At 37.2% G+C, this 72,089-nt stretch overlaps 1 protein-coding gene across 1 annotated transcript; it reads right to left on the bottom strand.

Moving 5' to 3' along the window:
• Window positions 1-38,161: 38,161 nt before the first annotated feature.
• EPYC (epiphycan) lies at window positions 38,162-54,814 on the bottom strand. Its single transcript, XM_066550544.1, has 6 exons — window positions 54,647-54,814; window positions 44,759-44,912; window positions 42,080-42,238; window positions 41,248-41,450; window positions 39,583-39,678; window positions 38,162-38,332 (listed from the first exon to the last, which is right to left on the bottom strand). Exons 1-6 carry the CDS (start codon window positions 54,812-54,814, stop codon window positions 38,162-38,164), a joined length of 951 nt encoding a protein of 316 aa, XP_066406641.1.
• Window positions 54,815-72,089: the final 17,275 nt, after the last annotated feature.

Raw genomic sequence — 72,089 nt, 5'->3', positions numbered from 1 at the left:
GTTATTTGCAGTAGTAATAATAGCAGTACTAGCATGTGATGGATATTAGTTTTTATTTATATTTACATGAAGAGAAAGACCATCACAGGAACAAGTTGCTTGGGTTGCTTAGAATCTACCATTTCAATTCTTTTAAAAGAAGCTAGACAAACATGATTGTGTTTTGAAGAAAGGAATGGACTCAGTAACATTCCAGGTTCAATGTAGCCTTAGTCTGTGATTTCACAAAATTACCAGCTGCAATATTAGCTGCAACCTTGATGCCTTTCTGTTCTGTTTCTTTGCCTTTGCCCTTTCTTTCTCATTTCCATTCCTTAGACCAGTCACAGCCTGCACAAGTGTTTGTGTGATCATACTTTTAACAAAGACAAAAACACTTGAAGCAAAAATAAATCTTAAAAAATAATTAATTTTTAAATGCAGGTGCACTTCAGACTGCAACTGTTACTGAATACTTTGTCTATCAAAATCCTGGGCTATTTTTTCTGTGATTTTCTATAATAATTTCATAAGAGTATAGACATTCGGAATTTCTACAATGCATTCTGAGCCATCATGTTGTCCTAGCACAAGGTTCACATAGAGCTATTCACTGTATTCACTGTAAAAACAGCATAGTTCGTAACAAAATCCAGCCTATATCCAGCCCATAAACTCAAAACAATAGTTTGCAAACCGTTTGTACAAAAACATTTATTATAAAGTTCTTCTCACAAACTGAAAAGATAAGTAAAATGAGACAACAGGTCTTGTTCAACAAGCTCTTTCAGCAGATGCCCAATTTAAAGCTTATGAACAATTCAAAAGTCAAAGTGCCTGCTTGTATGCTTAAGGATATTTTGTTGAATCTTCTGCAGTACTGAGAATGGAGTAAGTGAAGGGTACCATAGCAACAGTAACTCAGCTCAAATTCACAGCACTTTTCCATGTTTAATGCAGGTCTCTATGTTGATTTTGCAAATAAATTTGTAAGAGATTGACTGAGTCTTTAAATTAACATATTCATGAACAGTGTTCCCCAAAAGTCCCGGGTCCATAGTGTGGAAACAGTGGTTCATAGGCATTCCATTGACTCCATGCATTCACTAAAAAGCAAGATAATAAAGAGGGGTTTTACTCTAAGTAAGCAAGGTACATCAGCTGAGCAGTAACTGCCATATTAATAGGTTTTTAAGTTTGTCACCAATTATAAGAAGAAATACCACAGAATATTCATTGGAAATTTGAAAATTCCAGGAAGGCAAAATGCTCCGAGTATCTTTCAACATGACTGAAAGAAAACCATGCCTGTATATCGTAGCCATGATATTTTCTGAAAAATCCTTTCCTTAGGATTTTTTTCACCTGAGAAGCTGAGAGGCCTCAAGAACAAAATGTAAACAATGATTATCTGCTGCTGTGGAATGCAACAGGTGGATCTGTGATTGGTCTTATGTGGTTGTTTCTAATTAATGGCCAATCACAGTCCAGTTGTCTCAGACTGTCTCGGTCAGTCACAAGCCTTTGTTATCATTCTTTTTCTATTCTTAGCTAGCCTTCTGATGAAATCCTTTCTTCTATTCTTTTAGTACAGTTTTAATATAATATATATAAAAAAAATAATAAATCGAGTCTTCTGAAACATGGAGTCAACAGTCTCGTCTCTTCCCTCATCCTGGGACTCCTGCGAACACCGTCACAGTATATCATTACTATAATTTTGTCTATATTTGTGTGGAAATAGAAGGACTTTTAGCTTGTACACTTGTTCACTACAAGATTCTTGTAACTCTTGAAGTCAGTAAAAGATACTTTACTTTTGGTAAAAGAAGAGAAGAAAAAAGTTTATCTTTGATATGTATTGCAGGTGATCTACTGAACCTAAATTATCCCTCTATGAATGGAAAGGGATGAAAACTTCAATCCACCCATACATAAGTGTCTCAGATGGGATGACATCTTCTATCTGTTCCTCTGCAATTACTGTTGAAGAAAACTAGATGACCACCTAAAAATAGATTACTAAATTTTAAACCTAGGCAAAACACACAGACATCAAATTTGGCGTGACTTTGGTCATTATTTAGCCTTTACAATGGTATCACCATACTTGTGAAGAGAAATCCTTTGACCTCTCAAAGACTTGTGCACATGGTAACGCCCACATAAATCACATTTTTATTTGTGGCATTTTCTTAAATACACTGGAAACAGTATTTTTGTAGGTATTTCATGCCTATGGAGGTAGATTTTTGCTTCGATAGGCTATTGAATAGAAGAAACTCATCTAAACTAACAAGAATGTCTTAATAAATAAGTAGTCAGGATGATGAGGTATATAGCTTAGTCCTCATGAACAAAAAAACTAACAATGCATCTTTGTGAAATGAGATGCTATTTATCTCTGAACAACTGAATGTTTTGAAGGCATGAAAACAACACTACAATTTTTGAGTAAATGAATGGAAGAGAGATATCATAATGCCTTTATTTTTGTTTCCTTTTCCACTTCAACCGATGTGTTATTTTCAAGATCTTTCTGTTTCCTCTTAAAGCAGTTACTCACACAATTGCATAAGAAATATTGGTGAAAAGGTGTTAATTAACTAACAATGAATTGTGAAGTTCAAATAAGAATGGCATTCTGTTGGAGAGAAAAGGGGAGGAGGGGAAAGGCAGCTACATTTAGCTGAACGTAGCTAAACCCAGACCTGCAGAGATCTGTGTGCCTGCTTTCCTACTGATCCGTGGGAGTACTTTGACTGTCCATGTGAGTTGAGTAAGCATACAAGTAGCTATTCATTGCTTCAGAGCCTTGAGGTGTGCCTTTGTTCAATATTTACAAGTGCTGATCGCTCCTCAGGCATCCTGGCACCACTCAAGTCTTCCAAGTCTATCTCAAATGCCATGCAGAGGTAGGAAGGATTGCATTTGAGAAGAGCTGGAATTTATAGGTTTTTTTCTTCTGCATTAATAGACAATTATTTACTCCACATTTCACGAAATGCACATTGCCATGCCATTTCCATTTCTGCTGCAGAAGTATTTTCTTCTGAAGTCCCCTCCCCTCATTCCTTGTAGCTGATTTCACTGCAGTTTTGAAAATGCACCAGTTAACATCTTGTTAAAATGAAGCAGAAACTCAAAATCAGTCAATCTTAACACTAATTTAGCAAGTATTGCCCTTCACCATGAAACAGATAAGTGTCTTGGAAAAATGCCTGCTTGTATGTCTTACCATGGGTCTTGTCTTGCAAAACCTGGGAGTTTTTGTTTAGGACTGTGCCAGTGGTCAGCATTAATCCTTTCACAAAGAATTTTCACGTGTACCAAGATGTGGGATTCCTGTCTCTCCTAGACTCTTTTATTCTTGCCAGGGGTTTGACAGTGTTAATGTGAAGGTGTAACATGGAATGACATAAATTAGTCTGCACTCTAAGACTGGAGATATGAACTGTAATTAATCTGTGTCAGAGATTATGTTTACAAAAAAAGGTAAATACATTAAACACACTACTAGTGGCTGTGTCTGTCTGGACTGATTAAAAATATGTTTCCATTTCTGGTTAGACCTTCCAAAACAAAAAAAAAAAGAGGTCTGACCTCAGGAATCATCTACCCAAATGAGGCACCTGTACCTAAAACTTAATAGTTCTCTAAGTCCTTGTCTATTCTAAGAAGATAAACATTCAGTTTTATATGAGCTGATATTCCCTCTCCATTCACTTCATAATGGATATGCCACTATCTTAGGCAGAGTAATTAGATGTGTAAAATTAGATGGGATGAAAAAGAGTATATGTAAATAATTTGATGCAAAGCACTATTAGATATTTTCTCTTGATCTTTGATACTTCCTGCTCAACTATTTATTTCAAAATGCCAGAAATATGCTTTAATGATAGATAAGTTAAACCTTAAGACTGACACTAGAATTATCACACTAAGAAAAAGCAACACTCAGGTTTCATGAAATTTATTCTATGTGGTGAGTAAACATATTTGAATCTTCTCTATGTATCAAACCTGAGAGCAATATTTCTCTTCTGAAAAAGGAAATACAGGAGACTGCCATGGTTTAGTGTCTTAAAAACTCTTTTCCTTGGCTTCACACTTTTGTATGAAAACACTGTAAAAACAAAATATGAATCCCATTACTTTTAGCAGGCCTATCTTAATATCATAAAATCACCATGTAAATAATTTGTCAGGACAGATCTGAGAAAGCAGGAGATCAGAAATACACAAAGGGTTTTGCAACATGCAGGATAACCTACCTCACATGCTAGTGAGAATTCCCTGTGTAACAAGATTTACTACTTCTTATTAAGGTCTATAAATTCACCATAAAATATATTTTTTTAATTGTGGAAGAAAAAAACCACAATTTTTTTCTTGCATATAAGTAGGGAGAATACTCTTCAAAATGTTCTGTTTGCCATGTTGAGATTTTTAAGATTCTGTGCATTTGTTATGTATGCAATATCTTTTTTTTTCTGTACATCCTACTTCTTTAATTAAATTCCACCTATTATCTTGTGAATGTAGGCATCAGTTTCAAATTTGCTGCCTTGTTCAAGTGTGGATTAGCACTCATTCTATTAGTCAGGTTTATATGAGCAAATATATGGCAATACATGAGAATTGGATATCACTGATATGCTGCATATATGAAGTATAGCATGCATCTTAAGGATACATTATATAGGTTGATTTATCTCCACAGAAGAGCAAAATAAAATTATAAAGACATACAACTATTACGCAGATCCATCCATACTCGATCTTGCAAAAAATTGTGTTTGTGGCACTTAACATAACTTGCATATAATTTAGTGAAGATGAGAACTCAGAAGTAGCTGACAAGTTAAGAATGGCTATATGCAAGCTTGAAAATTGAAACAAAAACATACAGACTTTCCAGTCAGAGCACAATTGAAAACAAGAAAAACTATCCATGATAGCTGATATATGATAGCTAACAAGCTCCATTCTAAAAGCACAAATGAAAGAATATATAAATAAAAAGCAATCGATCTTCCACTCTACTTCACCAGCCTTCTCTGCTCTGCTCTTGTGAGGCCCCACTTGGAGTGCTGAATTCAGCTCTGAGTGCAGGAAAGACCTCTTGAAGCAGAGCCAGAGAAGAGCCACAAAAACTTATCAGAGGGATGGAATACTTCTATGGAGAAAGGCTGAGAGAGTAAGGGTTGCACATCCTGCAGAAGAGAAGGCTCTGGGGGAGACATTTTGCAGTATTTCAATGCTTAAGAGGGCTGGACAGAAAGATGGGGACAGACTTTTTTAGCAACAGGACAAGGGGTAATGGCTTTGAACTCATAGAGGGACAATTCAAATTTGATGTAAGGAAGAAAATTTTTACAATGAGAATCATGAATCACTGGAGTAAGTTAACCAGACAGGTGGTAGATGTCCCATCCCTGGAAACATTTTGAGCCACCTGGCCTCGTTGGAGATGTAACAGCTCATTGCAGGGGGACTGGGCTAATGATCTTAAAAAATCTTTTCCCACTCAAACTATACTGTGATTCTATAATTCTATGATCCAACAACCAGCAAATGCTTTTAAGTACAGCAACACATTCTTTTTTAAGTCTCATGGGTACTCTTGTGTGAGTTTAAATCAAACTAGAATATTATTTTCCAAAATACATGACATAAACCATGGTTCACTGTCAGGGTAAAGATATATATTCTCTAAAGAATATATTAAAGACTTCTGGGAATACTGGACCTATTGTTTAGTACCTCAGCTTCAAAATACAACTCAAGCATTCATACAGTCATTTGTACTTAGTCTCCTATTTTTACACATTTTAAGCTAGGTTAACATATTTCAATGCATCAGCTTCACAAAAGAATGAGTTTTACAGATGATGCATTGTCAAGTAGATGTCAATTCCATAAGCCTATCCTAAATCCTCTAGTCAGACAAGGAATTCATTTTTCTTTTTTGAAGCAGCCTTAGATGTTGTAGCTTAAGGGTAAAAGTCTCAGAGTTATGTTATCTTCAGGTTTCTGAAGTATTTCAGAACAGGTATGAAATATGTTACAATTCCCCAGAGGTGAAGGGGATTCTGTGTCTATTTATACATACATATTATATAATATTTTTCCTGTTTACGAAAAACCTGATATAATAGTAAGTCACAGAACAGTGCATTAGTGAGTTGTTGGTATTGTTCTTGGATGTGCCTTCAATAACTTGTACATACCTGAGATGTTACCACAAGCATGTCACAAAATGGCTCAAAATTCTTAGGCACATGTTTTGTTTTTTTTTTCCTTAACATAACTGATTAACTTATGGAAAAGAGTTAAAGGTCATCCCCAATGAAAGAATAAGGGAAAAACAGAATTGCTGTGGGGATTCAGTTCAACCTTGCATGAAAAGAAGATGCCTGACTAACTGTAAGAGAGTAGATAGGTCATTGTGAAGGTTTGAAATGTGGGGATTGGTCTGAAAAAACCCAGTCCATTTCAGAAATGCAACCAGAAGTTACTGAGGGTTAAAATTATGGTCAGGAGTTATCCAAATGAGATCTTGCCAAAGACCTGTATATTCTTCTGTAGGCCAATGGATCTGTGTATCAGCTATGAAATAATTCGTTCAGAAATAATAAAAGAAGAGTTAATCCAGTAGCAGCAAACATTACTGAAAATAGTACATATGGAGTTGTTCTAGGTCTGCGCTCAGTAGCCACATTCTTAGGAAACAGGAAATTCACATCAAGTTATTTTCTTTATTACTTGGCTTAGTCCCTGAAGTGCCACTAACTAGCAAGTAGTATTTAAAGCAATTTGATCTAAAGCTGCATTTTTCTCCTGCAGATGTTTTTAGAACATTTCAGTAAAGCTGAGGAAGTCGACAGTGGTCACAGTTTTTAACTTGAGAAAAGGGAGAGCAAAAAACCCTCAATTTGTCTGACCAGAAAGGGAATGTAATTATACTAATACATGTTTCTTGAACAAAACTTCATCTCAGTGTCATGTCTCTAGAAGGCAAACCACTTTTTTGTCAGTCAGACTTCTTACTCTAACCCTGCCTCACTCTGCTGTGAAGTATATTTGCCTTTTAGTAGAGCACTGTTCTCACCCCATCTGTACCCCTCAGCTCTTGCAGAGTTCAGTGCCTCCTCCATCTTCTGGCAGCAAGGTGAAGAACTAAGGGATGAAGGTACTCTCTGCTTCCACTCAGTTTGTTAAGATTTAAATGACTACACAAATGAAGATATAGGAATTCAAATTAAAATATAAGTTTATGCATGCTGGGGAATCTCACAGTTTGCACTAGACACAGGCAGGAGAGATCATTACTTAAAAAGTAAAAAGATGTTTTAGATACCAAGAGGAGAATGGAGGAAAGTGCTTAACAGTGAACGAAGGCACAAAGTTGCAAAAAATAACTACAAAAATGTACTGTGTTAACTGGAGGCAGAGATTTAGATAAGGATAGCACCATGAATTCACTTATGAGCTGAGGATGAGGCATTTGAACTGCATATGGAATGAAGGAAAAAAGAGATGAAAAAGAGCATAGGAGAGTGGAATGGAATTGTAATGGCAAGTATAAAAAGAGAGGGTAGATTCTGAGATAACTGAAGAAGGAAAAGTAAAAATATATCCAGAGAGCCTAAATGTGATGAAAATAAGGCAGAGGAGATAAGGAGGATTTTTTTTTTTGCTATTATACATCTTGACTGATAAGCACGTATTTCATGAGGAACAATTATTTTAGAAGACAAAGCTGAATTAAAAAAAATAACTTGCAGAGGTTTCTTATTGTCTTGTTGTGGTTTAAGGACAGATGGAAATTAAGCATTGTGCAGACGCTCACTCAATCCTCCCTTCTCATCCCCCTGACCCCAGTGGGGTAGGGAGAAGGATCAAAAAAAATTTGTGTGTTTAGATAAGAACAGGTTAATAATTGAAAATCAAGGAAAAAAAAAAGATAAAAAACAATAATTACAATAAAAGGGAAACAAACAAGTGATGCACAAAGCAATGGCTGACCAAACCAATGCCAGGCCCCCATTCCTGAACCCAAGTCGTCTCTGCTTCCAGCTAATTCCTCCCAGTTTATGGTGTTCTGTGGTGTGGAATATCCTTTTGCCCAGCTACACTCCCTCCCAGTTTCTTTTGTGTACCTCTTCATTAGCAGAGCATGAGAAAAGAAGAAAAGTCCTTAGCTTAGGATAAACAAGTCTTAGCAAAAAAAAAAAAAAAGTAAAATCAGTGTGTTAGCAACACCATTCTCATTCTGAATACAAAACACAGTAATGTAACAACTACTGAGAAGAAATTAACTCTATCCTAGCTGTAACCATGACACTTGTTTTTGAGAAGAAAAAAGTTGAAAAACTTTGATAAACAAGATTGATTTTATTTTAGGAAGCCCAGAAATAACTACTTGATGAGTGGTTATGACTAGATCTTCTGCCATGACAAGGACATGTGCCACAGTGCATTCTGTGAAACAATTCCAAAACAATCAACAAACCAAAAATACCACAGACTGTTTAGAACATCCTGTGAAACGCACTGGAAATATGCTTCGGTCAAATTAAGAAACCTGTCTTTTGTGGACTAGAACATTTGAGACACTGAGCCAAAGTCCATTGAGTATCTTGTCCCTTCTAAGACAAAATATTTTCTACTACAAGAAACATTGAATTTTAGTGATTTCCTGTGGGAAAGCTAACCACTGGTAAAAAAGGAAGGGGTGGAGCTGGGAAATTTCTTTGTTAACCTTACTCTTTGCTGTGCATTGTGCAATCTTTGTTCAGAAAACAACCTTTGTGTTCAGATAACCTTTCCACCTAGGTCCACCTTTCTATCTAGACCATGAGAACCAGTGTCTTTGGAGTGTATACACACAGCCCTCTGCACCCTTTGCTAGGGGATGTGGCATCCAGAGCAGCACTTGTGTGTCAGACATTGCCACCTCCTTCCCTGATGAAGGCTGTGAACAAGCTGAGCATCCAGGGATGCACACAGTGGAATGGGGGTGTGATAACATGGAAAGTCTTTCTGAACTGTAGAAAATCCAGCGGTAATGCTAATAATATATCATCTATTTAACTCCCTTCTCCCGAAGGATCTGCGGTGTCTTCATACCTTCCGGAATCCTCTAATGCTTTCCTGCTTCACCCACTCTACTCCCTAGTGACATGCCATCCACGGCCCACTGCTGCTCAAATTACGCCTTCCCTGACACTGTATCCTTGGAGGTTTCAGTTACACCAGAGGGCTTGTTTTCTGCTTTGCTAGGAGACGACAGGAGTCAAGGGGAAGGGAAGGAGGCAGGGCAGAAAATGGCTCTATAAGTAGTTGCCTTGGCTCAGGGCAGTGAAACAGTAAGGGCAGGAGAGACAGGGACCAAAGATCAGGGCCTGGTTGAAGGACAACACCACTATGGAAATCTCCTGCACTGAGGCAGGACCTGCTGTTCCGTACTGTCTCCATCCACTCCTGAGGGGGCCTTCTCCTCCATGGTTAGGCTTTTGGTAAATATGCTTTATTCAGTGAGTGAATATGCCTTTTCTCTTTTTTGATGGATTTTCAACATCCCAAGACCTACAGCCCCCACCTCATTGTATCCTCACGGCCAGATCTCTCATCTCTCCAAGTAACACCAGCTCTGCTCATTCAAATCACACCAACCCTCCCTGCTCCCTGTTACTCCTTGTGTCCTTATCTCCCGTGCATTCCTTCCCACTTACCAGTCAGTGCTTTTACCTGATACTTCCATTTCTGTAATGGTAGCCCATAAGAGGGCATCAAATCTATTTTTCTTCTCGTGTTATCCAAAAAAGATTTTCACTAATTTGTAACTAATTCTGATTGCTCAGAATTATTGACTTTATAGCAAACCTGAACACTGAAAACATACTCACTGAATTATATTTTGATGATGCTGGTGAAGACTTTGTTCCATTTTTAAACCACTGATGGAATATGCCTGATAGTTAGATGTCTCATTAATTCTTCACACTTAAACCACTCATGATGGATCATCATTTACTATTTTTATTTCTCAGATCTTTTTGCTTGTGCAGTAGACATCGGTCATACTTTTGTCGTTGTTGTTATTATTGCTATTAAAGCAAGCTTCTGCTACAGAAATTCTGTTATCAAAGTCTCTACAAGAATATTTAATGAATTCAGCTGATGACTGAGAATGTGTGAGCTATAGATGTGTCAAAGGAAGGCAGCAGTTCTTGACTCTCCTGATTCATTCTGTGACAGATGTTACATTCAAGAAGAAGGGGAAAGTTAGAAATAATCATTTATTTATTCATTCCACAGTCTCCTGCAGCAAAGAACTACAGTAGTGACAGTGCTCACCCACACTGAACAGCTTAGAAATGCCAATTTATGATTAAAAAGAAAGCTGATTGTTCTGTTAACATGGAAACCTTTCAGAGCACAACAAAGGAAAAAATAATCTACCTTCAGGGCCTTACTGGCTACACAGCATGACATATAGCAGAGCACATTACTGCAAGTTTTATTTGCTCCACCATGCAGGTCGGGATAGCAGATATTTTCATGCGAGCCTAGAACTCACACTGGCCCTTTTCAGGGAGTTGATTGGGGCCCAGTATACGAGATTTCTCTATAAATAACTCTAGCATTTCTTGGCAAAGAGGTGAATTTCATCCTGAATGTAGATGTTACGTCTAGATGAATGACACTCCCACCTCTCCAGCCCCTTTCTGGAATATATGCTGCCACAGGTGGGTGCCACTAACAAAATGACATCAGTGCGAGGTCAAGTATACTTCTCTCACTCTCCTCAGTATCTAAAAAGCCAGCAAAGAACGGTCACATGGCTTTAGCATTCAGTAGCTTTGTATATTTTTGGATATCAGAGTTCCACTTCCACTGTCATTCTGTAAAATTTGTGATCTTTGCAGGGAGGCGGTGGCAGGAAGTGAGTGATGGAGAAGGTGCATTTGAAAGAAAACCTTACCACTATGTTAATTCCTTTTTATTTTCCTAACTTTTTTTTTTTTTTTTTTTTTTTTTTTAAGAGATGAACAAATGTTTGGCAGAGAGAGAGATCTTAAAATCTTAGAACTCAGAACTTGCAGGAACTTTACTCTTTGCTAGCCCATCTTGCCTTCAGCCTCAGTTGAAGCTCTGGAAACTGCTGGAGATGGCATGGCCCAAGCTGTGAGTACCCACGTGGCCTCCACTTTAACTCTGAGCCATGGACAGACAGCGTTATCCAATCTGCTGCTTCCAACAGCTGTGGGAAATCTGTCATTATTGATCTGTTTAGACCATTATATTACCTAGAAGCTGTGTTAACAGTTGATAATGACAGCTCACTGCAATCTTCTCCTTTACTCTTCCTTTCCATTTCTTCTCTGACTTCCTTCACCAGCCATGAATGTGGAGTGGTACCCTTTTGTGGGTATTCCCACAGGATAATCTGGCAGGGAAATGTAGATGTCTTCCCAAGGCAACAGCTTACTGGTTGTATGTAAAAAAAATGTAAAGCCTTTTTCCTTCTGGGCTTTTCAAAATTAGGTTATTGATGCCTCTTTACAGGAATGTACCATCTTTAAATATGTCATTATTACTGTGATTTTGTGGTTTAGGAATGGTACTCCCCAATGTACTGTTCCCACTGAAACCCCAAACCACACATTGTTCACTCTCTGTCCCCCTTTTCCCCTGCCCATCACCACTGCAGCAGATTGGAGAGGAGAACCAGAGGCAAAAAATGCAAAGATCACAGACTGAAATAAGAACAATTTCCTGGAAACAACAATGATACGAAAACCAACAGTGACAGCAATGACATTAATAATAAAAGCCTAGAAAATAGAGTGAAGAGCTCGGTACAACTGCAGCCACTCACCCCAGCTGCTTCCTCCAGCTCAGGACAAGTGTCACCCCACTGCTGTGCCCACCGCGCTTGCTCGACCCAAAGGAACCTCTTCTCCCTGGAAGAGAGTTCCTTTATCTGGCCCTCAGCAATGACATGAGGCTGTATGGAGTAACCTCTGTGCTCTAGTAGCCATGTTCATTCCTGTCTAATGCAAAAAATTAACCCTTTCCATACACAGCTGTCTCCTGTCAGCTAGGTAGCTTTATTCTTCAATGAAATTCTGTTATTTGCTTTGTTGCTTTATGTATTCATTAGTCCAGCATTTGTTCTGTAGTTTTATATATTCATTAAAGGTCTATGAAACACGCTACAAAAATGTCAATACCTTGCAGCTCTGATTCACTTCTGCTCAGTATTCAAGTATTAGTTCCAGCAAACCTTCTGTGAACTTTTAATTGCAGCTGGTACAAACTTTGTGCTCTCCCTGCCTGTCTGCAAGCATCTTTTGATACTGTTCTGTGATGCATTTGAAAGCTGAATCTTGTCTTTTTGTAGAAAATCAACACTCTTCTTTCCATTTCTCTGACTGGATGAAAGTGCTGTCAGTGCCTCAGAGGATCAATTAGAAGCTATTTTACTTGTGTGATAATAGAAAGACAATCTGAGGTCTTTCTCCAATGGGGGAAAAAAATAAAAATCAAAAGACTAATTTATGTCAGTCCTTCTTTCTGAATTAACCAGAGCTATGAATTAGTGGAGTTCCATTTTCACTCTCTCAGAAACCCCAGATGCAGACAGTGCAGTATGACAGCAAGGCCACCAATGTCCATCCCTTAGCTCACCACTCCTAACAGTGCCCCGCAAGTGGTTTGCAACAGTAGCTCTAAACCATGTCTGACAGCAGTACACAAGCAACAAGACATCACTGACTAGGTGTGACTCTGTGACATACCAGCACTGGTGCACCAGGGCAAAATTCCACGTGCTTTGTGCCTTAGCATGGCTTTTATTTATCCTTTCAACCTTGGTGTATCTAATCATCTACATCCAAAAATACAGTAAGGTCCTGTTCACCAAATGTTAGCTTTTCTGACTGAAGTACATGAAATGATTTTTGAACAACACAATGTCTTAAGGAATGAACAAGACATCTGTGGGAATGTCTATTAACTGGAAATTAGGAAACCACAGAGACTAATGAGGCACACATGGAACTTGTGAGAGAGTATAAATATCCCTGAGTTATGCAGCCACCCAGAAAGTATAAATTAAATTAAATTTAATTAACTTCTGCTGTAAGCAAGCAGATTATTAGAAATAGCTGTTCAAAAACTCTATTCCAGGTTAAAAAAGCAACCACTGGTTCCTAGAAGTGATTTCTGTGGTACACATTAAGGAAAGCTTTACAAACAGCAACTGTCAGTCATGGAAAGTAGAAAACAAACCAAGGAAAGCAAAGCTTCTTCATATTTAACACAGGGTTTACAATAAAATCAGAAATGCAGTAGAGGACATTCAGACTTCTAGGAAAGATGTGGTCTCCTTGTAGAGAAGAATCTCAGAGCTATATAACTGATTGTCACGTATATTGCTGCTATAAATTCCTGAGTGACAGTGATTTAGCAGAGATTACAGCAGGCAGGATGCCTGCTCTGTCAGAAGTGTCTTGTGTGGATATTAGCTGTGGCTGGTGGTCAAGCCCCTGATGTCACAAGCTCTCCTGCTATGGAGTTACTGTCTTTCAGCACAGCAGCCCTCCTTCCCCCCTCCACCTCCAGGATTTCTAGAATAGTTTAAAATACTGAGAAGTATTAGGTATAGAAGTATATAGATACTTAGAAGTATCAGGTATAAAATACCTGAAGTATTTATATGTTGGTTGAAAGGAAATTAGGACTGTGTGAAAGGAAGATGCACAAGGAACTCCTCTAATGCAGGACTGATAATAAAACTACCTATGGCTTTCTAAGCTGGAACAGAAATAGAGCACCTTGGGTCCTTAAAATCAGGAGGAGAGAAGAGAAAACAGATGAAAAAATGTGTTTCTGAATCTATTGTCCAGTTCCACTTTGAGAAGCTATGAAGAGTGAGCTCTGATAAATAAATTGCTGTAAAATAACATATAGAACTGCTCCTGTACCAAAAAATATTTCTTGAAAAGGTAAGTCATTTCCCACTTCATAGCAATGCCGAGTCAGCCTCTTGTACTTTCTCAAATGTAGAAACTGAAAATCTAATTCCATAGCTTTTCTTCCTATGAATCTATCTTTCTTTCAGTTAGTATGCAAGCAAAAAATTAAATCTAAGTCGAAGGATCATCAGACCTAATAGCCAAGACTGCTATTTTGAAAAGGTCACCTTCTTACATGCAAAGCATTTAGAGTGAAATCCAAGCCTTAGCAAGCCTCCTATTGATCTCATTTACTTCAGATGCATATACTGATCAGGAAAAACCCTTCTCAATGACGAAGGAATTGAACTGGAAATGTAACTTTAGGAATAAAAGTCTTAAATATTATTACAACAAGATTTTCCTTTTGAATTTCAGGTTTTGGACTGAAAACTGTTTTTTCTAATTCTCCAAAAAGTTGTATTTAGTTCACCTATGCCACTTTATGGCACTTTCTTCTTGTAGAAGATAGCTTCTACATTGGAAAAAAAAATCTTCTGCAGACATTTTAAATTTTAGCCTGATTAACTCAGTTATTTTGATTTATTTTTTTGATTGCCTTCAGGTTCCTAACCCACTCCAATTAATTACTAGAGATGATAAAATTAATCATCTTATTAGCTAGAAGCCACAGCTACCATGGTACCCTCGTTTAGTATGCTACAAGAAAGTCATGCAGAAATTAAAAGCTTTAGAGAAGTTTTAAACATACAAAAATTATTGGAAATATGAGATTAACTCCCAGATATACAAAATCTCTTTTATGGCTGAATTTTATAGTGTTTGACAACCAGGATCTCCAAGAGAGTAGACCAGGATTTGGACAGGAGATGTGCTACTGTACTTCATAGTTATCAACAAAAAAGCCTAGAACAAAAAAAACCTACAGCTGAAAGTAGGAAGTCAGAAAAGTTAGAGCATTTTTGAAAAACAATGTGCCCCCTAAGTGTACTGAAATGTCCCTGTGTTATTTAATCAATTACTAGAAAAAATTAAAAGGCTAAGAACTCATTTGTCTGTGATGCTTCTACAAAATATATTTTTAAAATCCACAGTAAACTTGTAAGACACTAAAGTTTAATTCTTTACGTATTTCCATTCATTTTGGGGAATGGTTTGGAAAAGGAGATAGTTATGTCCTCTCTATCAGACAGGGTGAAAATTATAAGGTCTATGTCAGGCAGAGCATTGCCTTCTCAGATGGTGAATATCCCTCTATTTCAGGATCAGCTAAAAAAAGAATTGGATGATGGAAAAAATTGGAAATGTTATAACCTTTTTTGTTGCTGTTGTTGTTGCTATCTTTGGAATGAGTCAGTTCTGAAGGCTTTTAATTTACAATTGAAAATGTGAGTGAAAGGGTGAAAAGGTTTTGAAAGTGTCAAACACTTTGGATACTAAGAAAAATCATTTTAGTTTGGCTACACAACATTTAAACATCACCAGCTAGGAGTATCAACTATTCTCAAAGCCTTTTGTGCAGCAAAAAAGAAAGTATGGGTTAGACAGCCAGGGTAGTGCCCCTGAATTGGAAGTCTGAGTTGGAATTTGAGTCTGTCAAAAGAGGTCTCTCAGTGCTGCTGGAGAATTGCTGACTGTTTACTGGAAGTACATGCTTTTTTAAAAATATGGGGGAATCATAAAGGAGATGTTTTTCAAAGTTCTTAGGCTATTCAATTTCTCCCTCTATATCTAAGCTGAAAGTATCTCCTCTTGTTTGGTTTATGGGAAGTATAAGTCTATGTATTAAGCAAACTATCAGCTCTGCATTAACTTAATTTCCTTTCTCTAATCATGATACATATCAAGATGACAACAAGCATTCCTCAAAATAGGAAGGGCCAAATCCATTATCCTCTGCAGAAAACTGCTTGACATTTGTGACATTTAAGCACCATTTTTATATGTAGTCAGGGAATGTGGAGAGGCATGATTGCTCTCAGTCAAGCAACATAGGATATCACAGTTCATAAAGCATGGGGTAGCGATGCTCTATAGGTCACAAAAAGTGTCTTAAATTGCAGACAGGCACATTCTGTGCTGGTGAAAAAGGATGAACTCTTCTGGTTTTCTTTATTTTTAATCATTAATGGCACAGAACACCATCACCTAAGGGTGTTCCTCTTTTGCACAGACTAAGGATGATGTTGTTTTCCACTTTTCACAGAACTTCTGGAGAAATCTGTAATGAAATACAGAATTTAGATTCTGTATCTGTAGGCTTGGGGCTGCACTTGCTATAGTCTTATTCACCCCAACGTTGCAATATTAAAAATTATTTAATTTTTATCAGGGAAGTCTCATCTTCTAAGTACAATAGGAGTATGCGGCAGATGTGCTACAGCAGCGAATTCCACTCCAGTGTGTACGGATACATGGAAAGAGGCAGCTCTGTGACTGAGGGCTGAAAGAGATTGATGATGATGCAACTGGTGATGCAATTTTGAAAATGGTACATGGAAATTTTCAATGCTCTTGACTAAGAGCACATTCTATGATTCCTGGGCCTTCACAGAAAATACCTCTCTTTCTTGACAGGATGTGAACTCTAAAAAGAAACACCAGAGACTCATGTAAATGCTTTTACTATTTACAATCATAGATTTAGTTACATTACATTTAATTACAGTGAAGTACTGTTGATGCCTGTCTTCTCTTCATCTGTCTCCTGTCAGTCTTAAAAGCATTTCATTGACACGCCTGGAAAATAAACTTGTTTTTAGAAAATTCTTCATATCAAAGCTGAATTAATTTGATTCTAAAGAAAAAGGAATGACATTAAAATAGTCAATTGTACTTCTAGGTTTTATAGCACACATAATTATCAAATTAAACCTTGTCAATAGTAATTAATTTGTTTTGGTAATAAAAACAGCAGGCTGCCTTTTCTTCTGTTAACATTAATTCTTCAAACCATCAAATCTATATATGTGATAGATCTCTTCTGTAGAACTTTTTTTTTATGGCAGCTTTATAGGATTTCTCTTTTAAAACTCCTATACAAAAGGAGTTTTCAAAATTCTTATTGCAAAAGAAGAGCTATTGAGATGGATGCTTTTACAGACATTTCATTGCTCATTTTCCTTTCTTAGCATACACATTTTTATTTGGTATTTTGCAAGGATTTGACAGCATCTTGTCAAAGAAAAAGTAATTATTTTTCTATAATTACATATCTATAGTCCAGTTCACTGTCCTTGCTACTGTTTTTCAAGCTGCATTGGGTTAAATTCCAGTGGTCATTAATAAATATTTGAATTCTTTCATGTAGGGAGATGCAGTAAGAAAAATCTATGGCACAATATCATGTGAATTATCTGTCTAGACACTTCCAATCTCTCTGAAGATACAGTGGAACTAATGAATTACTAATATTCACTGTTTCTAAGGTATGTGTTTAAAGCCTTCTCTATGTCACAGATAAATACTTTAGAAAAAGGAGGAAAGTATTTCAATGATGAAACCAAAATCAATTGTTTTCTGTCAGACTTGATCTATATTACCAAGACCAATTGAGATGCTCCAAAAGTTGACAGAGTATCTTTGAAAAGAAACCAAAACCAAAGTAAAACATTAAAGTAGCTACAATTTTAAATGGGAAGAAGACAAAGTCATCACTGATTGCCATATTAAAGTCAAGACCTTTATTTTTAGCTTCCTTTAGTTTGAGCTTTCATTCATAAATATACTTTTTAGTGATTGCTCAGATGCAATTTAGCTATTTCAGTCAATAAACAAAAATTATTATATCTCCATTGTATGAAAAGGAAAAAAAAACCCAACAAATCAACCCTAAATTAGTTTTAGAATTTAGTTTGGATTTGTAGTGATAGAGGAAGAAATCAGATTCAGTTTGTAGATTATGGCACCTAATGCAAGGATATCCAAGTAGAATTTCAGACCTACACTGAGCAAGGTGTGTAGACTGTCCTTACACTGGGGAAATCTACATTCTATTGTGATCTTAGATAAGAGTGTGAACATAAAATTTAGGTGTAAATCTTTAAACTATATTTTAGCTATGTTGTTTTACATAGTTATTCATCTTGAAGCGGAATGGTGATTGTTTGAGACAGTCATGCTTCCTTTAAGGGTGGGTAAATAAAAGGTTGCATGAGATCCTTTTGATGATCTCTCTGAGCCTGAAATTGGTCATTTTTGGCTGTCATGGGATTTGCTTAATTAAGTTTTTTTCCATGACCAAGAGAAGAGGAAAATAATTGACAAAGGGCTTGAGGATTGGCTTTCAGGCTATGTCAGAGGCTTTCAAACTACAGCTTTCAAAAGACTATAGACATTAGCAACCATCTAGACTAACAAGCTGAATGTATTGGGGACCTTCATCTGTGGTATTAAACTCTTATCTTCTAACCACAACAGCCTTGTAGCTGCCTAATGAGAGTAATACTCAACCCATGTTGAGCCCTGAGCAGGCTCAAGAGGTGCTTGGAGCAGGGATAGCTGACGTGGGCCTACAGTAGGTGCCAACATGGCACCTACTCCAACAATTTAGAGTTCTATGCTGATTGCTTCAGGGCCTGGAAATATATCTTTAGACTCTTCAGTTTATTACTAGAGATACAGGTTATATGTTTCTCTAGCAACGTATTTATAGAAATCTATATCCTGAAATGCATTATAGAAATTATAGAAATGTAAATCCTGAGTGTTTCTATGCTGTGACTGAAGATGTATATTTGGATGCACTAAGATGAGCACACCAATAAATGTTTCAGATATCTTTTTAAAGGAAATGAGCAAGATTTTCACCTTATCTAGATGTGCAAGATTAAATATTGTAGAAGAATGCTGCAGGTGAGGATCGAAACTAGAGAGAGAACTGAGTTTTGAAGGAAAGATCTTGGAAAATATCCAGTTTTAGGTAACTTCAACAAAGTCAGGATAGCACTGCTATGATCCACTTCTCTCCATAGCCCTAAACTGATAAGAAACAAAAGATGCCTAATATGTCCATAATTTTAAACTGAATCCTCCTTTTAAATATCCAGTAATTTCAGGAATTTAATCTATAAAATTTTTCACATGGATTATTTTTTTCATCCTCATATGATAATCCTCATTGGATTATCTTTTAAAAAGTTTTTGAATACTTTATTTTTCAAGTTGTACTTAGTTGGAAGGATAACATACTCAGCAATGTCTATTTCTGTTCTCCTAAAGTAAAGTAATTAAAATTTGCTGTACTTTCAGTTTGTGTGTTTAGTAGGTATCTGTCAACATTCCCTACCTGTATTTTCTTTTTTCTCTCCTGTGTATTTTAAGGGTATATTTGCACTTCTGCAGGAATTTGAGCAAGGGCTGAATGTTAAGCAGAGAGAATGTCTGTCACAAAATCAGGGTAACAGAATGGGAAGCTGGAGGGAATCTCTGGAGCTCATTTTGTGCCCAACCCCTTCTTAAGAAGGATGCCTAAAGCCATTTGCCCAGGACCATATCTAGATGGCTTTTAAATATCTCCAACGTAAAAGTCCCCACTATCTCCTTGGGCAACTTGTGCCAGTGCTTTGTCAACCTCACAATAAAGAAGTGTTTCCTGATGTTCAGAAAATCTCCTGAGTTTCAGTTTGTGACTATTGCCTCTGGTGCTATCATGGTACCACGGAAGTGAGTGAGCTTACACCCTCTTCCAGTCACCTGCCCTTCATTTTTTATATATTTTGATAAGATCTCTCCAAAACCTTCCCTCCTCCAGGCTGAAAAGTCCCAGCTCTCTCAGACTTTCCTCATGTGTTGGATGCCCTAGTTAGTCCCCTAATCATTCTTGTGGGTCTTCACTGAACTCTCTAGGATGTCCTTGTGTGTCCTGTACTGAGAAACCCAGAACAGGACCCAATACATTTGAGATGGCCTCGCAGCACTGAATAAAGGGGAACGATGTCTGGCTTACATTCCATGTGGTGTCCACCAGGACCCCCAGGTCAGTTTCTACCAAGCAACTTTTTTGCTGTGTGGCTCAGGGCACATTTGGGTACCTGGGCTGGTTCTTCTCTAGGCGCAGTCCTTCCCAGTTCCCTTTGCTGAATTTCACAAGGCTCTTGGCAGCCCATTTCACCAGTCTGTCACAGTTACTGCAGATGGCAGCACGACCCTCTGGCGTATCAGCCTTTCCTCTCAATCTGGCATTTCAAAATGCCCCATCATCTCTGCCCCATCATCCAGATCATTAATGAAGAATATTAAGCAGGAATGGCTCCAATACTGATGCTTGGGGTATACCACTAGTCACTGGCCTCCAGCTAGACTTTATGCCACTGTCCATCACCTCTGGGGCCAGTTATTCACCTAGTTTTCAATCTGCCTCACTGTGTGCTCATCCACCCATGACCTCACTTTGGTGAAACCACACTGACGACTTTTGATGGCCTTCTCATTCTGGAAAATATTTTATTCTTATTCATGACAAAAAAAAACAAAATAAAAAAAACACCCAAAAGACCAACCAACCAAACAAAACAGTTATGGTAGTTATGGTCAATGCTGTGTGTTGTTTTTTTGTGTTTCAATTAAATTGATCTGATAATTAGAGAGATAGCAGTCTTTGCTAAAACTCCAATACCTAATCAGTGTACTCACTGTGACATTGGTTACTGACAACCCAGGTGAAATACGAAATTCTGGCAACACTGAGTTGATTGGAATGATAGTTCCATTAGCAATGAATATCCCTGATACACATGTTGGTAATGTATATGGCCCACTTGCAAAAATCATTTGCTAGAGTAGGTGTTATTTGTCACATAATGTATAACACAGTTTTCTTTTAAGGTAATGAAAAAGTAAATTAAACTCCTTGGAGTGGAATGGAATACAGGCTTTAATAGCTTTATTAACTCAAATAGTGGCTTCAGTTCATAAATCTAACATTTAAAAGGAAAAAATTTGCATGTGACCTTATTCTTTATTTTTGCCTTTATGAAAAACAAAATTAAAAAAAAAATAAATCTAACCATCTGTTCCAACTCTTCCAAGTAACAACCTTTACTAGGTGAAGACTGCTTGATTCACTTAGACAGGGACACTGTAGACACTTTCAGTGATTCTTGTATTTCTTTTAAAATAACTTAATCAATAATGTGATCTAAAAGTTCAAAGTTTTAATTTTCTGACACTTTTTATCCAAGAGCAAGTTACATGTAAAAAATGAATGACAGACTCTTATAATTTTTTTTCTCCAAGAATACCTTCCAGGAAAAGTAGAAATACTGATCAGAGATTTTCTTTATTGATTTGGTCTTGCCATTTGGCTCCAGAGACTGATTTCAGAAGAAAAAATATTACAAGGTTCAACTGCTATCTCCGGAGGAAAAACAATATTGATTTTTCATGAAATCCAAAGTGTTAGTGCTGAAAATTGAAAAAAAGAAGTAATATTTAGCTTGGTTTTAGGAGTATTGTGTACTGAGACATTCATTAGAGTGCAAGGATGTATTTCAGGAATTTTGTATCAAGAAATGATTTAATATTGTAACTCCAAAATCTTCTTAGTTCCTTAAAATTGTAGAATTTGTATCTGTCCTCCTTGTGACCTACTGAAAAAACATAGCAAAAAGAGCTGGATGAGTTGCAAAACCCTGTTATATTATAAGTTTCTTACGACTGAACTTCAAGTTAACTCTATTTGTGAGTTTAAAGAGTTTTATGAATGGATTTTAAATATTAAGTATATCGGTATTAAAATTAACTGCTGAATTGTAGGTCGTGCTAACTGAATTGTGTGAAAATCATGACATTTCTTTTCCTTGAAAGCAAAGCATATAATCTGAAAAGAAAAATTTCTAAAATTTACAATTGTCTCTACATTATGAATAGTTTCTCCTTATTGCTGTGATGCAGTCCTCAGCCCTTCTGCCATAACCCCCAAAATGTACATTTTGTGACCATATCCTGTTGCAATACAATATTATCACAGTGGAGAAAAGGACTGATTTTGTAAAAAAGTACCTGTGACAACCAGATAGACATTCCATTAACATGAAGCTTGAGCAATTCTTCAAAATGTGAGTGCACTTTTATTTTTTTAATAGTAATTGTTTAAATGTTACACACAAGGTAAGGATTTCATTAAGATTTCAAAAAAAACCCAAAAAAAACAACCAAACCCAAAACTAACAAATGATGCCAGCATTGGCCATTGGGATCTCAGCCTTATCTGACATTTCTGGGATAGTACCTTGGAGTTCTTTCCAGAAAATCCACGAAGTCCTCAGTTTCCATGTTGATTTATGTCTTACCAATTAGTTCCTTCTGAACAAAGGATTGAATATGTGCTAAGTTTTATCCAGTGTTACATAGAAATTTATACAATAAGGAAACTTTAAAGGGGTTTTGTTTGCTTAGTTGATGGCAAAATTGCTACATGTAGATTTTGTATTTACTTCACAAAAATACTGGTCTGCAAATAATGCTGTACATGTACAGAGTAAATTTTCTTAGACTTGCAACAAATATTTTGATTTTTATTCAAAAAGCACATTTGAATCATAGCCTGCTGTCATAATTAATATGATTACATATTAAGAACAAGATTTTTGTGGCATAGCATCCACTAACCTTTCTCTAAAATATAATATGCTCGTTTCCACATTCTCCACAAAAAAATCTCTCGAAATAGAAATTTCAACCATGTTCCAGAAAGCCATCATTCAACTGAGAGCAAGCACGTATGAACACTTGCTCTTCCACACTGGAGAAGTCTTGGAGGCAAGAAAAGAGGCTGTTGTGTGAATCCAAGGATTACTCAGCAATGCCTGCTGGTGTCTTGAGCAAACACATTAGTCTCTTGCTTAAAACAGATGCAGGTCACGTTCTCTGGGCCAACATGTGCAGACAAGACTGTTGAATTGCCATCTGTGCTTAATCTGTCACTGAAGAGCAAACAAGGCTGTTTCAGCCTTTCAAAGGAAATGCTGACTGGTAGGAACATGTGCAGCATTAAAAAGCCCTCCAGTCACAGGACTCTGTTCACTTATGCCTTCTGTTTGATTGCTTTCTTAATTAATTATTTGGCCAAGATAGCTATCTTAATCAGTATAGGCATTTATTTAAAAGATTAATTGCTGGAAAAACAGGAAAAAAAATTCGCCTTGAAGTTTTTTGTTTTTTTTTTTTTTCAGTATGCTACTGCAGTTATGTAATTTCTGGACATGTCTGTTCTAATTAGCCATCTTCTGAAAATAGTCCTAGGTTTTTAAAACATGATTCTCTGAAATTACGTGCTTAGGGCTGTAAAAATGTACAAGAAGTACTTTCAAGTTACTTTAATATATTATCTAAGGGATTTTTTTAGAGACAAATCACACCAAAGCATGGTTCCAGGAGAAATGCTCTGCCAAAACCATTAGTTTGCCAGTGGGTTTTTTAGTCTTCTTTTCTACCACAGAGACACTTCTGTGGATTAAAAGTAGACTTTGCCTTGCCAAAATCTTTCTCTTCTCTGAAACTCTCCTATGTATATACTAATTCATGCAACTCCCTCTATCTTATTGCCATCACCAAAGAAAGGATGTAATTTCACAAATCATGTATTATGACTCAGCTACTGCAGCAACCAGAAAAATATATCAAATTACTTTCTCTCTAGGGGCAAGACATCATTTTGATAATTAGGCAAGACAGCAGAAAAAGCTGGTGGAAAGATCAAGACAAATCTGCATGCATTTTAAATAATATGGATGACGTATATTTGTATAAAGTTCCACAGATATAAATGCCACTCTTAGTAATATAGCCTGAAAATTAGGCTTGATGTGGTTTGGATTTTTGTAATTCATCTAGCAAACTACTCACCCTGCCTTCTGGGCTGGGTGCTGAAGGCAGGGAGAAAAGATAAAATATAGCCAGGCAGTTTAGCTCCTGGCAGGTCTTCCTTCCCATAAAGTCACATGAATAGTAGAATAATTTTGTTGCACCTTCCATTATGCCACACACGTACAGCAAACAGGACAATTTGCTAGCCTTTAAGAGGTCTTTGTAACCTTGGTTCTTTCTAAGAAAGAGGCAACATTATGAAGACAAAGACTTCTGAGAACAGTTTATTATTTTTCTCTTCCAGTGCATGAAGCTCTCATGAACCTTCCATTATCTCAGACATTTTCTGGCCAAGCACGCCCTTTTTCTGAAAGTTACTGTTACACTTTGATTTGCCTATGTCTCCACAGATAATCTATTTTAAGTAGGTTTGCTTTTACATTTAGGCACAAGGTATCTCTAACCTTTATTTTACTGAGGCTAAAAAGGAGAAAATTCAGCCCTAGAATGGTAAAACTGTTTTTTTTAAAAAATCCAACTGCCAAATTCAGTGGCATATTGCACCAGCGACTGGCATCTTTCTAAACAAATCATTCTCTTTTTTTGGGGTGTGGGCATAAAGTAATCACTGTACTTAATGAATTCAGGATGGTTTCATCCTCTCAAGCACTATTCCATAGAGATAATGACATTAAAAAAAAATCAATGTGAAGGGTTTTTTTTAAGTCTCCAAAACATTTCTAAAGTAGCTCTTATGCACCCTTTGTGGCATTTCCAGATGACATGGCAATGGAATATAATAGTCATTTTTAACAATATTTTGGGGTATATGATGTAACTTGGTCCTGCTCTTATAATTTATAGATAATTTAGTTTCCTAAAACTCATGCTAATAGAAATGAAAAATTAATTGGAAACAAAACCATAACATGTTCCATTTTGCTTTTAGTGGAATCTCCCCTCTGTCACCATTGTTCTTTTCTAAACAGTGACAATTTTTCATTGGGAACCTGAACTATGCTTTAATTTTGACAAACTGTGTTTTGAAGCAGGAAAATGCTCTGTTGGGCTCTCTGACTAGCTCTGCATACCAGAGATGAGCAGATGGAAAGGCTGTACTACTCCCACCAGCAATGAGACTCAGGGGGTTGATGCTTTTCACTTCCCAGGAAATTTTACTGGCTTCGAATTTTTCTCCTCCCACTCTCAACCCTCAATTTTCTTTGGGGCTGAAATCAGCCTTTTCTCTTGTTTTTTAGTTCTTGCTTCTCAGTAACAGTTAAAATCACTCCCCACCTGAAACAAGAGCTGGGATGACTCCTGGATACACAGATATTTTTATTTCTTTTGCAGTATGCATCCAGAGTTTTCTGAACAGTTTATGAGCGCATTAAACACGCTGACATATCCAGCAGCCTCAGGTAAAAGACTGCTGTTTTGTTTGTAGAAAAATCAAAGTTTAAATTTGTTTGGCAACTCACTTATCACCATTCAGAATGCCAGGACTGGAGTGGAGATTGAAATTCAAGGGTTTACACGGCTGAGGGCAGATTATTCATGCTTTCTTGAACTATTTTGTTTCTTAACCATTAAGGCTATTAAAGACTTATCCAAAAATAACTGTCCCTTCCCTGCCCAAATAATGTAATGCCTGAGTGCCCAGGTGCCATTTGTTAGGGAAATTGAAAGGCTATTTTGAGTTTAATCTGTTCCTTTCAGGCTGCAGTGGCTTGACGTTAAAAGCTCTGCTGAACAGAGACGGGTTTCAGCGCCAGGAATGAAAGCCCGGATCTGTCAAAAAGCGACAATCACAAATAAAACCTTTTATGCTGCAAAGGGCCTGCCACTCTGGTGGTGACAAATACGTGTTCAAGTGACAGTGCCGAAACACCGCTGCTGCCCTGCTCGGCAGCTCCCTGGGCTCGGCAGAGCGCAGCCGCGGCCGGGTAGGCCCGGGACGGCGCTGCTCCGGAGCGGGCAGGAGCTACGGAACACATCGCCGGCCCCTTCCTTCCCCGGCTGCCCCTCCCTTTCCCCGGCTGCCCCTTCCTTCCCCGCCTGACCCCGCCTTCCCCGGCTGCCCCTGCGTTCCCCGGCTTGCCCCTTCCTTCCCCGCCTTCCGTCCCCTTCGCCGGGGTCCCGGGCGCGCAGCGCCGCCGGCCGGGAGCAGCCCCGCCTCGACAGTCGGCAGCAACGCGTGCTGAAATGCAAGAGCAAAACGTAGGGGCTGGAAACCACTCATATACAGAAAGAATAAAAGAAAAACACCCAAAACTAACGACACAGCACCGCAATAACTCTCCCCCCAAGCCCCCCACACTTACTTCGGTTAATGCACCATGTCTTGTGTCGTCAGGCTTGCTCTGTAATTACTCTAGGATTTCCATCCAAATGTTTCCCATTCAAAAGGACTTAAAAAGATAATAGTAGATAATTTAAGCCACCGTTCTGAAGAAACTATACAGTATTAGGACCTCAAATTTGTCGAAGCTATCAGAACCTGTCCAGTCCTCTGACTGAAAGCATCATAACTCATGGCTCTGTACAGCTTGCTCCTACCTAGATTACAAAAACTTTCTGTGGGCATCTGAAGTGGATAGGTAAATACTGTATCCTGCAATATTTCCATAATGCATGTGTTGCTGTGCCAAAATGTTACAGTAATTCGAACTCCATGATGAACTCAGAAACCACCCTTTACTCCTGAGGCTAAAGCCAGCCATGCTGTGGATGAGGCATGACTTATGCTCAGTGTGACCTAAAGAACCTATCTTACACTTTCAGGACTGAAGATCATTTTTGTTTTCATTTGTGTCTGGACCATGTTCTTAAAGTCCTGGAGGGGAAAACAGATTTTTTTTATATTTAAAGAGGTGGGATGATTCCCATCACAGGTTTAGGTGTGGAGAGTTTGGCACAGAACAAAATTGTTTATTCCATATGGTATCCTGTTGTATTCTCTAAATATGTTTTTATTCAGGTGTACTTTTGTGGGGCAACAATTATTTCGTATATGTGAAGATTTTATTGGTAGTTCGCTAGTTTTTAATTTTAAGCCCATTATCAGTTGTAATTGTCACTACAGTATCCTGTCTTCTGGTGTTTGTAACTGAGCTTGGACTGAAATTTTCCATCTTAAATATATTCTTCAGTTTTAGCCTTTGGGAAACTTATAATCAAATTTATTTTAGCTGTTTATGAGAATATGAAAAAGAGTCATGTCCCTGTTAAAAATCCTTGTGCTCCTTCTTTTTCAGCCTCTTGCACTTCCTGTAAAGGGCAGGAACTTGATGTTGAACTGAAGTATGAAGTTTTGCCTTTTACACCTCTTCTGTTGTGAATGAAAATTCATCAGTATTTTTTTCTTACATTTATGAGCCTTTAAAAAAAAAGTGCAGTTTAGTTATGACTATAGGAGGTTTGCAAAGGCTTTACAGTTTCACTGAAGATTCCACTTGCTCTGAGTACGAGTGCTATCCACATGGGCACATGTACCAGCTCATATTCCAGGGCAGGATTCAATCCTGAAGCGGCTACAAAAGGATTTGGGCAGCACTGAGCCCTTGCGGACTGACTTTGGAGTGTGGACTAAATTCAGAATAAGAAGCTCACTGCTGTGCTGCTACCAACAAGAAAGTTTGAACCAGGAGGGGAGAAAAGTTGGCTCAAACAAGGAAAGGAAAGACAAACAGCAACAAAGTCTCTGAAGCTGCATTTGGACTTGAGGCCTACTGACACAGCGTAGCTTATTTCGGTATAGCTCTGTCCCTTCCCACCCAAATATAGCCTTATCCAGACTGCTGCCTTTGAGTGGTTTTCAGCCCTTGCTGACTGCAGGTATTGTGTAGAAAAGCATCAGTTCATTCGGGTTAAAAAGATGCCAAGTCCATATTGGAGGTATACACATCTGCCCTACAGTGCCTTGTGCATTTTACTCTTCTCATGTAGACAAAGGCTTCTGGTGGTAGTGAGGTGGGAACAGAAAAAACACTGAACAGCTCCGTCTGGGAATATTAGAGAAGATGACTGAGTAAGGAGTCCAAATAGAAAACATAAGTTTGGGAGAAAGATGGCTTTAGAGAAAGTGCTTACCATGGATGAAAAGCTCCTGGATGGGGAAGGCTGGGATCTGAAAGTAATTTAATTGGAATCTTTGTAAACAACTATATCATTTTCAAATACTGGATACTTATCTGCTAAACATTTATCAAAGCAAGGTGCCCAAATCTCTATTCTGACATAGCAATAACAACAGTCAGACAGAATGATAATCAGTCTGGGGCTTTGCAGTCCCAGATTAGATTTCATGGATTTTGAAAGATGTTGCATTCTTGTGGTTTTGTAATGATATTAATACATAATAAAGCATAAATCATGTGGATATGTCATTTACAAAAAAACCTTAACTGAAACCGTTTGCATTGTTTCAATTTCTTCTAAGCATATCCTTAATGTTGCAATTTCCTAAGTCTATGTGACATAATTTGTTTAATGTTTACATTTCAGATGTATATTCTAAGCCATACCTCCCATTTAAACTGTAATTCCTGCGGGAATTTTATTGCTTTTTGAAAAGTTCATTCATGATCAGTAGGAAGGTAAATGCAAGGGAGAATTACTATGTTCTCAATTAATGGTGTGGAACTGTTTTTTTAGTGGAATCACAGCTTTGCTAAAGTAGTGCTTAGCAACTAATCTGTGTTGCTAAAGGACAAAAATACAGCCAAGGTAAGGAGCTTACAGAATCACACAATGGCTGAGCCTGACGTCCATTTGGAGATTGTGGGTCCTCAATGATGAGACAGCAAGGTCTGCTGGAACATGTTGCCCAGGACAGGTCTTAAAGATCCAGAGATGGAGATGCCACAGCCTCTCTGGGCAATCTGAGTCAGTGTTTGTCCACCCTCACTGAGGTGGTAAGTATTGCTCATATTTACACAAAATTGCTTATATTTCATTTTGTGCCCCTTGCTTCTGGTCACCACTTGGCTACCACCAAGAAGAATCTCCAACTCTGTTCTTCTGTCCTGTCCTCCTTGGATGTTCACACACATTCATAAGATCTGCCTCCGCCTTTTCTGCTCTTTACCAAAATTGCTAAACTGGTGGCTTTACAGTTGCTAAACTAGTGGCTGCAAGGTTCTTCTCAGCTTTTATTTGGCCACTCTTTGCATGCAGTACCTAAAACTAAACACTGATCACCCTGATCTCTGGCCTCTGGCACACAAGACCATGGAAAGGAAGAGACACCGCCTTGGTGGTGTATGATCTTCTCCCAAGGAGAAGGAGCAGAAAGGCCTCACTTGTTCTGTCAGTATCTTGTTTGGTGAATGAAGAATGGGTCTCTCTTGTCAGGCAACACTGCTAGGATACAAGGAGTAGTAAAAATGGTCTTGCTTCTTCATTAGTGTGCAATAGAGAGATAGTGCCAGGTCTGTGGACTGCTCTTGGGTTTGTTGTTGCTGGAATGGCTCCCGAGGTATTAAAGTGTCTTTTTTTCCCAGCCCCACGATCAAAGAAGAAGACCAGATTCTTTGGCTCTGGTTTTCAAGGTTGTTTATTTTCTCTTATCTAATACATTCTTTTTCTGACCTGCAGAGGTCTGTCTGGCAGGTCAGTTCGTGGCATACCGACCACCCTTGGGTGTAAAACCTAAGTGTACTTTATTTACAATAATTTTCCAAAACCTATCACCTATATTAGACAGTCTGTCTCTCTCCTAAACTAATGCAGAAGTGCCACCATCACAGCAGAAGATGGAGGACAAGAAGAAGAAGGAGAGGACACGCCCAGATTCCTCCATCTTGCCTCTTGAACCTCCATTCTAAATCCCCAAAATTCTAGATTTTCATCCTGTGATAAATTCACTAACATTCTGCTCAAACTCTTGTGGCTTGTAAATCCTCACACAAAGTTGGTAACTTTTTCCATGGGCTAAGATCAAAGGCACAGGTGTTTTTGACACCATGCCAAGATCTCTGAGCCACCTGCCAGGGTCTCGAGTCCTCCAGGGCAGCCAGAAGAATGTCCTGGTTTCTGACAGACTGCCATTAATGGCATTCCATAGCAATATTCTGTCAGCCTCATTTACTAAATTGAATATGTATTTAATTATGTACAGTAAAAATATTAGTGATTTAGATTTTTGTGTAATGAGCTTTCTTTAGTGTGAACACCAAGCTGATGTTTACGTACCATCAGATGTCATCAGAAATACCTGTTAAGACACAGTTCACAATAAATTCCTGTTTTAGGAAGTGTGTATTGTGGGAGATACTAAGAAGTTTTATTTGGGAGGCCTTCTGGTGATGTGCCACAAATTTGAAAGTATTTAGATAACTTGAAATTATTAGCTGCTGGTTGTCTGGGGAACTTAACTTAAATTGTAGTTTGATAAATTGGATAAATTCAAAGTATTGCCATAACGTTAGGGTTGATTCATCCTCTTAGCTGTGAGAGCACTGTAGAGCACACTCTTTCTCTAAAAAAAGAGGGAGAGGGGAGGAAGACACTGTTATTTTCTCTCAGCTATTGTTTTTCACAGAAATTCATATGTGTAACTGATACCATCTTGGGCTACCATTATAATCAATCAATCCCTTTAACAGAATTTACCCAGACTCTTTACTATTAAAAGAATATTTTCTACTTTCTATCTTTTCTATTTCTCCAATTCACAGCAGTAAATTAAAAACCCACAAATTTTTCCTTATGGTCTTGAGATAAAATATTTTTCCTGAACAGCTCTTCTCTAACAACTGTAGCTTCTTTTGTCAGAAGATGAAGATTTTAAAAGTGCAATAAGCTGGTTTTCCTCAGAAGTATTTCAGACAGAAATTCAATATTTAAATCATTCTCTGTCATATCATTGAGCAGTATCCAGAGCTGTTTTTCCCAGTCTTATCACAAAAGCAGATGAAAGAGATGAAAAATTCAGCTATTCAAATCTTGGGATTTAAACAGTTTTATTGCCAGATTACAAGTACTTCTAAAAGACTAATTTCTTAATATATACATAAATAATGGCAGAATTTTGAAGAAAGGCATTTCAACCTTATAACTTTTCAAGTTACAGAGTTTAAGAGTCTTATACTGTTTTAGTTTTTAAACCAATCTCCTGTGACCAGTACAGTGTCAGTGTCCGTTGTCCACCACTGAACTCAAAAAGATGACATACAACTTGTACACTGTGAATGGAGAAAATACTCTGTAAGAATTTGAACTCATTTGGCTGTGTATCAAAATGAGAAATATTTGGTACTAACTGTGGTGCAGTCGTCTCTTCTAGTGCAATAACAAAACAGAGAAAGGGAATCAGCAATTCCAGCTTTATAAGGCCTTGATATTGCATTGACTAAAGAACTTCTGAGTTAAGAAACCAATTTTTTTTCCTGAATTTTGAATGCTAACTGATGTTGCTTGAAATATAAATTCAGCCATTACAAAATAAAATTAAATAAATTGAACAAATCTTTATTATTCATAAAAGAAAATAAAGATGTTTATCTTAATCTTTCAATTGAAAAAACAGTAAGAAAATTGGAATAGAAACAGTCTGAATTAGAATGCAACATACTTGGGAGCTACATTTGAAATGCCTTTGGGGAAGCTCTATTTTTTGTTGTTGTGATGCTGCAGTTCTTGTTAACCTTCCAACCAAATAGAATAGAATAGAATTAAATAGAATAGAATATTTTCAGTTGGAAGGGACCTGCAATGATCATCTAGTCCACCAGCCTGACCATTCCAGGGCTGACCAAAAGTTAAGGCATGTGGTTAAGGCCATTGTCCAAATGCCTTGTAAACACTGACAGGCCTGGTGCCTCGACCAACTCTCTAGGAAGCCTCTTTCAGTGTTTGACTGCCCTCTAAGTAAAAAAATGCTTCTCAACGTCCAGGCTAAACCCTCCTTGCACAAATTCAAACTGTTCCCATGCATCCTGTCACTGGATACCTGGAAAAGAGACCAGCACCTTCTCCCCCTTGGGAAGCTGTAGAAAGCAATGAGACAGCCTCTCAGCCTCCTCTTCGCTGAATTAAACAAGCCCAAAATCCTCAGCCTTCCAGCCCTTTCCTCAACTTTGTTGCCCTCCTCTGGATGTATTCAAGGATCTCCACAACCTTCTCAAATTGTGGGGCCCAGGATTGCACACAGTGCTCCAGGTAAGCCCACACTGAGTACAGTGGGACAATCCCCTCTTTTTCCCAGCTGGTCATGCAGTGTTTGATGCACCCGATGCCTTTTGACCTCTAGGCTGACAGGGCTCACTCACTGCTGACCTATGTCAAGCCTGCTGCCCAGCAGCACCCACGTATCCTTTCTTGCAGGGCTGCTACTCCAGCCACTCTTGTCCCAGTTTATACTTGTGCCCAGCATTACTCTTCATAGGTGCAGAATATGGCATTTGTACTTGTTAAATTTCATCCCATTAATGATTGCCCAGTGCTGCAATCTATCAAGATCCCTTTTGATAAGCCAAAGTTTTATGAAGGTTTTTATTGTCTTTCAAAGACAAAAATATACCAAAAGGAGATGCTATAAGGAGACTATAAACCTTGCATTTATTCAAATTTTTTAATTTATAATTAGTGAATTTGAAGTCATTTTTACAGACAGTAAAAAGATAGAAAATTATACTGATTGAGGAATAAATTTAGTTACATGGTTTTCAGTTAAGCAAGGGTTTGATAACTCTAACATAAAATTCTGCTCATTAGTTTATGGCACATCAAAGCTTTTCTTGTTTTACTGCCTCTCTCTTACTCCCTCTCATTCTCAACACCACCCTATCTTATTACAGTTCAGGATATCATCTTGAGGGCTATGACTGTATATGGGAGCTAAAAACGAGGCTTTCTGCCAAATAAGAGATTTGCATCCTGCTAAATGTCCAAGTTCTAATGGTTTAAGATGGTTTCTATTAGCTAGCAGTGAAGAAGAGTGTGAAGGAAGAAGACCAAAAAGTATTAAGGCATTATGAGAATAAAGGTGAACTTCAGGAGCAGAATTTAGGACTTTAAAAAATTATTTGGAGAAAAAAGCCCAAAGAAGATAAATAGATCCACAGATCTAGGTAGGCACTTACTTTTATGAAGGATTCAAGAAATTTAAATATGTCTATTTATATATGCAAATATATATAGTTGCTTTGCATAGAAAGCCTATCAATACCAACAGCAACATTGTATTTAATATTGATTTTAATTTATTTTATTATAAAATTTTATTTTATAGCGATTTTTTTTCACCAGAAGCATGAAAAATTTAATACTTGTATAATAAACCGAGTTTTAAATCTTCTCTCAACTTAGACCAAAGTTAAAAAAGGCTTATGGGCACCTCATTTTATCTTTAGCTACAAATACAAGGATCAGATCCATAGCCTTTCCCACTAACATTTTGCCTTCTCCCCATTTAAAATCCCCAGACTACATCAGCATCATTCTCTCTGAAGCAGCTTCTTAAGCCAAGAGATTTGACTCTTGGGAATACTAGTATTTTTGTGATGGTGTCCATGGCTATAATTTCAGCCACCTTAAAAAGCAAAGCTATGGCATATCACCAACCCTCTGTATTTGACATCTTCTAAAAGGAAAACCACATGAGCATTCATGACAGGTCAAGGTGCATGATCTGTGATCTAAAGGGTTTTTTTTGTTCTCTTTCTCTTATTTTTGCAATGCATTTAATTTGCTTGTATATATGCAAATGCAGATTTCAGTCATCAATAAACAGGTTGTAGTGTCTGTTTATAGCAAAAAGTATATTTATCTATCAAGTACTCTCTTTTTTTTTTTTAATGCCCAAAAAGCCTCCATTCTGATGTTTGCTTGTCACAGACACAGTTTATGAAAAATCCTTTCCTTAGGATTTTTTCTTATGAGAAGCTGAGAGGCCTCAGGAACAAAAAATAAACAATGATTATCTGCTGCTGTGGAATGCAACAGGTGCATCTTTGATTGGTCTCATGTGGTTGTTTCTAATTAATGGCCAATCACAGTCAGCTGGCTCTTTGACTGTCTGTCCAAGACACAAGCCTTTGTTATTCATTCTTTCCTTTTCTATTCTTAGCTAGCTTTTTGATTAAATCCTTTCTTCTATTCTTTTAGTATAGTTTTAATATAATATTTATCATAAAATAATAAGCCTTCTGAAACATGGAGTCAGATCCTCACCTCTTCCTTCATCCTAAGACCCCTGCGAACACCATCACATTTGCTGAAAACCATTTTGGGATTTTTTGAAATTTCATCATCTAGTTAGGCTTTCTCTTTTCAGTATAACAAAATAACTTAAATATTATGTTAATAATAATACATATATAATATAATAATAAAATATTTATAATACTTCAGTATAACTTAAAAAAAACCTTCCTGAACGGGATATATGTATCTGAGGGGAACAAAGGGTCTCTAAAATAAATCTCTAGGGTAACAGTTTTGACCTCTTTGGCATATGCAATGCTAACCTTCTTCTGGTTCTGATTCTGCCAGGCCTCTCTTAGTGTATGTGAATCATTAGACAGTAGGCAGCAGGGTTAGAAGTATACAAATATATATATTTATTTAGGGAGCTGAATGTCAAACAGTTCCCTGCTCTTAATAGCTGGTGATTTTACAAGTCAGACACTTTCCTTGTGCTGTCCCTCTGGTTTGGGTTTCACACAAGATCGTCTTGGCACTTGCAGTCTTGGCAGGCAGGCTGTGTGCTCTCCTCTTCCTCTTCTGCTGATCTGCCTTCAGCCTACTGATCTGTGGAAGGGAAAGCAGCCATCAGAGGGAAATCCTCATCTTCAGTGCTGCAGTCACTAACTTCTCCAGACACCTCCACCACCGCTTCTCTTTCATCTGTGTACTCACGGTGGCCCATGAAGTACTGGTTGGTGTTGTGGGGCGTGCACATCCCTGGCAGGCGGTATCCTGCCAGGTTCATAGGCCGGAGGCGCGCTCTTGCCTCTCGCTGTATTGCTGCTGGCAGATGTGAGGTTGTGATCCAGCAGCCCTTCTTTGCGTTCCAGAGCAGCTCGCTCTTTTCATCACTGCCGCTCTGCTCGCCTGCCTGGTCTTGCTGGAGGGGCTCAGTGCATTGTAGTGGTTGTTGCTTCCAATTCCTGCTGCACTTGTGACCCTGCCACTGTGCCTTCCCAGGCTGCTTCTGCTGCAGTCCATGCACAGGATCATTGTGCTGGCCACCATGCCTCTCACAGCCATTTGAGGACGATGCACAGGGGTTCTGCTCCATGAGGTCCTTCTCTCTTTTCTGTTGCCCTCGCTGACTGTCTCCGTTAACGTGTCTTCTGCCTCTGTTCTTCCATTCCTGCTGTTGCCTCCTGCCCCTGCCAGCCCTGTTGCTATACAGGAGCACAATAAGCATGTCTTTTGCCTGTACTTGGTGGCCCTGCCTTGGTCTCTTGTCCCTGTCCTGACCTTGCTGTGCCTTCTAGCACTGCCCAGCAGTGACGGCAGCCAGCAGCAGGGCACGGCTGGGGGAGCGGTATGGGGGTTGGCTTTCCCTCCACCTGCGGCCTGGCCCAGCAGCCATGGCCCCATGGGGGTGCTTACCTGGCAGGCCGGTGAGGGAGCCTTTCCATGCTGACACCCTGCTGTCCTGTAGAGGCTCTTTGTGTGGGCACTCTGTGACAGTCTGCCATGCCGCCCTGCCTGGAGGAGCCAGTGGTGCTTGGCAGTGACATGGAGCTGGTGACAAGGGCACAGTCCATCAGTCAGTAGGGGGCCCTCCCGTGTGGGCCCTGCAGGCCCAGGCCAGGCCTCACTGGAACAAATCCAGTCTCTGGCCCTGAAACCATCACCAGCCCTGATACCATCACCAGCCCTACTCTGTGATTCCCTCCAAACACCTTGTGGCACTGAGGGAAAATTGTCCTGGGCACCTGGTGAAGAAGGATGTGGAGGGACTAAGTAGCTGTCAGGAGCTGGCACAGAAAATCAGCACCTTCAAAAAGGCTTTCTCACCCTCCTGACTCAAAATTCTGTATCCAGCCCTTATGTCAGCTGTTGAATGAATTCCTACTTTTTCAGTGTGGAAGGTGGAAAGATAGATACCAGGCTTATCTCAAGATTAATTTTCTTTACACAGCATATTGGCATAACACCAGGTGCTATTTGTAGCATCCTTCTTGTTGGCGTTTTGTGATACAGAATAAAAACTAATAAATCATAGAATTACAGAATGGTTGGCCTGGAAAGAATCTTAAAGATCATCTAGTTCCAACCTCCCTGCCACGGGCAGACACATCTACCCCTACACCAGGCTTCTCAAAAACCCCAGTGTGTTTGTTATGGTGAGAGAAAAAGCTCTATAGATGACAGCTATGTTGAAGAAAAGAGTGTCCTCATTCTCACCACACAAAGATAAGGATGGGGTTTTTGGGGCTGTGTTTGTCTTTGGAAGTTTGCACATTTTCTGTTGCTGGGAATAGGTAGGTATTTATTATTTTAGGCTCCCTGTCCTTCCACTGATACTGTCAGACCAGGCTTATGGTTTCATAGTAAGTGATGCATTTATACTATTTAGACCAGAAACTGTGTTTGTCTTTTGCTGAGAGATATCATCAAGGACTCTGAATTTTTGTACTTAACAATTAGAGCATCTGTATAGTATCATGCCCAGCAATAAATTGTTCTAATGGCATTTATAGTCTACTTATTTAAATACAAAATAAAATAATTATAGTTTTAAAAATATAGAATAATCGTTTTGCAGTATGCTATACAAAAAGATTTTCCTACCACAAACAAAATAACAAAGCCAACCAAATAGCTCCCTCAACAAAAACAAAAGCAAAACCATTTCACATGGTCTTCGTTTTTATCATCAGAGTTTTCCATTCCTTCAACTTTCATTAAAGATGAAAGGGAAAAAAAAGTGCATAGGGTCGAGTTTACCAACCAAGTAAAGACAAGTCTCATCTACCCTTAGTGTCAGGCGTTGGTATGATTTCAAGTGTCGCTATTTATCAACACACGATGGCAGTAGCAGTCCATGAAATGATTAGCTGACGCTCTACATGACTGAAACTAAATCTGCCTAAGGCCTTTTTTTCTAGATAGCTATAGTCTTTGCTTATGAATATTGACAGTTCTGAGCCCAGCTCCACAGAGAAATTAAAAAGAAAAAAAAAAAATAAGAAGGTTCACAGTCTTTTCCTGATCAAGGTGCAAGGTGACCCTAGATATTATCCCAGGTACAGTTTGTGATCCCAAACTCCATGTAAGAAAAGGCAGACCGGTGCTTTCATTAACCACAATGTAATTATAGCAGGTTCTGCAGTCATTCTTTATCTCCTGGTTATTTTGGGGATCTCCTCAAATCAAAGATTTCTCTAGCCGCCCATAACTAATAACACTCCCTTATCTGTGATCAGTTTTGAGTGAGGTATCAAAGGTGCTTACTGGAGAGCCATACTGACTAAGCATTTACAACTTTTTTCAAACTGCATTGCCATTTCAGTTTCATTGCATCAAGAGAAAGTCTTTTAGACATGTGGCTTAATCCTCATAATTATGAGCTTGATTTAATGCCATTACTTGTCTCCCTGTTGAACCCTGATAGCTTCAGCCTTTCTACAGAACATGTCTTCATGTATTTACTTTCAGGTGAGATATTTACTAGAAAATAGACATTTAACATCAACTCTCTGTAACTTAAAGTAATTACATGTTTGAGATTCTCATGGGTCTCCCAAGTCGAGTCTGTGGCTGAAGGAACATTTGTACTGGTCAATGGATTGCACTGCTGAGGTAAGCCTGTATGCTTCCCAGCTCCTGAAACCAGCAGCAGAAATAGCTGCATCACTCCAAAAAGCCCAAGTTAAAAGGATTTACCAAGAATCTCATCAGCATTACAAAGATAAATTATTGCTGCAAAAATAAAGATAGATTATGGAAGGGTAATCTGAAGGATTCAGTTTTCTGAAGAAAACATGTTTTTTGGAATTTTGCTAATACTTTTCCAAAATAAAGGGACCTTTAAGGAAAGAAGTAGAAAATTAGATGTATCTCTGAGAGAATAATATTTAATTAAAATAAAACCCAGTAAATAATCAATGGTGTACACAATTTTATTTTTATTTCTTTGTTTACCATAGAATAGTTAGACCTTAATATGTAAAAATTATTTAAATTTAGAATTCATACATTAGATCTGAACAATTTAGCAAAAAATGTTGTATTTGCATTGTTTTTGTAGTAAAGTATTTTTCTTGATATTGCTAAATAACTTGCAGTTGGGCAGATAATGGATTTGTCTTTTAGCATTTCATAATCTTATCAGTATCTCAGTAAAATAAATTCCAATATTAACAGAAATATTTCCTGAATAAATGATGTTTGTAAAAATTCATCTAGGTTGATGTAGCTTAGATGAGGTTACCAACTGGCAAACGGGGTAGACACATGTAAGCATATGGTGTTTTGCTCAGGTTGATAGGATTACCATCCAGCCTGATGTCTTCAAGAGCCCTACGCACATAAGTAAAATCCCTCCTTTTGCAGAAAGTATCTTCATGCATCTCTTGAATGTTGTTGTTCTAAAAGAAAACAAGCAAACAAAGGAGCTATCAGAATAGTTACCTGAAAGTAATTTTTTATTCTGAAACACCATTTATGGATGTATTTTCAGTGTGTAGAGAGATACTTGCTTGAACTCAAGGGCCCAGATTGTGGCAGCAAGTCATCAACAGAGAAATCTTCCAAGCAGGGGAAAATTTCTTGGCCAATGCAAAATTTCAGAACTAAGTAACTCAAACCATGTAGGAGAGACAGGCTTTGAAGGAGGAGCCTGGTAGAAGTACAGAGCATTTTCATTTCCAGATTATAGAGAAGAGCCATATTAAGACAAATTTGATCCACAATAGGCCAGTCCATAAATCTAGAAACATAATTATCATCCTGACATCTTAATATGCCTCAATCTGCAAAGGTACAACTCTGTAATTTGATCTGTGACAATTTATTTCTCCCCAGCCCTGTCACATTAGTTTAATTCACACCTGTATATGTACTGGCAAAATTTAATGCATTTGGTTTTATTCCTTTGATTTAAATTGCTCTTACATGCCTTATATTCACTGGGCTTCCATTCTTGAAGCAAACCATTCTCAACAATGAATTGCTGGAATTTCAGCATTGTCAGGAAACTGGGACTAAAAAGCTCATTACCTAAAAGGAGGGCTGAAAATTGTTCCCTTCTCCATTCCTTTGCTAGTGAAAAATTGGTGCGGACAAAGTCCTGCTCACTAACTTTTTTCTGTAGCACATAGCACTGAATATTTAATTTACAGGCACAAACAGGTGAAAAGGAAGTCAGCTAGAATGCAGAGAGTTTCGATCAATTTACTTACTGAAAGATCGAGGTTAAATGATGTGAGACACATTACATTGCTTACTGAAAGGTTTTTTCTGCATGATGTAATAAGTAAAAACATCTGATAAACAAAACTGTAAATTGGTACAAGATGAGATAAAGGGAAATAAGCAGAGCTGGAAAAGGTTAAAAGGAAGGATTCAGAAAGAAACTATTAGGTCATAGTAATTCTAGAATTTGATTTTTAAAAAATATTTTATTAAAAATTCTGAAAATTAATGCTTAGCAGAGCTAAATTTTACTTCTCTAAAAGACTTGCAATCACTAGTCAATTTTATGTTTCCCAAAGCTTGTTTAGTCAAGGAAGAACACCTTTGGATAAAAAGAAGAAACACTACAAGACAAATATTTGCCCTTCTGAGTTGTGCATACACTTTGAGCATGATATAAAGAGCCATTTCTTTTGTAGCCTACCTGAAGATGAAGAGCTTGGAGGCTTTCAGGGAGTGGCAATGGAATGTGATCCAAGTTATTGTCAGTGATATAAAGATGCTTCAGTTCATCCAGATTCTAGAGGAATATGGAAGAAAACAGGAGGAAATGAGAGATATATTTGAAAATCTCTGGCAAGTAAGTTTGAAATCTATCACTGCAATGAGCACGACTGGATAGCAAAACATTTTGTCTCAGCATGATATGGTGAAAAGACAGAAATTTAAAGACAGTAACGAACTCTGATTTGTATAGGCTGAGAATGTTGCTGATAAGGTTAAAATAAAGGGCAAAATGTTTTTCAAAAATCTACAGAATTATTAAAGATGTAATTTTAATGATGATGTTGTTACCTTTCTCTTTTGTGACAAGACTACTAAATTTTGCAGAAGTGTATTGTATTGAAGCAAATTACAATTGTATAAGAAATGCCTGAGTTAAAAATACATTTCTCATTCTTTTCAAAAGGTAAATAATTTTCTCCCTTGACTTGTTGGAGGAATGAGTGCTGAGAAATCTGGCAGACACCATAGCTAGGTTGCTCACAGTGGTCTTTGAAAGGCCACAGGGATCAGGAAGAGTGCCTGAGGACTGGAGGTAAGCCAGTGTCACCCCTATCTACAAAAAGGGCAAGGTGGATCTAGGGAAATACCATTCAGTCAGCTTCCCCTCCATCCCTAGAAAGGTTATGGAGCGCCTCATTCCAGAATCCATCTTCATCCCCAGGGATGATAAGAAGGTGATCAGGAGTAGCCATCATGGATTCACTAAAGGTAAATCATGCTTGACTAGCCTGATTGCCTTCTAAAATGAAACAACTACCAGAGTGGATGAGGGGAAAACACTGAATATTTTCTACCCTGACTTCAGCAAGGCTTTCAATACTTTCTCTCCTACTATACTCTTAGCAAACTCAGGAAGCGTGGACTGGAAGAGTGGAGGGTGAGGTGGATTGAGAACTGACTGAATGGCAGATCCCAGAAGGACCTAATAATCAATGGCACAGTACAGTGGGAGGTCTGCCCCTTATGCACTTATGAACCTTGTCCCAAGGTTCAGTGCTGGGCCCAGTATTGTTTAACATGTTCATCAATGACTTGGGTGGAAGGACAGATGCCTCCTCAGCAAGTTCATTGATGACACAAAGCTGGGCTGATACCCCAGAAGGACATGCAGGCTGGAGAGATAGGACGAGAAGAACCGTCTGAAATTCAACAAAGGCAAATGCAGGGTCCTGCACCTGGTAAATAATAACCAGCAGTACAGACTGGGGGCCAATCTGCTGGGAAGCAGCTCTGCAGAGAAGGACCTGGGGGTCCTGGTGGGCAACAGTCCATGAGCCACCAGTGCCCTTGTGGCCAAGAAGGCCAATGGAGACCTGGGGTACATTAGGAAGAGCATTCCAGCAGGGCAAGGGAGGTGATCTTGCCCCTCTGCTCAGCCCTGGTGAGGCACATCTGGGGTGCTGTGTCTACTTCTGGGCTCCTCAGGACAAGAGAGAGGCATGGAGCTCCTTGAGCAGGTCCATTTGAGGGCTAAAAAGGTGATTGGAGGACTGGAACATCTCTCTTACGAAAATAGGCTGCATTTCTAACCACATCCTCTGGAGAGAGGAAGAAAATATTTTCCCATCACACCCAAACTTACTTTAAATGCCTCATTTGGTATCCCTCTGCGACCAAGCCTGTTCTTGCTAACATCAATGAATGTTAAGGTAGATGGTAACTCAGGGAGTTGCCTTATCCTATTGTCACGGAGCACCAACTCCTGAAGTTGGGGCAATCTTCGGAAGGCATCCTTGTGGATATCTGATATGAAGTTTGCAGTCAAATCAATCCTCTTCAAATGGTCTTGCAGAGAAAGAGAATACAACAGATTTATAAGAATGTATTTCCTGAAATTTAAAAAAAACTTTGTCTATGTCTTTCTCTATACATCTTTCAGTGAAAGACCTCAAAGTTTAATTTTAAGATTTCTGTATGTTTTGAGAACCTTATAAATTATTATCTTTTGGAAAAATGACACTTTTAAAGGGAAATAAATATATTTTCTACTACCTTGTTCCACATTTCTTTATTTCAAAACTTTCCTATATGTAAGAAATTTGATATATTGACTTCTTTATAAAATACACTCAAGCCCTTTTTCCAATTAAATAAAAACCCCAAAATTAAATGAAATATTTGGGGAGTTTTATTTCTTTTATAGAGATGATTGCAAGTAACAGCAAGAAGATCGATGATCATTGTTATTTATAATAATTCAAAAGTTTGACAGAGAATCTGCATCTAAAATATTCAAAAGTTTGACAGAGAATCTGCATCTACCTTTATCCTACAAAGTAACAAAATGCATGTGTATTTGTGTGTAAAATTTGCCATAATCAAACATTATATAAAATATATCACTATATTTTTGGTTGATATGAGCCATAAATAATCAAAATTAAAGCTGATTTCAATAATACTGGTATCCATACTTAAGTTAGCAAAGTCATTTCTGCTGATCTTCTTGATTCTGTTATAGCGGGAATAAAAATAGGTGGTTTTCCTAGGCAATGGTGGAACAGCATGAAGCTCACGATCATCACAGTAGACTGTGGTCCCTAGGCATATACACAAAAGGCAAGTGGGAAGACCTATCAAGGAATTTAAAAGAGAAAACATTTTTTTAGAAAGGACATGAATAAAAGTCATACATAAATTACTACAATGAACTGCTCACATAAGCAGCTAATGATCAGTCTTTGTCTATGGTAAAGTTCACTTCCCATTCTGCTTTGATCACCAAACCATATAATTGCAACACTAAAGTGATTAAATTCTTTTTAAAATGAATTTATTTTTCTCCCTGTGTCTAGAAGAACAATTAACTTGTTCTAATAAATTGTTTCTCAGACTATAATAGACTATTTGGTGACAGCAACTAGCCAGAAGTTGATTTCCCCTTAAGCTAGCAGGTGTACACTTCCATCTGGATGGAGGAATAATAGCTGATGAATGATATTTTCTACCTGATCTGTCTCTCTGACATTCTCTTTCTTTCCTCCCCCTCCCTTTTTACATTTCTTTCTACCTCTCTCTCTCTCCCCCTCACATGTACTATTAAATAGAATCCATCCTATTTACTTTGGCTTATGGTCTCATTTACACCTTTATTCAGGCAGAGGCATCCCTCTAACAGTTTTAATAACTGGCTTATAACACTTGTGACACTGACTTTTTGATACATCTTTTATGAGTGTATTATGAATATACATTATGAGTATAAATCAGCATATCTGTTTATCAACTTTTAATCCCATAGAAATACTTTTCTGCTTCATGTTTTCATCCCCCTTGTAGCAGATGGGGTGGTTTGCTCTTGTTATTTATAGAATAGTAGGATAATTCAGGAATACAAAAATGTTTTTCTTGCAGATTAGTTTTTTCTCCAGGTCAGATGTGGCCACATGAGAGATGTGCCTTCTTAATCTGCCCCAATTATCTGTAGGTTATTGAGGTGCCTTTTGAGGAAAGATTAAACAACCAGTAACCAGAGTACTCTTTTATTTTTATATGATAATCATTACTTGGACATCCAGGAATACAATTTCCCTAGAGATAAGGATCATTTCATGCTTTCCCTAACTTTCTCCACAGGACAGATTAAATTGGCTGCAGAGAGTAGGTCTGATACAGGGAAAAAAAATATTCCCACCTTGAACTGTTCTGGAAAATCTGGGCCGAAATGAATATTGAGTTAAGGATGGCTGATATTTTTTCATAATATTGCAACAAAGTACCATAGTATGGGGAAAGGGTTTCACCCTGTCCTATTTTTGATCTTGGAGGAGTGGTATTTTTCACCTATATCTGGTGGACACTGAAAAAAACCAGAGGTAGGAGAAGAATTCAAAAAGATAACAACAAGAAAAATGAGCTTGGCTTAGTGTTACTGAGCCTTGTAGTCTTTTATTCAGTACCAGGTCAATAGCAGCAACATCTGACAGGAAGGTATGTTGCTAAAATAAAGACAAAAGAGAAATCTGATTTGATGCGTTACTGTCTTGAGCATTTCTTTAGTTGATGCACTACTTGTTTTGCATTCAGTACTCAAAAATGTTGACAGACACAGAATTCATCATATAGAATATTTACAGGATGATGTAAAATCTTCTAATTTTCAAATTTGAAAAAAAAAATGTATGGGCCTGTTTTTCCTTTTTCCTTTTTTCCTTTTTCTCCTTTTTTTCTCCTTTTTTCTAGAATCTCCTTGGAGGTTCTCATTCCATTTTTATTTGTTTTGACAGTGTATATTTTTGCCTGGTCAAGCTCACCTGTAGTATGTACCAAAATAAGGCTATGAATTATTAACTTCACTGAATACACAATTTTGGAAGCAGTAACTCTGGGGTTTATGTTTGGGGTTTTTTTTTTTTTTTTTAATTTCATTTTTCATCTATGTAACTCAGCTGTAGTGTTGGGCATAGTAGAAAGTAGGATTTTCCTGTTACTGTATGTTGATCACCATAAAACACAAAGATCCCTCACAGAAATTGATAACTCTAGTGGACTTTACCTACTATAATTTAGAGGAGCTTCTGACAAATGCCAAAAATTAGCAGTGCGAAATTTGTGTGGGAGAGGGACAGATTGTGTTTTGCAATTTTAATTCCCCTGCAAGATTTATAAAGTTCTTATTTCACTATTGATAGTCAGAAGAACTGAAAATTGTCTCCACTAAAAAGTTCTAAGTAGCTCCCTTTCCTTAAGTTTTTCGGTTTATAACTTTCATGGTCAAAAATTCTTCAACATTTTAATTATACTTTGTATTAACACATTTATAAAAAACGTAGCAAATCATTATAAGTAAAGACAGTTGATAATGATATTGAAATCTAAGACAAAAAGACAAGTACTGGTAGCATTTCCAACCATCAGCAAATTTTCAAGTTGTAAATCTTCTGGAACAAGTGGCACAGTTGTTTTCACAGTGAAGTAGTATGGAGACCTTTTGACTAGGCACCTATCTGACTTTGGAGGAGGATTCAAGATAGATTCTTTCTTCAATAAGAGACATACAGAAACTATGTACTTCATTTTTAGTAAAAAAGAAACTAAAATGGGCTTGCTCAAAATCAACACTACACACAAAAACATTTCTCTTTCCTACTCACCATCTTGAGTCTGGGGTCCAAGAACCCCTGACCCCTGTGCTGAAGATCCATCAATTAATTTTGGTGTTGATGCTTCATCCTCAGTTTCCTCTGTCAATGGTGCAGAAGAATAACTCTCTTGAATTACAGACAGTAGTTTTGTCCCAATATCTGTCTAGGAAAAATTAAAAGGAATTGTTACTGTTTACTTCCCTTGGAAGCTGTTTCTATTGCAGTTATTCATATTCTTCCACTAGAGGTCACATATTTTCTGAGATTTAGTGCTGGAGCTGCATTTTATCCGGAGCTATAATGAATTCTGATGATGTATAAACAATTCATGAAAATCCAATACACTTGTTCACTTTTTGTCTGTGTTTTGAGTTTTTTACTGTATGCACACATGTATATACTTCATTACTAAGAATATATACGAGAAAAATTATTTTTCAATATTTATTTAAAGATAAATTAGATTTGTGATAAAAATTGATAAACTGTATGTAAAACATGAAAATTTGCTATGAAATATCAAAAAGGTGCAAGTCATTTACCATAAAATTGTAAATTGTACCATCATAAATCCAAATCCAATATAGGTGTGCGAGCTCTGCTTAGAACACTAACATGATTTTAAAATATTACTTAATAATTCTGAACATGATTTTAAAATATTACTAAATAATTATGAACTCCAACTTCACATAACTTTCTAATATGTTAAAGACTCTGCTTAACTTCATTCATTAGTAGCTGTATTATGTAGTATGAAAAAATTGATATATTGGATAAAACCTTGATTTTAAAACACTTCTAAAATTTGGAAGATCCTTGCATAGAACTAGAAAACTTATTATTTTGTCCTTCAATCAGCATAACTAATCAAAGCATTTAATTCTGTCAGGTTAACTCTAATTCTAAAAATGCATTATTTTGATTTTCTTATATGACAATTCAGGATAAAAATTAAGGTATGGCAATTTTCTTGTTTCACATCACCTCTCATAAAAAGAGTATTGCAGACCTGCCATGCTTGCTGCAGAAGGGGGGTCTATGTTAGCAAAGAGGTAGAGTTGTTTTCTGTAATCACCCAGACAGTTCTGTGATCTTTGCAAGTTACTTTCCCAGTGTATCTTCATTTCCCCATGTTTAACAGTATTGTTCAGCTGAGCCAGAGCTGCACCTTTTGAAAGTGCACTCTATTCTTTAAATCTAAAACAATTACTTAGTATCATTACAGGGTTTCACACATCAGAGGTGCTGTTAAAAATGTAGGTAATTGTGGAGACCCTGGGGGGCATCCCCTAGTTTAGGGGTTCGGAAGAATCTTCACCCAAAAAGCTGTTAAGACCCCATTGGCTCCTACCCCTGTTCCCATGTCTGTTCCTATGTCCCTGAGCCACTCCCTCCCTATTCCCTGATTGGCCCTCATCTTTGTACTGCCCCGAGACCCGGTTCACCCCCTGCCCCTCGGATAGAGAGAAACCTGGACCCTCCCTGTGTGTGCCTGGGACCTGAACACCTTACCAGGTGCCTGAATAAAGCATCTGTGGATACCATGCAAAGGCCCTTTTTGCTTCCTTGCCCTGGACTTTATTAGCAGTAATTCAGGCTGCAATAGGTAATGCATTTAACCCTGAAGGTGCTGCACCCCTGTGCTGCATTTAGCACTCCTTATCTTTTTCTAAGACACAGCCAAATACAGAAATTTTGGTCACAGTATCATTATTCCAAGTGCAAAGGCACCAAAGCCCAAAATTCTGCTTCAGTTTTCATCCACTGCAGCTTTCTAGCACAACACCACCACAAAACTATTGAATCCCAAGTCTTTAACCTGACCAAGCATCTCCTTTTTTGACACCATCCCACAGCTACTGCTTTCTTTGCTGTTTTCATGATGAACCAGTTGTTGAAATCCATCACAGTAGTGTTCATAAATTATAATTGTAAAAGACAGGTAAAAAGTAATTGACTGGCCAAATAGTTAGAACTTTTAAAATTTGGTTTTGTATGTAGACTATAGAAGTTGAAGGAACTAAAACACCTAACATCTGGATTCCAAGCACAGGCAAATCTTTGCTGTATTTGATCCCTATTTGAATCTCTTTGTATGTGTATATATATGTAATATGTAACATATTAATATTTAATATGTGATTCTGCCCTCCTACTCTGTTCTTGTGGGACCCCACCTGCCGTATTGGATCCAGCACTGCAGTCTCCAGCACAGGGAGGACATGGGCCTGTGTGGAGGAAGTTCAGAGGAGAGCCAAGAAGATGAAGACAGGCTGAGAGAGTTGGGGTTGTCCAGCCCAGAGAAAAGTAGCTTTCCAGTGCCCAAAGGGGACCTTACAAGAAAGCTGGAGAGAGACTTTTTAGAAGGACATGTAGTGATAGGACAAGGGGGAATGGCTTGAAGCTGAAACTTTTATATATTATTAAAATCTTTACTGTGAGGGTGGTGAGGCATTGGAAATGGTTGCCCAGAGAAGTTATGGAGTCCCTTGCTCAAGGCAAGGTTGGATGGGGTGTTGAGCAACCTGGGCTAGTTCAAAGTGTCCCTGTCCATGGCAGGGGGATTGGAAGTAGAAGATCTTGGTCCCTTCCAACACAAACAATTCTATGATTCTATGAACTGTGAAAATTTCAGAAAAAACCACTTTACCTCTCATAATAGACTATCTTGCAGCATAGCTATATATAATTACAGGCAGTATTAAGCATTATGATCCTGGATTGCCATGCAACATCTAAATAACTACCTAAAATCTAATTTTTTTGTACATAAATAATTTCATTTAGGTTATATAATGGCAAAAGGTTCAAATATTTTATATCAATTAGTTTCACTGAAGACAGAGAACATGAAAGCAATAAAAAACCAGTAAGCACTCTGAAGCACACAGGCTCAGATTTTGACTAAGAACATTTTAGGTTTTCTGTATCTTCTTTTGTTGTATTCCACTAAGCCACAAATGGTATTACTAATTAGAGTTTATGGATAAAAATGCTCCAACACAGTTGCAAAGTTCACAAAATGCAAGGTAATCAAATGAGCAAGATGACCTTCAGCTGAACTGAGTAACTTTGAGTTGATGTAAGTAAGAGTAAGGATGTACCTTGTCCTTTTGTGCAGACAAATACACAATGTTACCATCTGCAGCACTGACAGTAGACAGCTTAACCAGGAATGGACTTGGGGACAAATCAAAAGAAGGCTTTGGGAACAAAGGAAATGGGACAGATGTTCTCCGAATGGAGGAAGCCTAGAGGGAGAGATACATTCCAGACTTTTATTGACCCAGGTTAGTGCTGCACTAAAGTTCTTGCACATGCTACTTCTTCACTACATTTGTGGAAATCAGATAAGAATCCTTCTTCTGAACTTTGGAATTAAATCCAGAGATTTAAGATCTGTAAATGTCTTTATATGCAACTTTTCTTCTACTGAAAGTAATATTCTGTAGAAGAGTATTTTCAAGATAGGCTTTGTAATTAGTCTTCAGACCAAAGATAATTTTCCTTTCACTTGTTATGGGGTTTGGGTCATCTACACTGACTGCCACCTCTCTGCATATTTGGGGCATGCTTTATGGAACTTACTATCTTAGGATTTGTTATTTACTTTATATTTACTTTATATTTACTTTATGCTTTCTGAGGGTTCTTAGTTGATTAATCACTGCAGCTGTTGGGTAGCAAGTGGACGTGTTAACCTCTAGTACTTCCATTTCTACATTGTTATCTCTTTCTTACTGTTGGATGTTACCTAGATTTGCAGATACACAATTGAAAGTCTCCCAGCAGTTTCCCTGCAAATGCTCTATGTCTGGGGTTTAGGGAAACTGTTCCAAATAGTTAACTTTATCTGTTCAGTGTTCTGCAGTTGTGAGTGTCATAAGAAAATAAAAATTATTGATGTTAGATTAATGATGTTGCAATTTTTATACTTGCAACAGAGTAGGAGTTCATTGATATATGTGTTTTACATACCAGACCAAGAGCATGATCAGTATTTTCTTGCTGTACATAACTTGGACTTGAACCAGTGACCTAAAGGTAAAAGTCTGTTTCCCATTATTGGTCATATGATCCATGCAGCTTTGTATCTTTTACAAGTTTCATAAATCATGCGAGATTTTAACAAGACAAAGATGTTTCTTGGACTATATGCTGTACAGAATAATCCCTCATTTTCCAGATGTTTGTTTATTTTTGGCAACTGGACTTTAATATAAAAAAAATTGATACATAAATGATTGTATATCACTTAATATCATTATTTTCCATTGGGTTTTTTTGGAGGGAGATGGGAGCCTGGAATTAGGCAGGGAGTGGACTTGTATTTCATCTGGTACTTTAAGAAATATTCTTTGTGAAAAATCACAAAGCAGGAAGAACATTGCAGAGAAATACAATAAGATGTGTTCCTCCTTGTCAATATCTACAAGTCTCCAAATAATAATCTGCCTTCCAAGACATTTTAATAAATGGCATAAGAAAAAACTGAAGGGGCATCACATCACTTATCTTTAGCCATCTATGTGGTTAATAGTTACCCTAATCTGTCTTTGGAATCAATCAAGAGATTTAGAAAATATCAGTGCAGATTAGTCCCAGAGCGTGCCAAAGGACAGTGATATCTTTCCTAAGATTGCATGGAGTACCTACTTTTTTCCCTATCTTATATTTATCCAATGTGACTCCAATTTCCAATGAAAGATCTTAGTAAGGCTGGCCAATTCAGAGGCACTTTCAGACCAGGAAGTTACAAAAGTCAAGAATGCAGAAATCAGAACACATCCATAAGTGATAAAATGCAATTGGTAAAGTCTAACTTGCTGCTTGCCATCCATAGGCTGGGCATTTAGTTATATTAGCATCACTTCACAGTCAGTATAGACTGAGACAAAATTTCTGAAAAGCAGCTCCAGACATTGGCTACACAAATTCCTTTTAGGGTGGGCTCTTTAGGTATCTATATCTCACCACTGACAGTAAAAGAGGTGAGACAAACAAAAGACTCGGAGAGGCTCAGGAGTTTATTTTATGTGTCTTTTTTATGTGTCTATTTTATGACAACATCTTTTAGGATCAAAGCTGATGTATTACATGTGATAAGTTTAAATCCACAGAAGACTTCCGAAGTGTGTTCTGTTTCAGTGTTTCTTTTACTGCAAAAAAAATAGATTTAATACACAAATAAAAATGCAAAAGTTTTAAAATAGGCATTTTAACCTTGAAGGGACAGTTTTTCCACACACTGACCCATCAAAAGGAACTGGTTTCTCCCATAGCTGTTTTGAAACTACCAAAGGCTTACAAGAAAATGTCTAATTATGGTAGAAGTTATTCATAGAATCACAGAATGGTTTGGGTTGGATGGGGCCATAAAAATCATCTATATCCAACCCCCTTGCCACAGGCAGGGAGTTTTGCTTTCCTATCCAAAAGTGGTCTAAACTTGTTCTTGAAATTTGCATTTAAAGACTCCTTTTCTCCTGTTGTTCCATCTTAAAAAGAAAAGGTATTGTTAGTCACTGCAGACAAGTGAATAACAAGATCTGTAGTCAAAACCTTTCCGAAAAACTAGAAAAATTCCTATTCAGGGATAAAGCTTCAAATGATGTTAGATTTTCTGATCAGCTATGTGGCCATCTGACTTGTACATTACTTGTACCAATTAATAGGGTTTTTTAAAAATTTATGTGATATTCTGAAAAGTCATTGTATATCCACTTTGAAGTCTCCTATTTAATCAGACACTGACCACAAAGACTGGAACAGCAGTGGAAGCCTCTGTCAACTCTGCAGAATGGCAAGAGTGAGCTCTTGCTCAAGCATGGCTCCTTCTTCACGTGTGTTATGCCAACAGGAGAGATGGTATGTGTGTATGCACACAGACATGAGCAAATGTGTGTGTGGAACTCAAGTTCTGAACTTTGTGCAGGCACCAAAATGCCCTATTATTAGTTGATTCAAATTCAACAAGCTATCAAGTAATGCTAGTCAAAATGCATCAAATATTAGACTTTCACTGTATTTCTTTCTGAATATTTTGTGGATTGTATTTTACAGCTCACCTCTTTTGTGTAAACAGACCCAGACCAACCTGTATTTAACTCCCTTACTTTTCTGCTTATTCAGTGCTAGGCAAACCATTTCTATTAAGTGCTCCTTTGCTTTTCAGCCTCACTGATAGCCTATCTTAGCAATGAAAATAAATTTCTGATGCTCCTGTATTTTTGCTTCTTATTTTTCTTAGTTTTTCCTACCTAAAGAAAAATTGACTGATTATATTTGACAGACACTGTGATAAAATTGCAGTGCTATTTTATTAGGCATTAGTAGCTGATGTACATAAAAATCTCTCTCCGCAATTTGTTTTTCGCACATATTTTCCAAACAAAGTTTTAGTTTCAAAGAGGCAAAAAATGAGAAGCTCACATAATAATTCCTTTGAGAGTCTGGCTTGATTCTATTTGTTTTAAAGAAGGAAATCTCTCTTTGTATATGCTTTCAGAGCAGTTAGGAGAGCTAGTTTTGACTGTGGCCTCTGGACTCTATCATTATATAAATATTAATTCAAAATACTAATGAACTGTAAAGAAAAGAGGAGATACATCAGCTCATGTTTATACTGTTACTGTCTGTTTCAGAAGATAAATCCAACGCAAAGCTTGTACACTTACAGTGACATTTCTCTGCTGTAGATTTCTCCTTGAGGACCTTGGAATTCTTTCCTTGATAATAGGCTTTTCTTTTACTCAGCCTTTTTTTAGCCATTATCTGTGAAAGAGTTGATACTGCTATCTTAATGTCTCTATGCACATTTTATTTCTGAGTGATATATTACTTTAAGTTGTACCAGTATTAATTTCCATTGGGATGCAAGGCAGTGAGGGTAGGGGGTGGGCTTTATTATTAAGGTGTTTGTCATCAGGAGTACCTGCTACACGTACTCAAGTCCTACTTCCCTGGAAGTGTTTGGCCGTTACCTGCTGACGGGAAGTAGAGGATAAATCTTTTGTTTTCCTTTGCTTCTGCATGCAACCTATGTTTTTCTTCATTAAACTGCATATATGTCAACTCCCAAGTTTTTAACCTTAACTTCTTTCCCTGTCTGTCTGAGAAGGGGGAGTGAGAAAGCATTTCGATGGTCACCTTGGTAGCCAGCTAAGATCAACCCACCTCAACAGATATCCAAAGAGAATGACTCATTCTTGTCTTGGAGCATGGTTTTGGGATTCCAAGCCTAATTTTTAAAATAGAATGAGTGGAAAGAATCCCTCTCTAATTTTCTTCAGGTCTTTCCACACTTTGGTGATTACACATTGAATGTGTGATTACAGTACCTAATGGTCTGGAAAAGGACATGTTGACACAGGTGCTTTAGTTTAACTCCTTGAGGTGCACAGGTTAATTTTACTTCAATTCACATTGAAATTATCAGGAGTAACATTTGAATGCATCTGAGGTACTAGAACTTGTCAGTTTCCTGGACCTTCTGCTAATCAGTTGGGTACACAACCTTGCATTTTAGCCCATGAGTCTAAAAATGGATTAAACAGAATGGCTTCTATTTGCACATAACTGAATTTTCAAATCTTAAACTGAAGACACCAACAACAGAAAATGCTATTTGAGTTTTTTCTCCACTGCTCCAATAGCGTGAATACATGATTCAGAACTCTAAATGGAAGTTCAAGTCTTAAAGAGTTACTGCACACAGGCTAGATCTGTTGAAGGACTGCTGGTTGTCTGGGTCTCTGTGGTATTGCTCATCATGCAAACTATGCATAATAAAAACTAACCTGTGACCTTGAATAAATATTTTACACATAGATCCATTTGTGTTGTTCACATCATTACGATAACAAGATTTTAAGCAGTAAAGTCATAACCACAATCAGGAAATCAAACATATTCTGCTTAAAACTTGGGTGACATCAGTAATATCAGTGATTAAAATGTAACTTGCAAGACTGACATGCCCTATCAAATAGTACACTGACATGTCTATAAAATTTGCTTGATTTCTACAGCACTGACCACTCATATCTCCTGGGATATGGGGAACTATGAATGCTTAGGATTCTCTTGGGTGGTACATGGTATTAGGAATGTAAGCAAAAAAAAAGATTTTGGCTAAACATCTATGAAAATAAGGTTCTCACAGTGAGGTCCATCCATAGGCAAAACAAAACTCTGTTCAACTGCTGTGTTGGATGAACTTTACCTGATGAATTTTAAAAAGGCTGTCTGAAGAGCTCAGTAATGGAAGATAATCCTGTTCTGGAAAAGAGGCTTACCAGTTTACCCTGACTCTGCCTATTCCATGCCTTCTAGAAAAAAACAATCCATTGGGATCTCGTATCTTTTCATGTTGGGTGCAACATCAGTCATACTGAGTTTCCTTTTGGATGGAAAAGAACATCGAAGCCTTGCTTTATCCTTCACTCAGAAACTTGGAAAGGGCCACCCCATGTTTTGGTGTTATAGGACCTCGCAGAGAGAGCACAGCACAGGAGAATCCCACCTACCATTAAATGCATTACTAAGAAATATGTTGTTTGAATGAGAAAAACTCAGTGATGAGGCACATTCAAAATAACTTCTCCCATTTCTGGGAAGGAAGTGATTTCTGTAGGAATGATAAAGGCTTCATTTATAAGAGCAAAGTGAGGCAGAAACCGTGGTTTATTAATCAATGTGAAATAGAGCACAGGGACTAAAATTGGTAGTGACTTTATCAGGAAAGTGAGCTGAAACAGAATTAAGTAGAGCACAAGAGTGGCACAAGGGAAACAGGCAAAGGCAAGGTAAGTTCCTTGCAGCAAAGTTCTTCTCAATCCCTCTTAGATTGAAAATTTATTTCCTACAAATTATAAGGTTCTGATCTTAGTGCTAACTTTATTTTTATCTCTTCAGTTCTCCTGTTTTATAATATAGTTATTCTTAAATTGTCTCTGTCCTTTGATTTCAAAGCTGTTATCCAATTTCTATTTCACATTGATGAAAGAAGAGCTCCTGTCCCTCCTGCTGTAATCATGAATCTTTCAAAGGATTGTATTTTCATGAATTATGCATTGTTATGTGAAAAAACACCAAAACATTATGTATAAAAATGAAAATACCACGTTATTTAAATGTTATATTTTTTACTCAACTTCTATCACACACAATCCTGAATCACAGAGTGCTTATATTACCTTCAGGGAAGTTGTGCCAATGTCTAATCAGCAGGGTGAAAAAAAAAATTAATGTAGCCTTTTAGTAATTGTAAGGAAATAAAGGATTGTAGAAGAGGAAGGAAACATTTAAGTCAAGAAGTGGAGTCCCTTGCTTCTACAGGCGACATATCTTACCCACTCGTACTGTATCAGAGTTTCAACAGGTTTTTTTCACTATTTTTTTTTACTTTCCTGTGTTTAAATTTAAATGCTTTCCCTTTCTTTTTTCTTCCTTCTGCCACTTTCCTAGCAGCAAGAGAAAACATTAGCATTTATAGCCTGACACACTTGTAGTGAACATAAACCTAAGGAAACAGCATTTTACAACCTCATTTAATGGGAAATGCTGGAAATCTTGTCTCAACTGCCTCCATGCATCACCCAGATAAGTAAATTATAATGATGATCTCCAACAGAATTTGTGGTATTTCATGGAGACCTGAGGAAAGCATGATACCTTTCACCTACTCTTAAAGTTTACCACAAATAAAGCCCAGAACAATTAGAATATATTTTGTCTGTGTTTGTAAGTTAGGGAAAAGGTGAATGAACTGCAAAGGCAATAGAAACCACGGGTAGATTTGTCAGATAAGTATTTTCATGGCAAAGAAAACCTGATCAGTAACTACTGCATTTATGCACTTTGGAAAGACAGAATAAATTAAGTTCTAATTACCTCTACTTGGTCAGACTGCTTGTTTTCATCATGGGCAAAAGGATGCGGCAGCTCTCCAAGTGGTATGTCATAGAACTCAGAATCATAAATTATGGTATCACTGATAGGGGCAGCTACAACAGACTTGAAGATAAAAAATCCCAGAAAAACATTTGCAAAGGTCTGCATTCTGTTTTCTTTTCTGAAAGAGAAGAAAATGGACAGATGGTAGGTACTCTGGTGTTGAGTACCATGTCACAAATACAGTGTGTATATATATATATATATATATATATATATATATATATATATATATATATTTTTATATATAAACCCCACAATATTTCTGATGAATAATTAACATTTATTTATGGTGACTCAGTAGTTTAATCTGGTTTTCTTCATGAAGAGTCCCTGTAGCTGAGAATTCTGCATACTGCTTTGGCCATATTCATATTCATATAATTTAGAAAAGACCTATGGAATTTTATTGGTGTAAAAATAAACATCTGAACGATATTTTTACCCTTTCATCTAACTTGACCTATTTTCATTGCAATTAGATATGAACTTTTGAGAAACTGGAGAAAAGGTAAATTATTATATTACTTGTCTCTATCACAATAAATAATCTTTTGGAATGTATAAAAATGTAATATTATATCTCTCCTCCATCATAAAAAACACTAAATAGAATCAAACAAACAAACAAAACAACCAACCTGTTAGAAAACATTAGAAACTCTGTCATTTCTGGATAAGCATAATCAAAACACTTTTCACCTGTTAGTTGCTTTGTCAGAACATAATTTTACTTGGTGTGGCACATCTGGACCATACTTTTGCAAAGGCCTTGGGAGCAAAATAAAAAACAATATGTTGCCCCAAGGACAGTAACACCAGTACTCTGAATTCCTTCGTTATTCAATCAAAACCATTTCTGAAGTAGTGAGAAATTGTGGTGTGGTGTATTCACCTGTTCTCCTTGGAAAATAGAATTGTAAAACTGAGTTATCACCTATTTAAAGTTCTATAAAATTGAATTATCACTTATTTAAGGTTCCAGAATTCAGTAAAATGGTTGAAAATTCATGCTAGGCTTGAGAAGCAGTGTTTATGCATTCCCTTTTCCTTGTAAATGATGCATTCATTATTATCATATAAGATGCCTGACACAAGGCTCTATTCAACGTTCTTTATTACATCTTTATTTATCTACAGCTCATATTAATTTCACTAAAAGCACAGAGATAATGAGCAATGCATAAGTCTAATAAACTGTATTCCTTATGCAATGCCGTGATACACAGTCTTAAATATTTAATTTCAAAATTGTAGCTACTTATAATAAAGTACAAGAAATACATGAGACTTTTTTTTTAATGTATGTACTGGGCAACAAGCTGAATTTTAGCTTCATGAAAAGAGGTCTTTATAAAGTTGGTTTAGGCATGAGGATATGAAATTCCTCTGGGGATGGTCAGTAACACAAGGCGTTCATTTTTCTCTCATTTTTATTATTCGGAAAGACTTCAGCTGCTGCTGGAAGAAGCTAGAGTCACTGGGTCTTCTCTTTGAGAAAGCTTAGATGAATTTCACCTTTCAGTATTAGCTTCCAATATTAATAAAAGTATTCTGCTTTATAAAAAAAAATTAAATAAAGTAAAATAAAATAGAAATGCAATCAATCTCTTAAATAAGTGAGTATGCTAGAATTAGCAGATTTTTGTCGGTCTTTGTTTTCTGCTGCCTATTTTTGACAGAATTGGTTTTGGTCTTGCTTTTCCTTGCCATGTCATTTATCTCAGATGATTCAGCAATAGAAGATGTTATCTATCAACCCAAAATGTAGTACTAACATATATGGTGTAATTTTTCCTCTGAATAAACAATTCTTAAATAAAAAATTGTTCACTATGCATAATTACTCGCATGCCACAACTCCTAAAAATTAAAGCTTTTTAAAGGGTATGAGGCTTGATAAGTATTAAATTTTGCATATATAGAGACAAACCCATCAAATATCTCTGGAAAAAAAAGTTTACCTATGGCTATAGTATCTGAACTAATTTGCAGGGTTTGCATGTCTCTATTTCCCTTTCATGAAATATATTGGAATGCACTGTAGAAATATTGGCATCTGCAGTAGCTGTAAGATCAAATATTTTGATGAAGATTATGCACACCTCTCACAGGAAGGAACTAAGACATATCCAGGGAAAAATAAATAGCCTCCACAATCTGCGAGCTTTGAATCAGTATTAAGCATGATAAAATAAAACAAATACTAGTATTTCCAGTGATAAAAATTCACCTAAGAGAGAAGTGCCAAAACTTACCTTTAGCTTCCGCTGTCTCAAATAGGATGGAGCTACTCAGAGTGCAGAGCCAGTGCTATTAGACCCTGACCAATGGCAGTGGCATTCTGCAGCTGTGGGAGGTAGTACAGCTTCTACCCTCAGCTGAAGACCTCAGCCCAGGGAGTTTCTCAGACTTCAAACACCTTTAATATATGATTTTGCTGAACTGAATTTTTGGAAGGTCAAACAAAGATTTGTTGTAAGGAAATGGCATTTACTTCACATGACAGTTTTTTTACCCCTTCCCCTCAAATTTCTTGGTGCTCCTACCAATATAGCAATAAGTTGTGTTCTGGAAACAACTTTTTTTGTATTATCTGATAACCTACAAATACAAATTTGTCTTTGTCCAAAATTAAGCCTTCAGCAAATTGAGTTATATAATAATATTTTCTCTATATGTAACATCTCTATTTTGTGGCTTATTATATGTGATAATGTTTAACAAATTTCCATCTACTGCAGGTATTATCTGGTATGTATTCAGAGGTACTTTCCCCTCACCCCCCTTACTTTTCTGTAAGTACTTATGGAGCAATGCTCAGAAAATATACTACTTCAAGTGTTTTCCCTCCAAGAGGAAATGCCACTTTCTTAATTGATGTAAGTCTCTATCATAAGCTGCAGATAATGGCCATACACTCTAGTATAATGTGCTCTATTACACCACAAAAAGTTTTACTATATTAGCATGTCAAGCTGTGTCTTTTCTTAATTGATTGTGTTTTCTTTATTACCAGTTCCGACTTAATTCTTTACCATTGTATTATCAGTATTTGTACAACATCCACCTATTCCTCTGAATATTTTCATAATTTTTCCAACTCTTCAATGAAATATGCCTTCTAATACTGTCAACATCTAATATTTTCAACAGAACCTCTTCTGTATCCCTGGAGGGATGTAAGATTCATGTATAAGGCTCCAATGTGCTAAGGAAAATTTATTCCCTTTGCTTTATGTAACTTCCACAGCAATTTTTATTTTTTTTCCAATAAGGCCATCCTAGTGGACAAAATTTGCATAAGCCACTGAAAGCACATCAAGAATTTTAAGCCATGTGCCTTGTGGCAAGAATCCAAGATGTTTGGCCAATAGGTCAAAGGGTAGAAGAGCAATAGCTGTGTTAGCAGATAGAAGGGGTTAGGGTGTTGTGGGACAAATAGCTCAAGGTATCATGTGCTATTTTGGCAATTGAGTCAAGTCTGCAGTGGCTTTTAGAATATGACCAGTCTTGGATGACAGACTTCTTTCTTAGGAAGGATTAGCATTAATTGCTTCTATAAAAATAGAGGTCTTGAATCATTAAATCAGGTATTTTTAATTTCTTTTTCACTGTCTTTCCCATTGCAAAAGCATCTTCTTCCATGAAGAATCAGGGCAGTAAGCAGAGTGAAAACGCCACACTATTGTGTCCTGTTGCTCTTCTCTTTCTTTAGATCAGTAGCCTCAGTTTACTCCTTAATTTGGTGATCTAGTTGCTTGCAATACATACCTGTGTATGCTCCTTCCTGACAACAAAGCAAACATCTGTACCTGCTGCAGCAAAAATTCGTCATTCACCTTCTTAGTGCTACTGATAATTTTTATGCTGCTCCATTTGCAAGTAGTTAACATTATTTCACTTTTCAGTGTAGTATTTTCTGCTGTGTTTGGTAATTTAAGATTTGTTCTGCTAAATCCTCACTTCCAATGTGTCTCTTTCATTTACAAAATGTATTCTCTCTAGGCAGGTCCAATATTCATTGCTTTCACTTGTGCAAAAGATCCCAATTTTTTATTTTTTATTGAGGGAAAATTGAAGGAAAATTCTTATCTGTAACAAGTTATTAATATCATTATTAATATTTATCTTCATTCTTACACAACTAAGTAGATTTAGGCATACTGAGACCCAGGACCTGAAACCTTTGTATCTGTAGGTTTCCTTTTTTGTTTTATAATACCAATGAAGTTCAAACCACTTTGTGTCTGGATCTTAACTTTGATTTTAGTGGTATACTGTACTCTTGTCAGAATACAATATGCTTTGCTGGCCTTGTTTTTCCAGAAACACTAAGCAAGTAAAATTAATTGAAAATGTTAACTTACAAATATTGGATTTCTATTTTTTGTTGGAGCTAGGGAAACTTATCTGAAAAAGAATATATTTTATATAAAGAATTATACATGCTTATGAGAATGATAGTTTGCTAAGCACACAAATAAGAAAACAGTTTTGTTTGTTTTGGTTTATGTTTTAAAGAACAAGAATGTGGAGATTGAGTTCTGCATCTGTAGGGGACATGCCTTAGTTGATGCCAAAGTTAATGTTTGGCAATTTGCTTGAGCTTGGATGACAGAAGTCCTGACGCTAGCAATTCTAGACCAGCTAGAAAGCCAAGAGACCCAACAACAACAAAAAAAAAAGATAAAAGAAAAAAAAAAAACTACTTAGAGGTCTTGTGGCATCACTGAGCAAAACCCCAAGCTTTTTAAAAACTCACAGTAAATTTGCACTTGAGTTAGAAACTGATTCAGATCATTGCTTGCATTTTCTGAGTCCTGTTATCACAGAAGATAATGAAATTCCCAAGACTTGGGAGTGAGCTTTTCATGTCCTCTAATTAGTCCCTTCACTGACGTTTGGGTTTTTTCCAGATCCTCTGGCCTTGTGCAGTCTTACTGTCTTGTGAACTTCCTCAGCTGTCTTTAAATCTTGCTGTTTGACTTAGTTGGGCTTGATTAAAAACTCACTGAAGTTAATAGAGAGTTCCATCCCATTCAGTGGTTTTTGGGGCACTGCTTAAACTGGAAGCATACCCAGCTGTGACCATTGCCTAACACATTCTTAGGAAGAATGTATTCCCACTGCATAATATCTGGCAGTAGTAAATGAATCAATTTATTCCCCTGGTTTTTTGAGAGGCCTTTGTTTCCATTTCAGTTCTCCCAGTTCTTGGAGGTGCAATGACTCCTAAGGGTGTTCTTGAACTCAGTTCCAAAGCCTCAGGGTCATCCTATTCTTGTTCTTCCAAAGCTTTGATTATAAAGCACTGAGCCTTTGATTCAGACTGTCAACATTCCCTCATTATAATTTTTTCTTTGCTTTCTTTTCTTTCAGTCCTCACAGATTCATCCCCAGGAACTTAAGATAAGAAAGAATGTGTGGAAAAAATGTTATCTTTGCCATAAAATGAAAAATCCTGTCTGAATCTCAGAAAGAGCTTGGGTATTGTAGCAAATTTCCCTCTTGTCAGCTTCTTGGCCTGCCAGTCTGAACAGAAGCAGAGGTCTTCAGTCTACAGTGTCAGCTCTGGAAAATTTTAGTACTGATTTTTAACTAGAGGAGAAAGGTATGTCCAGCATTTAAAAGAGTGACAGGAGAATCCCAAAATAACTTCTTATTCATTTTGATGTTTCACCTTGGCACCTGGCTAAAAGATTATCCTGGTCTGAAGCTATTGTGTAAGAGTAAAGCAAACCAAACTAAGTTAACATTTTGATGTATTCTCATCTAGAACAATAGTAACAAAATAAAAGATCACCTTCTCCTGGGCCAGGGACCAGTCCTACATAACAGGGGAGATTATCATTACATGAGTGTTCCTGTAATGGTGACAGTAAATTCAACTGCTGGGTTATGCATTCTCTTAAAACATCACATTCAGTTTCCTCCAAATTTTTCATATTCTGTGACCAGAAAAGCATCTGTCAGATGAACAAAATTGGGTCACTCATATTGTGTGACAGAGACAATTGTGTTTTGGTCAGAAGTGGGAGGTCCATGAATATTCATTTCTCAACATATGCTATGACTCATGAGCTTGGTAATGTTAGTATGAGGAAGCAAATGAATGTTAGTTTTCTTTGAGTTTACTCTAGACAAGCAACTGCAAAGTAGGTGTAACTCCATCTACAGACACTTTAAATTATTTGAATTATTTGGAAAGACATGTATTATTGTGAGTTAAAAAAAATTAGGATTTAAAATATGACTTTTCAAACAATATCCTTTTACCTACATATATTTATGTACCTTTACCTAATTCAAATTGATTTGCTTTTGTTTTCTAAATAAAAGTATTTAGTATTCCAGATTAGGCCCACTGAATGAAGAATTTTACTACAGTGCATATCAAAGAGCACTGGATCAAACATCTTTGACATCCTACTTCTCCCAGTCATTTAATATGAAAATCCTCCAACATTTTCACAGATGTTACATGATGTACCAGTGTGTCTGCTTCATGTCCAAATAAAAGCTTTTCTCACCTTCTTTTTAAATTATTTTATTATTTCCTGCATCATTATTTATCATTCATTTTCCAATCTGAAATATGTGGTCAGAATTACACTGAACAAAGGAAAAGCACAATGTGAAATTCTGGAATCATTGAAGACACTACGATCATTTCCAGGGCTAAAACTCAGGCCAGTATTTTAGACTGATTCCTTCTGCAGTACTGAACACTCGACTCTTTTGTTTGTTTGTTTGTTTCTTTGTTTGTTCTGTAGGCATAGGAAGAGGATGGAGAGGTAGGAATCTGCTTTGATAGATCCCTTGCCTGTCTCAGTACCAGTTGCACTTCATGAATTTCTGGTTGTGGAATTTCGTTCACCCTAGGGGCCTGGGAAAAGGACAGCATCCTATGAAGCTTGATGGGACTAGGGAACAAAGGTTGGATAACAGAAAAACAAATATCTCAGAGAGAGGAGAAAGGAAGGAAATCATGTGTCTGCAGAAGGGATTAGCATTTCCATTTTGCTCATCAAAGTTAAAAGAAGTACAAAAGAAGGATTTAGAGTGCTCCAACTGTTCCATCCCCTGTGCAAATTAGCATAAACAGCAGGGAAAAGAGAGTTAAACAGAAAATGTGAGATCGCTACAACTGTTTTTGCTAGCAAAGTCTTGTTTAAATTTAATTATTTCTGCATAAACAGTGAATGCAAGCAATAAAAAGAAGCTTTTTAATGAGTCACAGAAAAAACTACTCTTTACATAAAGATCTACTCAAGGGTCTTATTTCTCATGTTTGCCTGATTTTTGTTCTTGATGGAAGATTCCTTTTCAATTCACATACTCTTAAAGTCTGTTATTCTCTTCCTCTGTGTTTACTTTAATTATCACCTCTTACTTCCATGGCTGATGGAGGCAGATAGCATATGACTTTTTCCCTGTCCTTCAAATATATTTTGCTGCTTTTTTTGTACTGCCCATCCAGCTGTTTGGTTTTGGATTTGGCGGTTTTTCAGTTGTTTTTTTGGTTGGTCGGGGTTTTTTAAATCTTTCAGAAAAAAATGACAATTTTAAATTTGTCAGGTGTATGCTATTAGATCCACCTAATATTGCTTACTAGCAATAAAATCTCAGAATATTTTCATGCAGTCTGGTCTAGCAGACTGATGACTTTCTAAATGAGCATTCAAAGTATTATTTCCTTGCATATGGAAAGACCATACCTATATAGTCTCTGATACCTCATTGTATTCAGTATGCTTGGAACTTAGTTGTTAAGAAAAAGCATTCGTTTCAACAGAGACCATGCACATTTACAGTAGAATCAAACAATCCATAGTTATAGCAACAGGAATGGATGCCTCTCGCTTTACTTTCAGAAAGGGTGATTTAGAACCTTCAATATCTGCTTCTGAAATTACTAAACTTTGTCGCAAACTGTGAGCAAGATCCAAACTTTCAATTGCCTTAAGCCAGGCTTGATATAAAATTCAAAGATCCTCCTTAAATACATTGCTAATTTTATATGTCTAACATTTGTTTATGTTATAAGCCCACAAGTTAAATCCATCAGAGTATGCTATTCACTCTTTCTCTATGATATGAATTTTAAAGCAGATGAAAAACTTGTCAGATTGTCACTATATGTTGTATACGAATAAACTATATTGTTAGCCTAGAAAAGCACTTTGGAAATCAGAGAAGTCCAATTATTCAAACTCTGCTAAAACAGGTCTGAAATACAGTTTATAATAAATTATGTTCCTTGCACTTCTATTTGATTAAAAAGTATCAAAGGAATATATTTTTGAAGGGTATTTAGTAATTTTGGTTTTGAAACAGCTGGGAGGTAATACTGAAATATAATCTAAATTGACGTTGGTGACTAAAATAAAAATTTTCCCTGTTCCATCCAAAAATGCATATGAGAGAAGGAAAGATGATTTTTTTCTGAGGAATGTGCTGGACAAATCTTAATGGGTCAATTTTTTCTACCTTGTAACTACTCCTTTCATACTTTTGAAATTACTTGGGTTACAACACACCTGGGTTGGCCTGTTGGGTACGTTCATGCACGCAGATCTTTGCAGGTTATACCAGAGCTCCTTCCTGGAGGAAGTTTCAGGAATTCCTAGTGAGGCCAAAGGCAGGAGTCAGAGTTTCAGGCTCACATATTTGGATTCTATTCCACTCACATTAGACAGACTGTCATTCTTCTAAAACCAAATTTACAATATGCTGTTTAAGAGGTATAATTTACATCAGTTTTGAGAAGGAGCAGGGAAAGAAATTGCTGTTCTTTCTTTAATCATGGTTGAATATAAGATAGTACTGCTGAGTATGCAAGCATGTGGTGTTGCAAAATGGTTTTTATTAGCATACAGAGCAATTGTCTGCTGTTCCAGCCCAGCCTGTGGACTGGTGGTGTTAGACCCTTTCAGGAAAATGCAGTTCCTGGCCCCAAAGATGGAAAATTTCAGTGTGTTTTTGCTTAGCTAAACAAGTACAGTTCAGAGCTGGGTTATCATATTTATCTCTAGAAGACAAATGATATTTTGCTTGGGATTGAAAAATAAACCAGAAACAAAGGTCAATAAGACAAGGATTTGGAATTCATAGAGCTTTGTGTTATATGTTCACACACCCATTTATTCAAATGAAACTGTGAACACTATTTTACTTCACTTATTTCATGGTTAGAGAATAGAAAAAAATTTATGTAGCATAGTGTCCTCAATATCCTGACAAAAATTGAAATTGATGTAATAAATTAAAGTTGATTTTCTCATTAGCATAAATATTTCCCAGTTTCCTATGAAGTTTGATTATGAAATTTTATGTGTACTCTCAGGTTTGCATTTTATATTACATAGATTGCAGTGGTTTATACCCCCTATATGTGTTTCCAAAATGTTAAAAAATATTTACAAAGAAGTTGGCATGATAATTTGCATTTGACTGCCCTCAACATTTGCAACATAAAGGAGTTCTCTGCTGTTACTGAATTTGTTACAATATGCATAGATAATAATAACTTGTAGTATCTTAAATCTTAGAACAACTCACCAGCAAGTAATTCTCAAACACAGTGATCCCAAAAAGTTATAATTCCTCCAGACTGCAGAATACAATCTGGAAATTATTAGTACAGTGTATAAACCAGTCATGTTAAAACTTTGCTTAGTCACCAGTGTGTCATACATGCAGGTTTTAGGTTCTCAAAATATCCATTGCACCCTTCAATGCCATATATGCATTATCTCCTTTTGATTGCTTCTTCTAGCAGGAGCCAAGGTAGTGGCTCTGAGGGCTTGGATCTCAGGGGAAGCTCTACTGACCTTAATTCATGTTGCTCTGATCTAGTATATTTGAAATATATTAATTCTCTTAATCTGTTATGGAATCAATGATTGAGTATGGGTCCTGTTACATGACCTAGCCCTGACTATAACACAGAATTTCAGGCTGAAGGTACAGAAGGAGTGGTGGCACGCAGTGGGTGCATGGGAGGTGGGTGCTGTGGTCAGAAAGCAGGGGGCAGAAGTGAAGGAGCCAGTTGCACGGAGTGAGACAGACACAGCTGGTGTGGGCCAGGGCTAACCACAGCCTGATTGCAGGACCTCTGGCACTGTAAATAAGAGACACACCACCCTTCAGCCAATAGTTCTGTTTATTTGGTTTGAATTTCTCCTTTAAACTGTTTCTTTTCTGAGTAGATGTGGAAACATGTCCTTTGAGACACTAATGTACAAAGAATGTGAAAATCTTGGTTTTTCTCACAGGCTTTAAGGAAAACTATTAATTAGCTTTAGTTCTTAGAATGACGATGGACTTATTTATTACCAATAAAATAATGTGGCTGTGAATGAGAATTAAAGATGTTTTTAATCAAACCGTCATTTACACAAATTAAATATTTGGAAAACATCTTTAAAAAGTTTGGAGAAAATATCAATGCAGATAGCAGTCCAGCAAAAGTGCAGGTTGCTATGAGCAGAACAATGAAGGAAACTATAATTTGTTAATGAGCAGCATTTGAATTTCTCTGCTATTTTACAGGTCAGACAGTCATATTTTTAAAATGCAGATATCCAATAAAAATACTGAAGTTAATACTCCATGTGTGGTTGAATTGAAGTATTAAAAAATTGCTTTTCAGCTCTATTTGGAATATAGGCGGCGTTTTCCAAAAGTATTTTTCTAATTTATGCACATACACACACATACAGTCACACACACAGAGATCCTGGTAGCTACAAAAGATCTCAAGATAGTGCGATCAAATAGTCTTTAAGCTTTTGATTAGTGGCATTGTCTTTTAGGGGGTCTGTTTGTTGTGAGTTTTCTTACTCAGCTCACCATCTGCATCAAGTTACCACGTGGTGTCTGCTCTGCAAACTCAGTCATCTCTCTGTTGCTGTTAACAGAAACAGGACCAGAACAGGGTGAGAAAGGCCTTTTATCCAACACGCTCAATACCTGTTTTCACACAAAGCTGTGCTGATGAGTGTGTGAAGGAATCATTCATGGGGAAGTTTCAGCCTGTGCAAGTTTTCTGAAGTCTGTAAACCCAGAGCTATCCAGATTCATCCAGTTTTAGACTAAGGGAATAACTCCAACTATGTGCAGAGAAAAATTCTACATCCAGGCACATGGGAAACAGTGTTAAATTTCATTGTATAAATGGTACTTTCTTTTTGTTTCTGTCCTTTGATGAGCAGTGCAGTGATTATAGTATCGTTTGCCCAGATACCCGCAGTTATTTTGCTGATTCTTTGGTAGTCAGTTGGTCCACTGTAAGTAACTGGGGAAAAAATTATCTGCTGGCACCATGACAAAAGGCCTTCTGTCAGCAACATAAAAATTTAGGTGGAAACTTTAAAGTTTCCTAACTGTAAAAGCACTAGAGGAATTGTCCTATGATGGCTAAAAGCATTTGGTCAATTGTCCTATGATGGCTAAAAGCCTTTGGTCATTTTACTGTAAAATCACAAAAATGTGTTAATTAGATTATGTGATAACAAGTAATGGACATTTTTGCTCCAAATGAAAACGTTGTACATGAAGATCAGAAGCGGTTCTTTTAGCATCTGGGGAAAAGAAGTGGGAATATTCAGTCATAGACTGTCATAGTCAAAATGGCAGGCAAGGAGGAGTATTTGAAACTGGGTGTTTACAATGTATGAAGTGTATCTGAATGGCCATGGGCAAGGAGAGAAGAAAGAAAAAAAGGATTGCTGTACTGGAGATCAGAAGGAAGATATTTTAATAACAGAGCTTTATAAAAACATTGACAAGAATCATGCATAGGAATAACAGTTCAGGTATATGAAAGAGCATAGCGTGTAGTGCAAATACTCACACCACAGAATTGTGGTATCCAAAAGAAGAGTGGGTGAGATATTAGTATCAGTAAGGAAGATATATAGATGACATTGTGGAGAATTGTGAAGAAAAAGAATTAGCTTCATTTCCCCCATCTAAAATTCCAGTTTCTTTAATATAGTTGTCAGCAGGAGACTGGGGAATGAACCCCTACCACAGAGGTTAAAGATCAAGTAGTGTGAATCAATAAACTCATCCAAGGAAAATGAGCAAAGGGAGATCAGCAAGGAGTGGAAGAGATTGAGGGAAGGACTAAGAGCTACTGAAGAATGTCCTGAGAATTAAGAGCATACCCAGTTACTGATGTTGCTATTTAACCCATAAATAAAATGCAGAACCACCACCTTCTCACATAACCATTTCCTGGAAGGAAATTTTATGTATGCAAAGATGAAAGTGTTCATCTCATTTGCAATTTCTAGTATTCATAGATTTTCTTTGCCTTAGTAAATTCTGAGGGATACAGCTGCAGCTGGTAAAAAAGATCAGATTTTCCTGTCAGAGTGCAGATTAAGGAAAGTTGAGGCCAGAACATTTTATGATGGTTTAATGATAGCTAATACATAAGCATGATAGGCCAAAACTAATTAAGGAACAGTGCAGTGTGACTTGTTAAACACATTACTGAAGTAAAGCCATCTCTGAGGTAAATCACTTGGAGCCTGTGGCGAGCTTAGTCTGCTGGCAAAAGTCATTGCTTTCATTTACACCTCTGAAACCCCATTAACAAAGGCAGATTTTGGCCCATGTGCTACTTTAAATGTAATTCAAGGGAACTTAATAAGTCAGACATGTCTATCATTAAAAAGAATCCTGCTGAGGGGACCACTCAGCTTTGGTTGCTACTCTGTAGTGCCAGTGACTGTCACTGTATCAGCTGCTACAGAGAAAAGTTTCTTCCTGAAGGACTTAATGCAAGAGTATTTGAAATGGTTTCATTTCATTATGTCTGGAATTTTATATCATTGAATAAAGATAATAAAGGGAGCAGAGGGAAACTCCATAATATATAGTCTGAGAAGAATAACCAAAGGCAACAAAAACTTTCCCTTTGGCAGTTAGTTTTTTCCCTTTTACTCCATGAAACATGAGAACTTTCATTATATAAAACTGTGCTTTCTTCTGAATTTTTCCTTTAGGTTTGCCAATGAGAGATGATGATTTAATTCCTTCCAGATATTCAGTTGATTTAATATAATTTCTTTCATGTGGAACAAAAGGGGATAAATGGGCACAGATCCTAGAATATCTATTCTTTTTCACAAATCCTTAAGGGTACATTTCATGGAATCACAACATATTTTTGGCACTCAATTCTTGAAATAATTACACGGTGTTTAATTATAAGGCTGTTTATTGAAGATCATATGGTATTTGTCCTGTGTGCTTACTGTGGATTTTTTTCTTTGTTGTAATGGATTGAGATGTATGCTTGAATTAGAAATACTATTAAAACAGACATATTTGAATAAGAAGCCCTCTTGTCCAGCGTCTCTAGACACAGCTGTTACTTTTGCAACCCCAGAAGCTTTCATGTACCTCATTCTCATTTCATTTCTCTTGCATTATTTCCAGAATAGCTTGAAGCATTGATTATGGTTAAAAGCTTCATTTTCCTCTAACTAAAACCAGTTTCATAAAAGTCTTCATTTCATGGTATCTTTTATTCACTCTTGTGCCTCTTCCTCTATCCTGTGTCTTTTACGTGCATGCAATCTGTTTCTGTATGTTTCTTTTGTGTGCTGCACATATTTAGTTGGAAAAAATCATCTTGAAACAGGCATATGTATCACTCAATTGGGAGCTATTGACACAAAGAACAACCTTGCCACTGTGGAATTCTGGCAAGAAGATGAGTCACTGTGGAGAGGGAATGAATGATCCAAACCAACATTTTATTCCCTAATTAGATTTTGTATTGAAACAAAAATATGTTGTGTTAAGGTTGAGCCAAAAAAGCAGTTCTGTGGGTACAGGGATTTGGTGGGAGAGCTGTTGAGTATTTTCTTCTCAGCTTTCCCTTTCCTTTGAAATTTACTTTCAAAATTAATATCTTTTTTTAAATGTTCTATATATGATTGAGGTAAAAAAGAGCTTAGGGAAATTTGCAGTTTACCTTTTAGCTCTTCTTTCTCCCTGTTTTTTTAATAGGAACCCATAAGATCACTCTCCCTGTCTGGAAACGGCTCCTTCACTGACTTAATTGTCCCAAATGAAGGAACAGCTGAATTTTGTTGCTATTGCTGTCATGGCCATTTCAAAACAGTGGGGTTGTTCTCACTGTCAAATTGTTGACCAGAATCCATTTGGGAACAATCTAACCCAATCTATCTGTATAGTAAGAAATTCACTTTTGCATTCCTGGACCCCAGAGGATGTAAGATCAGACATTTATCTGCCTTAAAAAAAAAAAACAAACCCAGCTGAAAAGAGTTTATCTTGACAAGTGACCTGTTCTTCAGTGAAAAAAAAAATCAAGTTGGATTTCTGATATTCTGAAATATTAATCTAAATTTAAATTTGGTCCATATCAATCAATGTTAAGTATTCAGTTGTTTTCCCATCAGGAGTAAGATGACTTTACAAAGCCTTCCCATTTAGATGGCCAAAGATTTTATTTTAAGCAGTGTTTGGACAGTTCTTTGAATTTCTTTAAACATTTTTTCTATAACCATCAAATATTGACTTTTCTGCTTCAGCATGGACAATTTGTTTCCAGTATTCCTAGACAAAAATAGGACTTTTTCATTGCATGATGTGAAATGGAGGCCAGCAAGAAGCAAAACTTTGCTTTTGATCTTGTACTACATCTGAGCTTTGATTCAGCACCTGAAAGTATTTAGGGGGCCATAGCACTTCTGTAAAGCCCAACAAGTAAACATGCCTCTGAACATTCATAGACCTTGGATCTTACATCTGCCAGTGTCTGATTTGTCAGCTGATAAAACTAGGTATATAAGCTGATAAAAAATGGAGAAGCATATGTTTTACAGGATGAAGACTAAACGTGAGAAGCTGCCAGAGCTAATTTGCTGCTGACATTACTGACTTTACCTCTTCATGTGGTTTCCAACTAATGAAATTGATGGTTGTGGCCTATTACCATATTCCTTTTGGAATTCGTTCTAAAAGGCATGAAAAAAAGCATGAAATATGCAGAATACAGCAATGCATGATCTGAAGAAAGCTCAGGGGTGTTATTCACACATCTGCACACTTCCTTTGTGTTTGGACTGTGTATTTATCAGTGCTTTAGTCAGCATTACAAATATTGAGCACTTACTCTTAGTTGCGGTCATGCCAGTTCCCAAACTCTAGACCAGGCTGAAGGATTATAAATCTCAGAAAATAAACACCTTTGTAGACTGATATTTTCCAAGATTTTCAACTCCCAGTTTTTCTCCCTAAAAGTACATGAGTATCCTGTGTCTGCTTGCCCATTGTTTTTTTCTTATGAAAAAGGATGCCCAGTAATGCTCTCAAGCTTCCTTCTTTTCCAAACGTCTTTCCTTCTTCCTCTTTTATCCCCTCATCACAAGTTTTTCCTCTTCCCTTCCTAGTCATCCTTTTCATATCTTTTATATTCTCTCTTCTAGTATTTGACTTCTTTTTTCTTCTTCCTTATCAAGGTGTGGTTATATTGGTTACATAAAATATGAAGGATAAAGTTGTTTTGTTACTTTTCCAGACATGGACCACAAGAGCTTTTTCCTATATCTGGAAGTACTGAGTAAAAGTGGTAACAAATAAGGCTCCTGCACATATGTTTGAGATCTGTAAGATTTCCCCGTAAAAAGGCAGTTTTTCTGCAATTACAATACTGTGAAAGGGCACTTTTTTTACAAGTGTAAAAAGGCCATCTATAGGGCTAAATTTACCTTTCAAAGTAAAGAATGCCATCCACAGATATTTTGACTGTGATCTGTTAACTGATTTCTGATTTGTTCATATCACATCACTTCCTCTTCATCACAGTTTCTATCTGCTCCTGGTTCTACAACTGAGAAAATAACTCTGTGATTTTGTGATGCAGAGGAGGAAATCTCACCTAATCCTGGTCCAGGGCTATACAAGCTACCTAATTTTATTTCAGCTTTTCTTTTCAGCTGTTAATGGACAAGGCTTCAGAATATTCAGTTCATCTTTAGACAAGTTAGACATGAAAAGGCATCAGTCTGAGGGCTAAGTTTCTTGAAAGAATAGGAATTTATATTCCCACAAGAATGTTAACTGGAGTCAATAGCTCCAGTAATCCCCAGTACCTCAGGCATTTTGTTAAATTTGAAAAGAATCTTAAAATTATTATATACATCACTACACACACAAAGCAGGAAAATTTAGAAATATTAAATGTTTGCACTTCAATGGGAGGCAAATATTCCATACAAAATGTGTCTTCTAGCAGATCAACACAAAAAAGTTTATCTAAAACATTTCAAATTGTCCACTAATGGCAAGATATGCTTGTTCCACGTTTATTTTCTTTTAAATAAGGCACGTGAATCCTCTGAAAATAGTTTCTGAAATAATGAAAACTTAATGCAAACCGTAGAAGTACTTAGTATATTCTCCCTGTAAACAATAACAGCTTTCAAAGGAGAGGCACTCTTAGTTTCCTGGGTTGTTTTAAACAAGCTAAATGTTTACATGAGCTTTCAGCAACACATATGACTGCTGGGCTCTTCCTAAACTGGTATTTTTTAAACAGTTTCTGAAGATATAGAAGTGTTGCCTGATGACTGTTTAGACCCAGTCTCAGTGATCAAATAAAAAACTGTTTCAAACAAACCCTATTGACAGCCTACTGTTTACCTGTGAGAAGGTAAACAAGAGACAAATCCTTACACATTATTAGAAAACTCTGTGAGTGTTGATTCAGCCAGTGCAATCAGAAGAGGCAGTCAGAGGGGGTAAAAGTGTTTCCATTTCCGCATTCACAGCTTTCCACTGTTTTTTCTCTCTGAAGTCCCTCTGGGTTTATGCCATAGCAGCAAACTACCCAGGCTTCATGATAGGTTTCCAAAGAGCTGTACAAGTACTTGCACATACTTTTAAGTTTGACAGTTAGCCCCAATTGCATCTTCATTTCTGTCTGTCTTGCTCTGGATAATTTTCTGCTTTGCACTTTTGTGATGAAATAGACTTCAATGTTGAACCCATTTTTGCATTGATTCCTGCCACATAATTCAGTGCCTTCATGAGCTGAGCTGCTGGTTATTTGCTTCAGCTCCTCAGACACAAGAGATCCTGGCTGTCATTCCCTCACCAAAGCCAGATGACACATGCCAGAAGCAGCCCACCAGCAACAGGACTTATCCCCCTCCATGCCTTACAGTGCTAACATTGGGAAAAATCCCAGTATGGAGCTAGTATTAAACCAGCAGGAAATAAAACCACCTGAGTGTTGGGATGTAAGCAGAGGATGTCTAAACATGGGGGAGAGCAGAACCACAGAAAGCCTTGAATCTCTAGGAGCACCTTTTTTCCTGAATAAAGAAAT

Source organism: Molothrus aeneus, chromosome 5, assembly GCF_037042795.1.
Source record: "Molothrus aeneus isolate 106 chromosome 5, BPBGC_Maene_1.0, whole genome shotgun sequence".
NCBI lineage: Eukaryota > Metazoa > Chordata > Aves > Passeriformes > Icteridae > Molothrus > Molothrus aeneus.
Note: the sequence above shows the minus strand (reverse complement) of the source record. Positions and strands in the feature narration are given on the sequence as shown.

Bases quoted from the DNA above. Each gene is read 5' to 3' on its own strand.
- EPYC (XM_066550544.1), bottom strand. From the start codon at position 54,814: ATGCAGACCTTTGCAAATGTTTTTCTGGGATTTTTTATCTTCAAGTCT. The intron at 39,679-41,247 runs GTAAGTTTGGGT...ATATTCCTCTAG, and splicing joins TACCAAATGAGGCATTTAAA to AATCTGGATGAACTGAAGCA. The intron at 38,333-39,582 runs GTAGGCTACAAA...GTTTTCTTTTAG, and splicing joins TCCAAGCTCTTCATCTTCAG to AACAACAACATTCAAGAGAT.